General features: G+C 56.3%; 1 protein-coding gene across 1 annotated transcript; it reads left to right on the forward strand.

Annotated features, from left to right (window-relative positions):
- The first annotated feature begins 4,542 nt into the window (after nt 1-4,542).
- Nucleotides 4,543-36,776, forward strand: LOC147600353 (axonemal central pair apparatus protein HYDIN-like). Its single transcript, XM_086751243.1, has 37 exons — nt 4,543-4,615; nt 7,667-7,730; nt 7,912-8,170; nt 10,082-10,225; nt 11,377-11,520; nt 12,356-12,669; nt 14,275-14,422; nt 15,126-15,335; nt 16,219-16,356; nt 18,035-18,212; nt 18,402-18,532; nt 19,583-19,716; nt 20,198-20,334; nt 21,190-21,317; nt 21,426-21,617; nt 22,004-22,153; nt 22,815-23,054; nt 23,333-23,501; nt 24,044-24,229; nt 25,069-25,245; nt 25,883-26,059; nt 27,233-27,426; nt 28,164-28,316; nt 28,616-28,799; nt 29,257-29,398; nt 30,661-30,811; nt 31,574-31,987; nt 32,120-32,347; nt 32,830-33,042; nt 33,315-33,517; nt 33,695-33,877; nt 34,124-34,243; nt 34,616-34,775; nt 34,881-35,057; nt 35,185-35,379; nt 36,307-36,414; nt 36,753-36,776. Exons 1-37 carry the CDS (start codon nt 4,543-4,545, stop codon nt 36,774-36,776), a joined length of 6,342 nt encoding a protein of 2,113 aa, XP_086607369.1.
- The last annotated feature ends 17,053 nt before the right edge of the window (nt 36,777-53,829 follow it).

Consider the following 53,829-nt stretch of genomic DNA (forward strand, 5'->3'; position numbering starts at 1 on the left):
CAGTGCCCGCCCTTCACCTGAGGCGCTGCGTCCTCTGATTGGCTGCATGGGATGTGCCCCTTGCCCCTCCCATCAAGTGATGGGTCAGGCAGCTTATCAATCGTGCGCGTGCTGCTCTCCCGCCAGCCGTGATTGGTGCCGCCGGCACGCCCCGCCCCGGCAGGCGGCCCAGCTCTCCTGGCTGTTCCCACCTTTCCTGTGGGCCTCCCAGCCTGAGCGGGCGTTTGGGTTTTGTACCCCCTGGCTCCCCGCGGCGAGAGCCGCATCCTCGGCCACGCTCCCTCCCTGAGAGCCCTGGGCCCTCCCCTCAAATAGGCAAACAAGTGCATCTGCAGGAGCCCGGGGGCAGCTGCGCCTGCGCTCCAGAGACGCCTGAAGCTGCCCTGAGCCCCAGGAGGCCCTGGCGCCTCGGCCTGCGCTGGGCCCTGCAGCCCCGCGGGGCCTGGCAGCGCTGGGGAGCCCCCGGGACAGAAGGGAGGGGCCGTGGTCGGCCCCCCTGGGGAGAGCGAGGGCTCCGTCCTTCCTTCTGGCCGCAGGAGGGTGCCCGGGGCGGGCACAGGGAACTGACTGCCTGCGAAATAGCGCTTGATTTGGGAGACTGACTGCGAAATAGCGCTTGATTTGGGAGACTGCCTGCGAAATATCGCTTGATTTGGGAGACTGACTGCGAAATAGCGCTTGATTTGGGAGACTGACTGCGAAATAGCGCTTGATTTGGGAGACTGACTGCGAAATATCGCTTGATTTAGGAGACTGACTGCGAAATATCGCTTGATTTGGGAGACTGACTGCCTGCGAAATATCGCTTGATTTGGGAGACTGACTGACTGCGAAATATCGCTTGATTTAGGAGACTGACTGCGAAATAGCGCTTGATTTGGGAGACTGCCTGCCTGCGAAATAGCGCTTGATTTAGGAGACTGACAGCTTACGAAATATCGCTTGATTTAGGAGATTGCCTGCGAAATATCGCTTGATTTAGGAGACTGCTAGACAATGCCTAGCAATCCTGTTTGCCTTGAAACTCACTTCAGCTTGTCAGGGACTGGAATTTGTCAAGAAACTGGTATTTGTCAAGGACTGATATGTCTAGCAAAGGACAGAATGTCAGTTCAGGTTCGGTCAGAAGTGGGAAACTGCTGAAATGCCCCAGTGAAAGGAGAGCGTGGGTGAACGACTGAAGCTCATCTCCAGGAAGATCAGACCCCTGGAGAATAAACGACCACCAGAGACAGCTCTGAAATGCTAACGCAAGTGGTTTTTTAATAGCCCCGCCTCGCTCAGGCACATGTATGTCTGTATTGTGCAATCCTATGGATGTGTGTACCTGCACCAGATAAATTTTGGATAAAATGTGCTGTCGGTGTGCGTGCTTTTGGAGGAGCGATCCCCCACGCACCCGGCGCCGAACAAACATGCCTGCTTTGTAACTCACTCCGACTTGTAGAGTTTGATCCGCGCGTCACGCTGACCCGGGGTGTCCTTGCAGCAAAGCCCCCGTTGCCCCACAGGAGCACAAGAACCCGGAGGGGAGGAAGGGGAGAGGCGCGTTAGGCAACCTGCCCCCTCCTGAGACAGCCCACAGCACGAAAAAGCACTCGCATCCTGCCAAGTTTGTCCCCGTGCACAGAGGTGGACACCTCCTGTGTGCTCTGGGCTGGCACAGCCTCCCCGAGTCGTGATCTGGAAAGTCTCATTTTTAAGGGACAATGTGTCTTTCATTACCCACAGCAATTTATTTCGCTGTCCCGTACCCGCGGTGTCAAAAGGAGGGCAGGAAAGCTGGTGGCGGGGCTGGCAGGCGTGTCCCAGAGGAGCAGCTGAGGGCTCTGGGTGGTGCACGGCGCGGAGCCATTGGGCACCAAAGCCAGCTCGGGTCGGAACCAAGAGGTTCCCCTCGTTTTCAGGGCCCAAAGCGCCATTTGTAGCACCAGCCCATCCTGTCAGTGCCCACCGCCCCACTTTTAGGGCCAAAATCCTCACTATTCGGGTCCCAACCCGTCTGCTCTGACCCCCGGCCTTTTCTGGGGGCCCAAATTCCACCCTGAGGGCCTAAACGCGGGAGGCCCAGCCCGTTGCCTGGCAACGCCCGCCCAGAAGTCAGGGGGGCGCCAGTGGGCCCAGGACAGCCAGTGCCATTTGAGTAGGCGGGGCCAAGTCACGTGATTGACAGTGAGCAAAGAGCCAATCCCAGGAAGCATCGCCCCAGGGCAGGGCGGGCACTGTGCCTGCAGAGAGTGACAGCCCGGGCCGCCAATCAGATGGAGGCCGAGCTGTGCAGCGCAGCGGCCTGGCCGGCAGAAGAAAGAGGATTTCTTGCGCGCTGAGGCCAAATTCACCCGCTGGCCTGTGCTCCTGCAAGAACAGCTGGGCGCAGTGCTCTGCAGCGCACAGTGTGCCCATCCGTCCCCAGCCTTTCCGTCTGCAGCGCCGTCGGTTGGCGTCAGACCAGGCCAGAGGCCGCTGCTGCTGCTTCAGCCCCAGGGAGGTGGGGTCCCTTGAAATGAGAGCGCTGGCGTGTGGGCAGTGCCAGCCACGGCGTCTGTGGGGACACAGAGCTGTGCCTGTGGCTGAAACGGCCGCTTCTGCCAAGCTCGTGGGCCCCGAAGGGCCCCTCTGGGCCTGGATTTGTGCTGTTGAGCCATCTGAATTCTCCAGGTCCTGGCCCAACTGCCCTTGTGTGAAGCCCTGCCTTGTGCCTACAGATCCTTTGGCTGTGTGACCCTGCCCCATGTCATGAGCCAGGAGGAGTTCCCAGGGGAATACTGCTGCCCTGAAGAGAAGAGGTGAAGGTGCTTCTCTCTGCTGCTAATGTAGCTCCCGGCCAGAAAGACTGACCTGCCTCAAGCTGCTGCAACCTCTGTCAGGTCTTGAGGGGTCTTCATCTGGATGAGAACATGCAGGGAAATAACCAGGCCGTGGTATCCAGATGGCAATGTCTGCCTGGTGAAACGGGGCTGAAGGCGCTGTCCTTTGTCTGCTGCTCTGAGGCTGACGGACGGAAAGCAGTGGCTGGGAAGAACTGCAGGTCATATCTTGCCCTGCTGACCCGACCTGGGAGCCCTGTGTTTCCCTGTGTCTGGCTCATCTCTGCAGCAGCGTAGGGAAGAGAAGGAAAAACGGATTGGCCCACAGGTAACATCTGACTCTGAGCTGAAAGGATGGTGGGCGGAGGATGAGCTCAGGCCGTGCTCAGGATCGCAGTGCACACGCTCCCAGGGGAAGCGCGTTAATGACTGCGGTGCTTCTCAGGGCCAGTTCTTGAGGCAAGGCCTTTTTGTCTGAGAGGAAACGTGGGGAAGATGAATAGCCGACGCGCTGTTTTTAAGTATTTGCCACTTGGACATCCCGTGGGATTTGCCCAGGGCTCAGGGTTTGCAGTGTCGTGGACGGAGTCTTACTGAAATAGCGGTGATGCTCCCTGTGAAGCAGAAGTTAATCTGCAGAGACCTGGTTTGGAAGTGCTCTGGTTTGCCATCTTATGCAACTGGAGTTTCCCGCTGTGCTCGTGACGGCCAGCCAAGCAGTTCTGTTTCCTTAGCTGCAGAAGCATCTCTGTCCGTGAGATGAAGATGAGGGATCTGAGCCACAGTCAGCAGGCACTGACCTCCCTTGAGCCCCGTGCCAGAGCCTGCCCAAGAGCCCTGGGCAGGGGCACTCGGGTGAAACGCATCCGTTTGAAGGGAGCCCCGGTGCGCAGAGCGATGGAGCGCGGAGGCCGTGTGGAGCTCCTGGGTGAGGGAGTCAGGGGGAGCCTGGGTTCAGGAGAGAGTGGAGAGCTGTGTGTGTCAGGCTGTGCTTCTCGGGGTGCTTCGTGAGAGCGACAGGGCCGGCTGTGCTGGGCTGTGCGCGTGGGTGTCAGCCTGTGCCCAGAGCCCTGCCACGGGCAGGCTGGGAGGTGCGAGGTGCCAGCAGAGCAGGGCAGCGGGCTGAAGCAGGGTCCAAGTTATCACCAAGCGTGCCGGAGAGAAGAGCAGCTGGCCCCTTCTGAGGGCAGCGCTGGCACCTCTGTGGGCTGTGTGGGACTTGGCTTTTGGCATATTGGGCCAGAGTGGGTGTTTGCAGGTGGTGTGTGGCTCTGCTCACGGTCAGTCCTGCAGGCTAGCTGGCTTGGTCTGAGCCCTGGCACAGGTGATAGAGCTGGGAGGAAGCCTTTGGGTCCTGCCATGAGTTTCTCTGGCCGCTGCTGTGTTTCAGGGTAACACCCCGAGGGATGTGGCTGTGCTGGAGCGGGGAGGCTGTGCTGGCGGCAATGTCAGAGATGCCTGCAGTGGCCATTGTGTGCTTTCCCTGAGCTGCTGTTGCTGCTGTGAGATGAGGCCCTGCTAGCCAGGCGCTCTGGTGTGCGTGCCCCAGCAAAGGAGGGAAGTGCGGCTGGTTTCTGTGGCGCTGGGGCAGCAAGGAGCGGGTCAGAGATCCCTGCTGATGGCGTGCGCTGCTCCTGCGGGAGTGGGTGGGCGCTAGCGTCCCCGTCCCCTCTGCCTCCGTGTCCGCCATGGTGTTCCGAAGCCGCCTCCTCCCCTCTGTGTCCCTGCTGTCGCCATGGCGGTGTTGGGATGCCCTTGTTGCTACGGGAACGAGGGCAACAGTCCGGCTGAGAGCTGGGATCAAGCGGGTGAGTGTGCCTCGGTGTCCCCGCGGCGTGGGAAAGGTGAGGGATGCTGGTGAGCACCCCCGTGCTGACGTGGCTGCGTCTTGTCCCCTCTGAAAGAGGGAGGGCAGCCGTCGGTGCCGCTGAGCCCAGGCTGCTGAGGGTCGGGAGGAGGGGCTGGGGAGCGCGGCTGGGCAGAGACCCAGGGCTGTGGGGGAGCTCGCGGAGGGCTGACACCCCCTGTCCCACGCAGCGGTGTGGGGGCACCCCTTGTGTGAGAGGGGGGAGAGAGGCAGGGCTGCGCCTGGGCCAGGGCCACCTCGGGCCTGACAAAGCTCTCCTGGGAGCAGGTTGTGCTCCCCTCCTGTGGGATCCCTTCCCCTGCGACCAAGCTGCTTTTCTGGGGGAGGATTTGAGGGGTGAGGTGGCCTGTGGAGCAGAGTGGGGGCTCTGCTGCTGCCTGAGAGGCACCTGGGGGCGGCAGCGCTTTCCGTGTCAGGGCCTGGGAGCTGGAGCCCCTTCTTCCCCCGCAGAGCTGGACAGGGAGCAAGCTTTGCTCCCCAAAAGACAAACTGCCAAAACTTCTTCCTTTCTTCCCAAGGGATGCCCTTGTGACTGCATCCAGGCTGTGGGTTAAACGTGGAGGGGACAGAGGCTGCCTGCCTCGCGGCTGCTGCTGTTGCCCTCCTCATCTTGCACGTGGCCTTTTGCATGTTCTGGCTCAGCCTGTCAATGAGGGGTGAGATTATTTGTGCTTGCTCTGTCTATAAAATGCGGTGAAGGCTTATGATGAGAAGTGCAACAGCTGGCCCAGCTGGAAGGGACTGCAAAGCTGACTCACCGCGACTCCCCTTGCGTTTTAAACCCGTGGGTGATTTTCTGGGGAGCGGTTCCTGCGTACACCTAGGGAAAACAGCAAGGCTGGACTGCTCCAGGAGGGTGCAGATTTCTCAGACAATCTGATCCCCACAGGAGTCTTCCTGTGATTTCCAGGAACTTGGAATGGGCTCTTGACAGGAGCCCCTCAGGAGTGGTACGGCTTCGCTCACCTGCTGCTCTGGATTCAGCCATGCACAGTCAGCTCTGACCGCGCGTCTGGCTGCTGGCTGCTGCCCTGGGGATCCACTCATAGTCCTTTGGGTTCTGCTCTTCCCTTCCAAAGTCGCCAGCTGCGTGGGAGCTCTGATGCATTGTGAACCAAAATGAAATGTGGGCCAGATGCCCGGCCAAGAGTGAATAAAAAGGCAGAGCTGGTGCAAGTTGGGAAGGCAGGAGAGCAGAGGGAAATGCTGGGAGAAGAGACAGTCGTAGTGTAAGGCCTTAAGGCAGGAGCCATAGCTGTACATGACAGCATGTGGAGCTGTGGATCTCCAGCAGCCTCTTGGAAGGGAGCTTGGTCCACCTCAGTGTCAGCTGAGAGTCGGCGTTTGTTTAAAGAGCGAGCAGGAAGGTTTAACACCAGGCTCCTGGTCATTCTCTCAGCTGTGCTGGAGCTTTTGCACTGAATTGCAGGGTGACAGTGCCGCAGGGAGAAAGCACAGAGGAACTGGAATAAAAGGTGATAACAAAAGGGAAATCGTGCTGCTGTGGAGTGGGCCGTTGGCCTGGCAGGGCATGGTGGTCTGCGCTGGGTCCCCCTGGGGAATGCAACGCCTGGCTCCATCCAGACAGCCTAGCACCATTCCTCTGTAAGAGTTTCTCGGGTGCAACGTCCTGCGCGGCTCGTTGGCAAGCTTTGATAAATGAGCTTTGCCAGTTAGCAGCCTTGCAGATTCACCTCCGGAGCAGAGCCATCAGGTCTCCTTTTCAAGCGAGCTCCCCTGTGTCAGCATGAATCCCAGGAGAAGTTGTACATTAATGTCAATGAAAACCTGCCAGCTGCCAGCTGGGTATGAAGGTGTTGGCTGGGTAGCCCTTGGCTGATGGCAGAGCAGTGGGTGCCTCTGAGGCTAGTGATGGGCTCCGCACGGGATGCAGAGACAAGAGAAGAGGGCTGGTGGGATCCTACGTGGTCGCTGAGGCCACTTCTCTTGTCTGCCTTCCTGGGGTTGTGTGGATCCCTGGCCTTTGAGACAAAACTGCATCTGGTGCTGATGTTTGGGTGGTTTCAGGAGGCTCAGTGGCTGTGGTCTCTCTGGGGGAGCAGGCAGAGCTCTGCTGACAGGTTTTGCTTTGGTTGTCGTCTTCCAGAAACAGAAGTGAGTGCTTCAGTCCTTCAGGGGCTGTTGAGAAGCGCTACCTAACTCTTGGGAAAGAAGACTTTGGTGCTTTTGATCAACCGGTTTTGCGGAGCTGTTCTTCATGCTCTCAGCAGTATCGCCCAGCCACGTGGCTGCTGCGGTGGGATTTGAGCAGTCCTGGCTTCCTCTGCCCTTGAGCCTTTGTGCAAACCTGGCCACCCTTGTTGGGGAGCCAGCAGCGATAAAGTAGCTTCCCTTGGCGCGCGCTCCAGAAGAGAGACTGGAGGGGGAAATAACCTTCTCCTGAGGATGGGCATCCCTTGGGTGGGCAAAACCGGGTTATTGAGGTGAATCTATTAAAAGACACAGTGAGTGCTTCTTGTACACGAAGGAATCCATTTCCATTGCATATTCATTTTGCTTTCTGTCTAGCTGTAGTTATTTATCTTACAATGTCACTGCAGCGTTAATCTCGGGGAAACGTCTGTTGATCCTGTGTTCTCACAGTGCGTCTTCCTAAAGCTCAAAGCAGCTGCACTGTTGAGGCAAAGGGCGGTAGGTGTGGGGCAGTGGCGGTTGGCTGTTCCCTAAGGGATGGGGGGCCGATGTGGATAACATTGGTGCCAGGGCAGGGACCCCACCACGGGGGCCAGCCCAGCATCCAGGTGGGCAGATGAGGCTGCAAACCCTGCAGCTCCCAAATAGCATCTTCAGAGGAAGCCAGCTGAGGCAGCAGCTCCCAAGGGGGAGGTGAAACGGCAGCCAAGCTGTTCCGCCATCCACTTGCAGCCAGGACAGGCCAGCTCGGCATCCGAAGCAGCGAGACCTGCAGGAAGCACCTTGGAAAAATGCTCTGGGTCTCAAGCGCCAAAGGCTGGTGTTGCTCTGTCCACAGCAACTGAGATGATGTTCTTCACGCAGCTTTCCTTCCGTGAGGCAAACAGACCAGCTAGTGGATGGTGATGAACTTAGGGGCAGCCAAGGTCTGGCTTTTGCTGAAGCTCTGAGCTGGGTCAGCCTTTTTGGAGGTGGCTTTATTGCGCAGTGTGCAGTGCGCTAAGGCCGTGGGGGTGCTGAGGCTGAGGGACTCCTTGGAAATGGCAGCTCCCATGACATTTTCCATCTCTGCTTCTCTTCTAGCTTGGTTCCGTGCTGCTGTTACTCTTTCAAGACAATGAAGAAAGGAGGACACACTCATCATCTCTGTGGGACAATGGAAGGTTTTGCCCCATCTCACCGGTGTGACCGTCTGCCTGCCATCACAGACACCAAGGGCAAAGCTTCCTTGCAGAGCCGCAAGCCTGCCTGCCCTGTGTTTAAGCTCCATCCTCCGAGGATGGAGCTGATGCCAGGCCAGAGCATGGAGATGGTGCTGGAAGGCTTCTCCAGCACTCCCCAGGTGAGGTTGCCCCGAGGGCTGAGCCTTTCCCATCAGATCACCTGCGCTGGGACTTCTTCTGCAGCCCCTTGACATTTCCCTGAGAAAATGAGCAAGTGCTTTCAAGGAACTGTTGTAGTGGCACAAGCAAGCTGCCACCATGGCGGTACCAGTTGCTTTCCTTGCTGGCCACCATCAGTTGCTAAGGCTTTTTCATGTTTCTGTAGCTACCATAAACCCACCTTGCTGCTAGCAAAAGATGGGCAGAAGGAAGCATTACTAGCTCAGGGGCAAACGGCAGGTTACGAGGTGTCACGTGCTGAGGTGGAAGGGAAAGGCAGAGAAAAGATGCTACACTTTGACTAGGAGCACAGGCAGAAAGTAAAGAAAAATGCAAAAAAAAATGCAAAGCTTCTGGGGGAAGCAGCGAATAAAACAAAACACCGGTGAAGGGAGGGAGTGTCTGGGAACGACATTTTTTTCCTCTGTAGACAAAGATGGACAGAGGGCTGCTCTAGCTCTAAGTCCTGGAGGAGAAAAACAAGCACATTGTGCCAGCTCTGGTGATCACAGTGACGGTCCCCACGTGGGAAACTGTTCCCAGGGATCACTGTATTTGACAGCTTGACTTTTGTCAGTGTTTCCATAACTGCCTGCCCCAGTCTCGCAGCCAGCCCCGCTGTCCCAAGGGCAGCCAGGTCTTGCGGCACCCTTGGATGGCAGCTCAGAGAGGGAAATGTCAGCAGGATTGCTGGCTGTTCTCCTCCCAGGCCCCTTCTTTCCAGGGGAAATCCAGCTCCGCAGAGAAGCTGCCGGCTAACCCTGCTGCGCATTCCCTGCCTGCAGCATTCCTGGGCACAGATGTTTAAGCGAATGGGAACTAAATCTGCATTAAGCTCCTGCTGGTATGAGTGGTTTGAAGGTTGTTTGAAAGCGTTGCCTCAGTGGTAGCTTGAAGAAGACTTGATTACTCCCCTCGCTGACTGTGATGAGACTGTCCCAGTGCAGCTCTGAGCCCACAGGTTTAGCTGAAGAGGAGACAAAGGTACCAGAAAGGAAATAAAGTGCTCAGGGCACTGGTGAGGGTGTCTTGCCTGGAAAGCTGAAAGGGCATCTGTGGGCACAGCTGTGGCTTTGTGGCTCCTGCAGTCAAAGCCAAGACTCTGGGAGTGGGCTTTCCACCTTCCTTGGGTCTTGAGAACTTAATACTCCTCAGGCTGGTCAGAAGCCCAACTCCCTGCCTTGCCCGTGCGACACAGATGATTTGGAAGGCTGTAGGCTCAGAGGAGGAGTTGGGTTGTGGTGTTGTACAAGAAGGAAGAGTGAGAAATGAAAGGAGGAATTGGAGAAGTGAAACCATGGGAAATGAGGAAAAAGTCTTGAATGTAAGAGCATCTGGCTTAAGCAGAGGCTTTTCTTGTGAAGGGCAAGACCTCTCTTTCCTGGGGTGCTTTAGGAGGGCAGAGTACACGAGTGATCCCCTCTTGACCTGAAAGCAGGCTGGCTCCTTGGGTTTTTCCATGGATCCTTTCCACTAAGCTTCCAAGGCAGGGTCTGCTGGCGTTGGCCCTTCCAGCACCTCCTTCCCTTCATATGGTTCTATATTTTTAATCAGCTCCAACAGCTCTCCGTACGTATTGTGCTTAGCAAGGGGGCACATCAAAGCAATAATCCTTTGTGGCAGGGATTATTACGGCTGTAGGCAGCAGGTGACTCACAGGTGCCTTTTGTGGACGTTGGGGTGTAGCATTATGGACACTGGCGTGCAGAATAAATAGGAAGCAGCATCAAAAGAAAAGGGGGCTCTTGAGGAGACCAGTGGCTGTCACTTCATGGCAGCAGTACGGTCCGTGGCTGGGTGATGGTAAATGCAGGGTGTGTTCTGGATGCTGTGCTAGCACCCGCCGGGTGACCTGCGACTCTTGCACACAGGTGGTGAAGGAGCGGCTGCTGTGTCACGCCATCGTGGGAAGGGAGGGAAGGAAGAGGCAGATAATGCACATGGACGTCACGTGCGAGTTCATTGCTCCCGTCCTGCAAATGTCCTCCAGGGCAATCACTTTCCGGGTGGAGAAGGTAAGTCTCGGGACTGCATCCTGGCATTTAATAGCGTGGCCGAGGCCTGAAAGCCTGTGGGGTGCGTGTGCTTGTGCTCAAGGAGGAAATGAAAGAGCTTCTCCAAGTCAGAGACGGGACTTTTTTTTAACTTCAGCCAAGTAAAACTGAGATGACAGCTGCTGCGCTGAAGGGGATCATGGCCACATCCAGAGAGACACAAGGTTCTGCAGTCAGTGTGAAGGGAGGTTCTTGAGGATCCTCCAAGGCACGGTGAAGTCTGAACAGCAGTCCTGTAGGGAAGCAGAGGAAAACTGAGATTGCTGTCAGCTCCTCAGGGTGATGAGCAAAACCTGTCATCTCTTGTCTCTCTTTGCCTTCTCTGACGTTGGTATGGATGCTAGCTCTTCGCATTTCCCCAACACTCACCTTCTTCAAAGGACCTGCAGACGTCTTCAGCTGCAGCGCTGAGAACAACCCAAAGCAGGTGCCCTTTAGTCTCTGGATCCCAACTCCTGCGTGAACTTTCCCTCTCCCATGAGGTGTCTGACAAAGATAAGATATTTCAGTGTTTAGTTTCTGTGTTTTCAGATGTCTCCTCTGGTTCCCAGGCATCCTGAGAAGCACAAAATCCTGTGAGCTGGCAGATTTAATTAGAAGCTTTTCAGCTCTCCCTGATGTCTGCCTGTGGTGTGCTTGACGCCACGCGCTCCGATTTATGGAGGGCTATGGCACTGCAGCTGTTTGATATCAGCACGCACAGCACTAGTTTCCCAGACACTGTCTGGTTTCTATAAACCATGCAGGAAACCCAGAGCAATGCCCCCTGTAGCAGGGGCCTCAGGAGACAGGTTGCTACCGGGCAGATGAGGTTTCTCGCTGACTGTGTGTGCGTGTAAATGTTCCAAACTAACCTCAGGCTACTGCAGGCTCTCCACTACAGGGTAAATCCTATTCCCTCCGCTGTCCCCACACGGGATGCTGCAGTTTCTGAACATGGAGAGCATCTCATAGTCTTAGAGGAAAAACTTTTGGAAGGATACAAACTAATGAAAATCGTAAATAGAGATGTATGCATGTCTGGGGTTGAAAAAGTTGCAATGCGTCAGAAAGGGAAGGAGGTCCATGGCCACTTGAACTTGATTTTTTCCCCTTGTCTTCTGTTTCTGTAGCAACCCAGTGATGTCCTTTGCCTTCAGTACAAGTCTCTTTCTTTAAAAAACGACTCCTCCCTGCCAGTCAGCCTTGTCCTGGCCTTAGAGCAACCCTTCTTCATCTGCGATGCGCACCGGCAGCCCCTCCCTGCAGATGTCCAGGTGAGCAGCCGTGGACCTTCCTGCTGGTGGGTGTTGGAGAGGGAGGAGTGTGGTGGTGCGTTTCTGGTGGGAGGCCCTCCAGTAGAGAAGTTGATACTTTAGAGTCAGCAGTAGACTGGCCTGAACTAAATCAGATTTGAAACGAGCTGCTGAAGGAAACAGAATATCATCTGAATTGGGGAAACACACCTGGCTCTAAGACATGGAGAGAAGGCAGCAGGCAACTAGGTCTGGGCAAGCCGGGTAGTAAAGGCGTCTCTTGGAAGCCGTCCCAGCTCTCCAGCCGCCATCCTCAGACCACTTCTGGAGCTGCTTGCTCTCTTGGAGGGCAGCTCTGCCTTCAGCCTGGTGCCTGCCCTGCTGTTAGTGGAAGGTGTGGGACGTGGACCCTGCTAAACACGTGTTGTTGTAGGCACGGCCACCACTTCTGTGCCGTGCTGGTGACTAGCCCCGGCAAGGGTGAGGACGCAGTGCTGTTGTGCTTGTGTTGAGTGTGAGGATAAAGGAGTTTTTCTAGAGTCAGGGGAAAAGGCCCTGGCTTGCCAGAGTGCTGCTTTGGTGATGTACTCAGCATACAGCTTTGGTGGGTTCCGAGTACAGTAGAACAATATTTCTTTCCCCCTTGTATTGCTATCGATGCAGAGCACAGAGATGTGAGCCTGAGGCAGTCTCAGAGAAGACTGCTGTGGTGCTTGCGGTCAGGTGCACACTGTCCAGAAAATGAAGCATGACCTGAAGCCCACGTAGGGGTCACACTTTGAGCATTGACACGTTTTATGCCCTCAGACCTTGGGACTTCATCAGCTGGTGGTGAATGCTTTTCATCTCCTTGCAGCCCATGAAGCTGGAGGTAGGGGAGGAGCTTCATCTCTTCATCGGCTTTAACCCTGCTTATGAAAAGGATTTGAATAGCCGGGTAGCAGAGAAGACTCTGAAGATACAGTTTCTAGAGCACCCGCATGTGGAGCTGGTCCCCGTTAGGGGAGAGGTCTACTTTCCCAGTCTCCGCATCCAGACCACGGCCCTGGACTTTGGCGGCATCTTGAATGACACCGAAGAGGAGCGTTACGTCGAGATGACCAACTGCAGCCCGCTTCCTGTCCGGTACCACTGGATGCTCCTGCCAAACAGCCACGTGAGCCGGAGGAGGTATGTGCACCTCTGCCCTCTCCTTGAAGCTCTTCTTCCTGATGTCCTGCCTGTCCTTGGCAAAGACCAAGGCTGTTTGCCTGGGACCTGACAAACTGCTTTCCACTTTGCCTTGTGGAAATAACACCTGCCAGCTGTGGTCAGGGGAGATGCTCAGCAAACAGGTGATCTTCACCAGTTTGATGCTGGGAAGGAGACAATGTTCTCCAGCCAAGCTGGGGCTGTAGATACTACCAGCACGTTTTGCAGAGCCGTAAGCTAGAATCCTGCTTTATTTCTGGAGCTACAAAGCCATGCTTAGGCACTTGGACAAGCAGATGTATCATGTGGCCTCTTTTCCTTCCCTGCCAACTCTGTTTGTTGTCGTCTCGTACTAAGAAGCTACAACGGCACTGCCACCAGCACGCTGTGCTGCTGTCCCAGCCTCTTGCTGCTGTTTGGCTGTAGCCTCTGTACTGGTTCCCCTGGGAAGGAAAGCTGGCGTGGAAAGCTGCTTTCTCAGAGCTTGGTGGCCTGAGGCAAACAGCACCTTGGTGAAGTGAGTTTCCATCTGTTAACGTGCACGTCACCTTCACGAACCAGCTCTTGAGTGTTTCACAGCAAACGGCAGGTTCTGCTGTGGCTTCGGGTACAGCTGTAGATGTTGGCGGGAGGACTTGTCTGAGCATCCCTGGCGAGCAGGGCTGTCCAGCGCTGGCCTGTGGGTTCCAAGCCCAGGACCAGTCTTCCAGTTGCGCTGGAGCCCATCTCTCAACACATTGCTAGCAGTTCCTCCCGCTGTGGCCTCTCTGCACAGGGCAAACGTCTGGTCTGGACAGTTTTAATTACAGCAGCAAACGATGTTGCTGTAACGCTGTAGGAAACAAAGCCAAGTTTACCATTGGACATGGAAGTGCTGCTATTCCAAATACAAGAGATCACCACGAAACAGTTTTGTTGAGGGAACTGGGATCTGGCCCGGAGGAGACGAGCTGTTGGACCTGGAAATGAGCTGTTGCTCCGAGCAGGGCTTGGGGGAGAAGTCCTGGGAACTGGGGTAGCCCGTTCACAGCTGAGCCTTACCAAGTAACAACAAGTCTTCAGTGTGGCCCTTCTTGATGCACGGTGCCTTCAAGAACAGACCCTAAAAGGCAGAGGGAGGTCTGCAAGAGCAGGTGGAGGGAGGTGGGCAGGGAAGGAGGAGCAGGGCTGTAAGCTCTGCTTGGAGGCCCCTGCCATCTCCTGCTGAATTAGACTAGGGTTTAAGTACAAGCGGGCTCCATCCCTGCTCCGGCCTGATCGCACTTAGAGAACGCTACCAGCACTGGTGCTTGTTTGGACGGACCTACAGCTGTGGGTAATTGTCAAGGGAAATTTCAGGAGAAATATCCAGTAGAGCTGCAGATTCTCTCACTTAGGCCCTCTGGGTGTGGAAGGCACGGTCTGCAGGGGTGGGTGCTTTCAGGAGGGCACTGGGGGGTGTGTTGTAGCTCATCGCTGTCCAGATCTGCCCCTTTGTGTCTCAGTGTCACCTTTTTGCACAGTTCATGTGTCTTTTCTTGCTGCGCTTCTTACCTCCCCACAAGGCGTTCACCTCTGTCCTCTTCCACTTCTCCTTGCAACCAGTTACCAGCTGCCCGCACCAGCGCTATTCCAGCAGCGAGGCGCGTCATCCCCGGGCAGCGTGGCGAGGATCAAGACTCAGAGCCCGGTGAGGATGAAGGAACTGACGCAGCTGGGGGAGGCAGAGCCCCTCGCCTTGAGAGCGGAGGATGTAAGTAGGAATGTGTCTCTCTCCTGCATTTCCAGTGTGGCAAGCAGTTACGCATCTCCCGCTCCCACGGGTGGCTCTCGATGCTGCTCACAGAGCAGCTTTGCACCCCTCCAAGCACATCCCACAGCACTGCTGCAGCGACTGGTCACTGGAGAGACTGTGCGGGACGTGTCATAGGATTGATGGAGGGCATTACCTCTGCTGCACCCATGGAGGGCATTATCCATCTTGTCTCTAATCGAGTGGTCAGCAGGAAATTTCTGCAGTAGATTTTGCTGTAGCGTCTTGAGAGAGAGCAGCATGCAAATCAGAGAGAGAGTGCAAAGCATCAGGAGTCAGAGGAGCTGGGCTGGAGTCTTCCTAGGGGCTCCTAGGGCTCTCACCTCCAAGTCTTTGTGTTTCTCTAAAGGCAGTAAAACCTGTTTCTAAAGGCAGCAGAGAGAATTTGTTGCTGCCAGGAGACCTCCAAAGTACTTCAGTGTAGTGTATTAATGAATGCCTTAATGAGTGAGCAAGGGAGAAAATTTTTCCCGTGGTTACTGTGCTGGAAAGTGGAATGGATGCAGGCTGAGATGAGGATGATTTTGCCTGTGTTTGAGGGAGAGGTCCCTCCAGCCATGTCTGTCCTTTTCTCCAAGCCACGGCTCCCCTTCTGCACCCATTTCAGTGCTGGACATCTTGATCTCTCCTCCCTCGCTTCCAGGTTTTCGACATCCTGCCGCTGCACGGTGTGCTGCAGCCAGGCGAGAGCCAGCGAGTCACCTTCACTTTCTTTGGCCACGCCAACATTGTTGCCCGCGCCATGGCGCTGTGCAGGGTGGAGGGAGGCCCGACCTACAAGATGGCGTTGAGTGGGGAGGCTTCGCTCATCAGCTACCACCTAGACGTCATGGAGATTGACTACGGGCTGCAGGTACCGTGCACTTCTCTTGGCAGAGGTCCTTGTCACGAAACCACCACCAGCGCGTTGCTGCCCACCTAGGTCCAGGGCTCTCTCCCCTTCCCAGCTACTTTTTGAGTGATACGTCCTGCATCCAGGCTGGGTTTTGATGGCCATCTCCACCCCTGCTCCCCCAAAACTGGCAGTTCCTCCTCTTCAAGGTCACTCATGCTGCCTCCTGGGGCAGGCAGGATCCCAGAGGTGATCTCCAGGGGGACATGCCCCAAGACATCCATCCACTGATCCGCTCCTAAAGCCTGAGGTCCAAGGAGATGCTCTCTTTCCATGCTCTTGATTAACCAACACAGTAAACCAGGGAGGAAGTGAACTTGGGCTTCCCGTCACTGTAGCTGGAGAGAATGTCCCACAATGATCCCTGCTTTGCTTCTTTTCAGCTCAAAACCCCCCAGATATTTCCAGCTGTTGGCCCTGTACATGTTGCACGTCCATCTCCCTTTGTCGCTGTCACTGCAAGCTCTGCAAATACTTGCGTGCGGGTGCCTGTTCTTCTGAAATGTCTTGGTGCCTCCTCCTTTCTTTCAGCCAGCTGTTAGATGACACCTTGAAGTGCAGAGGGCTGGCATCCTCTTTGGTTTCTTGATTACTGATCTGTCTATGGTTGGTATTGCCCCTCTGCATGCCGCCATCACTCTCTGTTCCTGTGCAGGGCTAAGAGCTACCCTGTGGCTGTGGGCTCCCCAGCCTGACCTGGGAGAGTCAAGTGCCTGTATCTTCTCTGCAGTCCCTGCTTCTCTCTTGCGTTGTGTTCATTTGCTCTCATCCCAATGCAAGCAGCAGGAGACTCCCAGCAGCAGGCTGGTGTGTGTAACTTCCCGCTCCTCTGCCCTCTCTTCAGCCGTTTCACAAAGTCGCGGAAGCAGAGCTCACCCTGCAGAACAGCGGCAAGGTGGGAATCACCTACGCGGTGCTAAGCCCCAGCACGGCCACTGCAGACAGCCCGCTGCCCGGCGTGCCCCTGGTTGTGCCCAGCACGGTGAGTAGCACAAGCGATGAACCCTGGGCCTGTCTCAGGCTGCCCAGGAGAGGGTGAGAGGGAAAAAAGGGAAAAAAGACAAGACCCACAGAAGCAGCCAGGAGAGACAGGGCTGTAAGCAACTGCTGCTGGGGGGCAGAGAGGGTCAAGCAGGTGCGGGCCTGAGAGAGTTCCTTAACGGCCGCTGCTGGCGGGTGGCCCTGCTGTCACACAGCACCCACCGGCGGGAGGCACGAGTGCTTGGGGAGCTCTCTGGCCCCCAGCTGCTGAGCTCTCTGCTCATGCTGGCGCTGGAGCCGGATGGCGCAGACTCTGCTGAGGGTCGCCTTCCCCCGGTTGTGTGATTGGACAGGACTTATTCCTGGTGCGAGCCTGCACAAACCCTGCCTGCCCCCTGCCAGCACTAAGCAGGGGAGACTGAAATACTTTCTTGTTTGGGCGTGAAGGTCCTTTGCCAGAAATGGTAACAGCCCCTGTACTGGTCCCTCACTGCTCCAGCTTTGCTGCTCTGCAGCAGCTTTGTGGGGCAGTGAGGGGGGCCAGGGAGGAGCGGGGCTGTGGAATAGCAAGGAGAGGAGTTTGCAGCACCCCACCATCCCAGCTTCTCCGTTCTGCGTGGGTGTCTTTGAGCTGAAGCAGTGTTCCTATCTATGTCCCTTTGTGCAATGGGAAGAGGAAGCCAAATGGCTTTCACATTTCCTCATGCCTGTCTCCGAAAAGGGCTGAGACGCTGATGCCCCCTTCCCGCGAGCTCCCGAAAGCACAGCTCTGCTTGGGCCCGGGCAGTGGTTGCTGTAGTTGCTTCATGGGCCCGGGCAGCTTGGCAGGGCTGGCTTTCGCTGCAGCTGTGTTGTGTGCTGCAGTAAGGGCACAGGAGACCAAGTGGCAGGATGTGTCCCGCTCAGCAGCTTCTCCCTGCAGCGTGGAGGGGAGCCGGGAGCTGAGGGTCCAGCCCAGTGTGCAGAGGGCGAGCTGCAAAAGCTGAGACCATGTCCTGTCACCTCGAGCAGTGGTGCTGTCTGCTTGTAGTTGCTCCTGACCTGGCTGGCGTCAGCCCAGTCCGGGACTCCGACAGCCCTTCTGGAAGCCCAGAGAGGAGGTGGCCTTCCTGGCAGCACCTTCTTCCCTGGATCTCCTCCTGCACTGGGCTCCTGCTTCTCCAGAGATGTACGTTTGCAGATCACTGTGAGTCTGGAGAGACTCGAGCACCCTGGGTGCAACCACACAGGCAGGAGACGTTTGGTTGGGATCTGTGAATACGTCGGCGCTCAACACCAGCCTGGGCACCGCTGACGTGCTGGGACAGGAGCTGCCGGCCCGTCTGAGAGTGCGGGCACTTCCCTCATCTTGCGTAGCGGCTGGCAAAAGAGCCTTTCTTCCCTCAGCTTGGCTCTGGCTGGCAGAGGGCACACCTCGTGAGCAGAAGAGCTGTGCTCACGCTGAGCAAAGGGCAGGCAGTGCTGTGGGAATGCAGCCTTAGGAGCCCTCTGAAGGACACAGTGCATCCTGGTGCAGGAGATGTGAGCTTTGGGACAGAAGAAGGCCAGAAGGCCATGTTGTCTGACCCTTTCTGAGCCTGGAGAACATGCCTTCTCTTGGCAGCATGTCTATCGTCTGAGCCATCCCTCCACCAAAGCCTCTTTGGTGCATTCCCTCCCTCTTCTCCCGCGCTCTGCAGGGTTACGTTGGACCTGGCACGCGGAAAGTTCTCAAAGTCTATTACCTGCCGGGAGTGCCTGGAGGCTTCTGCAGGACTTTCCAGATCCGAGTGGCTCACCTGGAGCCAGAAGAAATTTCCCTGAAAGGAGAGGGGAGCTTTCCCAGGATCTGCTTGGACCTGCCCAGGAACGTCAAAGGTAAGCACTGCCCGTCTGCTCCCCAGGAAGGCCCTGGGGTTTTTTTCCCCCATGTTATATGTCCCTAGGGCATCTTGCTTGAGGAATGTGTTTCTGGGAGAGGCCAGCGTTAGGGGAATGGGGCTTCCCAGCTTGAATGGGAATGGCGCTGTGCCCACACTTGTATTTGTGGATGTTCTCTTCCTTCAGGAAATGAAAAATATGAGAAGCTGCTCAAAGAGGCAAAAGAAAAGGTGGAAAAAGACAGCCAGAGGGGCGAAGCAGTTGTTCTGAGGGAGGCTGCGGCAGCGGAGCCACCCATGGACAACTCGCAGAGTCTGGTGAGGAACAACTGCTTCCCTCTTTGGCACAGGGTGCTCCCCCTGTGTCCTTTGGGCCCCTTGCACCCCACAGCAGGCTTCCTGGGGTCCTGCTGGCACTTGGGACCTCCCTGCCCACACCTGCCCATGGTCATGCATCAACTCAGCATTGCCCATGGGCTGCCCACCTCGGGGCATTGTCCCTCCCATAGATGCACCAGCTTCCTGACTGCCCCAGGGAGGGATCCTGAAGACCCTGCTCAAGGCATCGAATTGATGGTTCTTTGTGCTGGCGCTGCAGGTCATGGCTGGGGTGTCTGTGGCTCACAACAATGGGGACAATCTGTTTAACAGGGCCTGCAGCGACAGGACAAGGGGTCATTGTTTTTAACTACAAGAGGCCAGATTCACACCAGGAATAAGGAGAATTTTTTTTATGATGAGAGTGTTGAAGCAGTGGCCCAGGTTGCCCAGAGCGGTGGTGGATGCCCCATCCCTGGAGACGTTCAAGGTCAGGCTGGACAGGGCTCTGAGCAAGCTGATCTGGTTGGAGATGTCCCTGCTCGCTGCAGGGGGTTGGACTGGATGATTTCTGAAGTTCCTTTCCAACCCAAACCGTTCCAGGATTCTAGGATTCTCTGAACCCAAGCCCTGCCAGGTTTACAGAGTTAATCGCAGCAGCCTGACTTGTGCCCTGGTGTTGTGGTGCTCAGCTCCAAGTGGCACCGGCCCAACAAAAGGTTCCCTTTTCAAGAGAGCTTTTGTCCAAGCTGCTTTGGCACCGGCTGGGCGTAGGCACTCGGAGCACTGGAAGGTTCCTGGCTTGTCCGTCTGCCTCTCTGACGAGATCAGCTTTTGTAACAGTGACGGGCAGGCGAAGGCGCTGGAGTTCATTTCCCTAGAGATAAGGTCCTGGCTAAGAGAGCAGGAGGTGTCACAGACACTGAGCAGTGAGCCAGGAGGACCCCATCACCCCTCTCCACAAGAGCAGGCTGGGATCCTGTTTCAGAGACAGGGTTGTGCCTTGGGAAGGACCTTTGCTAACCAGCCACTGTCTTTCCTTGTCATCAGTTGGACACTCGGCTGCAGATGCAGATGGAGCAGATGCTGGTAGAGGAACACGCCCTGGCACAGCAGAAAGCTCTTGCCTCCCATCCCCCGGAGGAGACAGCCTTTGACCAGCCTTCTCGTCAGAGCCTTCTCAAGTCAGTGGGGACTCCCATAGCCTATCTCCAGGCACCCCGAGGGTAACAGCCAGAGGCGCAGCCCTGCTGCTGCTGTTTTGGGGACAGAGCTGGTTGCAGAGCGGTGGGGGCAAATCCTATTTCAGGGTCCTGAAGCAAGTTCAGGCTTGGGCTGTACCCCTGGCTCAGCAGTTCCACGGAGACCAGTGGAGGTCCAGTGAACTTGTCTGCAGTGGCTTTTCATAGCACACGAGCGGTGACCAGTATCCATTTTAAAGTAACTTTATTTTAAGGTCCCTTTGCTAGTTGAGGAAGCCTAGAACCTGCACTCCCTGGGACTTGCCAAAGTCTTACTACCAGATAGTCAGGCCTTGGGATTCACTGACTAGAGCTGAGTTTCTACAGCAGTGGACACAGAAATACCCACATTTTTTGCATCGTCCACCCACTTGGAAACGTAGCCAGGCTGTGGTTTAAGAACTGTCCTTACTCGTCCTTTCAGGGCTCAGCTGCCCGAGTACATCCTGGACCTTGGCTCCGTCATTCCTGGTGACATCCACACGCACAGCGTGAAGATCACCAACACTGGCCACTTCCCTGTGTCCTTCCACGCCGATGGACAGGTCCTGCGTGACACAGGTAACCAGTGCTGGAGAGACTTCTCGTCGGCTTGAAGGAGCCTTGTCTGACAAAGTAGCTTCAGCTGCTGGCCATGGGGAGTTTTTTGAGTGCTTCTTTGTCTAGTTCTTCCTCCTTGCGACCCTCTCTACTTGCTGCTTTGGAGCCTGAGTTCTCCTGGCCAGCAGGACCCAGAGATCTGGCCTGCCTGTGACTGCCCTAACACTTCCCTGGGGGCTAGATGGGCTGATCAGCATGGTCACCTCTCAGCAACCTCTGCTCTTGACTGCCAGGAGTGTCATCTGAGTTTCTTTGTGCACTCTGGGCTTGTGTTACAAGCAGACGGACTCTTTGGGGTTTGGAAGTGCTTTGCTTAGAGTTCATAAAGATAAAGGCTTGTGTTCAGCCTTTATTGAGAACGTGGCCTGTGAGGTCCTGTGTTGTATGGAAACAGGCTTCTGAAGCAGGCCTTTGAGGTAAGGCTGCCCTGCCATCCAACGGTGACTCGCTGTGTCTGAGGGGTGGTCAGGTGTCTCCTCTAAGTTGTTTTCCAGGGAGCACCATGGCATGGAGGGATCTTAGTTGGAAATTCCCCTTTGGAGAGGTCTGTGCATCCTTCCGTGGGATGCCTGAAGAAGAAATTGCTGGAGGTCCTGAAATGATAGATTTCCTTTTTACCGTGTGGACCTTGGATTCTGGCTGTGAAAACCCTTTGTCCGTGTGTGGTGAGAAGGGAGAAAGAGTGGCAGGCTTCTCCGGAGAAGCCAAGGGGTCCTTCAGAGAGCCAGCAGCCAGGACACTCGTATGGCCTTAACACGCTTGTGACACATTGATGTGGGTTGTGCCTCTCAGCTGCTTTATTTTCATCTGTTCAAGGTTTCAGTGTGGAGCCTGCCCGTGTGAAACGTCTGCCCTGCTGGGAGACAGAGACTTTTGAGGTGCGCTTCGACCCACAAAGTGCCAAGCTGCCGCTGGGAGAGGTGGACGTGCTCCTGCCCATCAAGGTACCGCATGCTTCCTCACCTCCCTCACCACCTTTCAGGGCAGGTGGCAGCTTGGGACAGCAGCAGATGTCACCTGGGCTTTCAGCGGGATGCTCTGTCCTTCACTAGGTAACAGGGGGCCCCACATTTCACGTCCGTCTCCGTGCCAACGTTGCTGTGCCGTCCCTCTGCCTCTCCAAGGATACAGTGGAGTTCTCCACTGTCCAGTGCGGACAGTGCCAGGAAGAAACCATCCAGCTCCACAATCCACTCCAGGTCCCCTGCAAATGGTTCACCACCAGGAGTGAGCCTGTTAAGAAGGTAAAGCACAGACTCCGTGGAACGCGTAACGTCGTGGTTGGGCTTTCTTTGCCCCTCTTGCCCTTTCTGCACCTGTGGCTGCCTGAGCCCTTGGGCTACAGCCCACCTGAGGAAGCTTTAGAGGTGCAGAGCAAATCTGTTTTGCCTGCACCTGTTCACTAGCTGATGCTTCACTTCTTTGCCAGCTTCACCCATTGCTCCTCTTCTGACAGTGCATCTGCGCACCCTGCCTGCACATTTTCCCTCCAGTTCTAGGCCAGTGGTGGCTGTGGCTGGTTTGGACGTGGGTGCTCGCAGCACCATGACAGTATCTCAGAGCACTGCAGGAACCGAGAGTCTGTCCTCACAGACCAAGGAGACCTCACACGATTGGTTTCTGTGCTCAGGTGGACAAACGTTTGTCGGTGCGCGTGCATCGGAAGCTGCTCCAGGAGTTGAAGGCCAAGCCCTGTGTCTTCGAGGTGCTGCCCCCAGCTGGAGTCCTCGCTCCAGGACAGCGATGCCACGTGCAAGTCAGGTTTTCACCCGTGGAAGATGTGAGATTGGCGAGGCAAAAACACCTGATAGACCAATTTAGGTCCATCTGATAAACAAATATGCGGTTCCCCTGCACACCAGGACTCATCCTGCTCACTCACCCCCAGGAGGTCTGTCAGGGCAGTGTGGTAACGAGAGCCCAGCGTGGGGAGGAGGAGATGAGGTCTACCTCCGCATGGAGCTTTCTGCAAGCCCCATCCCCACTGTGCCTCGGTTTCCCTTGCAGCACAGCCTTCTGAGAGGGGCTTTGAAATCCCCATGGGGAGCTTGCACAGCGAGCATCAGGGCACTGCAGTGTGGCTACCTGTGGGTGCACGATGGGGAACTCTGCCTCTTTCCCATCATCTTCCCCCTTGCCAGGATGTATTTGCAGGCTGCATTGCCCTGGTGCAGAGCACGTGGCGTGCTCACAGGGGATAACGCTGGAAGGGCCCATCGAGGCTAATCCCGCTGCTGGTACCAGCAGACAAAACAGCCGCCAGACACCCTCCTGGGCACGGCAGGACAGTCACCTGCAGTGCTGTGCTGCCAGCAGTCCCCATGGCCCTGGCCCAGCCTGTCTGCATGTTCCCAGGCAGTCTGACCTTGGGGAAGGCTTGAACGGGAGGCCCTGTCACCTGGGGCTTCATGGAGGAGCTTTCTGTGCTTCTCTCTTTGCAGAAATCCTACAGAAGCAAGGTGAAGATTAACATTTGCCAGAGCAGCCAGCAGCTCGAGCTGCAGATGTCGGGGCATGGGCTGCAGCCACAGCTGGAGTTCAGCCCCTTGGTGCTGGAGCTGGGACCATCGCTGCCGTGCAGCCGCGGGGCAGAGGGGACAGTGGTAGTGAAGAACCCGTGCGATTTCCCCATCGAGTTTTACTCCCTGGAGTTCGACCAGCAGTACCTTGCTGAGGAGCAGGTGAGAGGGAAGGTCTGGTCCCATGCGCACACTCCCGTCGCTTCCTAGCGCTCCAGCCTTCCCAGGCTCGTGCCAGGGGGGTGGAGGCAGTCCCCAGGGCAAAGCCTGGTGGCATTTCAGGGTTGGCCACCTCTGCTGGCAGGTGTGTAGGGGCTTGGATAGTCCGTGCCGTTGGGAGGAAGGAATGAGGGAGAAGATGGGTTGCCTGGGGAGTCTATTCGTGTGATGAAGGTCAAGAATCACATCCCACCTACGTTTTTTTTTCCCTATGCACACAGATCCTGCGGACGCTGAAGGATTACGATCGCCACAACACCTTGTTGCTGCCACCACGTGCCCCGGGTGAGAAGCTGCCCCCAGAGGTGCTGGAGTACTATGAGGACCAGAAGAGGCTGGAAGAGGAGCAGGCACAGTCCAGGACTGGGGAAGCAGCAGGCCAGGACAACGGTGAGGGATTGGCATTGGCTCTCCTGAGTGTGGCCACAGCAGGGAGCTCAGCCCACACACCCTGAGCTCCCCATGACCTCGTTGTCCATGGAAAGCCCATGCTTTTAGCAGCTTCCCATTCCCTAGCTTGGTGGAGGAATTTCCAGGTGGAAATCTGTGGCTTGTAACACGCATCCTCTGCCAGCCCTGAGTGCAGCCAAAGCAAGCTCGTATCTGCCTGCCGTGGACTGGGGCAGTAGTCAGGATGTCCCCTTGTGTCCCTCATCCACAAAGAGTAGGATGGGATGAGTTCTTCAGACAGTCGGACCAGGTCTAATACCACTGGCTATGTCCGATTTGTTTCTTCCCAGCAACAAAAGCACAAGCTCAAAATTCCCCTGAGGGCAGCCAGAGCCTGGACAGACTTCCCTGTGCCTTGGGAGTCTCCCTCCTTGGGCAATTTTGTGTCTTTTGCATGTGGCTGTGCAAAGTGTCAAATGGCAAAGAGCAGATGCCTGAGCATGTTCACTCTCTTCTTCCCTCCCTGTGTCCTTCCTGCTGAGCAAACTTTGAAAGTGTCCGGTCTCTGTCAGCTCAAGGAGGGAAGCACTCTGCTGGGATCATTCACACCATCTCATCCCACAGCTCGGTCGTTCCCTCCTCCATTTTTGATGAAAGCCAGTCCAACAAGGTGGACTCTAAAGCTGAATGTGGAGAAGAGGAGGAGGAAGGCGTTGAGAAAAGATGCGGGACAGATAACAACCCTAAGCTCGTCACCTGGTTTATGTCCGTTGTGGCAAAGGGGTCTCAGTGGAGGACTTGAGTGTCAGCTCCATCACTTCCCTGCAGCCTGGGGCCACCTTCACTCCTGTAGGCCCGGAATGCGCTCTTCTCTGGGAAGTCTGCAGGATCCCGGGAGGAGTCTGGGGCAGGGACAAGGGAGAGGCCAGGGAGGTTTTCCCCAGCTTTGCCACATGAGCATGTTTGCCCCCAGGAGCTGCTGGGATCAGGATGATGCTGTTCCCTTTGCTAGGCAGGGCAGGGCAGGGCGCTCGCTGTCCTACGTGGCATTGCAAGCTGAGTTGTCTTTTGGTGACCTCCTGAGGTCAAAGGTGGGAACTCTTTGTAAATGCTGTTCTGGTGAATTCAGAGCCCGGCCAGATGTCCTGCTAGTAATATTCCTCAAGCATCCGGCTTTTGGATAATGGCTTGATCCTCAGCTTGCGATCTGCCTTGGGACTGAGTAAGATGCCTGGTTCTGCCTGTGTCCCCTTACTCAGCAGGACCTGAGACCAATCTCCCATGACGACAGTTCATGAAAGATTTGACCCAGGCCTTTCAGGCATTGCTGGCTGCTTGCTTTGTTCTCTTTCTGCCACCCCATTCTGCCACCCCATTTCCTGTACCCTGAAGAGGCACCTTCACCAGCATCTAGGGCAGACCCTGATCTGCACAAGTCTAAAGGAAGGGCATGGTGAGATCTTGGGTGTGACGTTGGTTTCAGCAGTCTCCTCTCCCAGGACCTGAGGGGATGGGAGGATGATCAGGATGACAGGTAGGCAGGAGACCGACTTTTCTACCTGCTTCTGCACAGGAGAGCATCAGGAAAGCACCGCCAGCAGCAAGGAGGCAGCGGGAGAACTGGACAACAGCCCTGTCACTAAGGCCATTGCCCGCCACCTTGGCATCGATCTCTCTGCAGAAGGGCGCGCAGCCCGAAACCGGAGAGGGATCGTCGTCATCGTCCATGGGGCACCCCTGACAGGTACGTGAGCGGCAGGCCGTGGCTGCCAGGATGGGGGGCAGCAGGAGAGACATATATCTCCTGGTGGACCACGGTGCTTGGTTGACCAAGTGAAGTGAAGCAAGGTGAGCCACAGCTCTGCTGGTACATGAAGCAGCCTCAGGCCTTCGCCTAGCTGGTGCAGGTGGTGTGGCTCATCTTGTGTCCCTGCTAGGAGCTGGGCTCTCATTCCCGCAAGCAGTGTGGCCATGTTCCTGTTGCTTTGTGGGACCACATTGCCTCGGGTCCATGTTGCCTCGTGGGAGCAGTCCCTAGCCCACACTGACCCTCAAAGTGTGCCCAGAGGTTGCCTGAGACAGCAGCGAGCAGCACAGGCTAGCGAATAATAGTCTGAGTGGTGGTGGGACAGGGCTGGAAGCAGTGTTCTGGCCCAGGGTCGAGGTCACCACAAGGGACAAAGTCCTCAGCTGAAGATGAGGTGGAGATGATCCACATTTCTAACCATGCTCAGGCTGCCTCCCTCATGGTCTCTCCTTAAGGGGCACGTGCTTTCCCCCTGCCCTTGAAAATGTGAAATACTTTTTGGGGCATTTCCAGAGCCTGTCCCTGACAATGCCTCATGTGCAAGTGTCACCAAGCAGTCTTCCTCTCTCTCAAGGCAAGACCACGGCAGCGGTCGCGCTGTCCAAATACTATGGCGCTGCCTGCTTGTCCATCGATGCCGTGGTGGAGGAAGCCATCTCGAAGAGGAGCAGCTCAGCAGGGCTGTGTGCCCAGGAGCTGTGCATCAGGGCTGCCATCGAGCAGAAGAGCCGCAAGGAGACAGAGCGTGCGGGTAAGGAGAAACGCTGGACCCCCAGCAGCGCTTCAGAAACCCACCATGACCATCCACCTCCCTTGCTCCAGAGAAGCAGCTTGACAGCCCTTGGGTCTCTTGGGGAACATGGCTGCAGCGTGTAGAAATGCAAAGCCGTTTCTTCAAACATCTCTGGGTATTAAAAAAATTCTCTATTTTCCGGGATCCGGCAGGGGCACTTTTCCTGCTCCTGAGCTTCTTGGCACGGGTTCCTTTTTCTAGGAGCAGTGAAGCACACTTGTTTGTGTCTTACTGAGAGTTCTCCTGTTTCCTCAAAGCTGAATCCAGCTTGCTCCTCAGGGCCGTCAGGCAGAACTGCTGCCCACTTTAAGAAGGAAAAAGGTCTCTAAAGTGGCTCATGAAGCATTAGACGACTGACTTTGAGTGTGGCTTCACAAAGATGAGAGGAAGGGAAGGATCACCTTCTGGGGCAGTTTCAGATGAGAGAGATGCTGCAGATGAGCTCTTTTCTCCAGAGATGTTCCTATACAGGCTGTCAGGTTAGGCAGCTGGTGCCAGTTGTGCTGTTCTCCGTTGTGAGACCGGAGACTTTAAGGAAACTTTATTGGGCAGCTGGTGCCCCAAGCTCTGCAGGGTGAGGCCAGACCCTGTCTGTGGTGGGGGCAGTTTTGCGTTGCTCAGCTTTGAACTTGGCTGGGTTGGGAGCTGGTGGAAGGAAGAAGGGCCTGGGTCCCCGGTGGGGTTATCCCATGTGGAGGATTTAGCTCCAGCAGAGATGGGTGATGCAGCTGGGGCAGGGCTGCGTGTTACGGTCTCTATCTGAGAATGTAGGATGGGGGCAAGGTACAGAAACAATAGTCCTGGAGGACAAATCCTTGGCTTGACCCATAGGGGGAGTGACTGTGGAAAAGGTGTTACTTGTGTGCACGTTTGTTGGGACGGACACGGGGCTGTGAATTAAAAGCTCTCTAGCTTTCCAATCTAGTTTCAGGTGGTGTGCTTTCTCGTGCTAATAAGAGAAGCAGGGAGGGAGCTGCTTCTGGGAGCAGTGCTGCCAGTGCCAGGCAGGCTGGGGGACAAGTGCTGTGTCCCTACCAGGGCACAAGGCTGTGCTCATGGAGGTGCGAGGTGCCTGCTTGCTCCCCACAGCGCCCGTCGCCAGCCCCACTGAGCCGTTTGTCCCCTCCACAGGTCAAAACGCAGATGCCTCCCGCCGCCGGCAGTTCCGGGCCCATGGCAAGCGCAGCCCAGACAGGAGCCAGTCGCCCTCTGCCAACAAAGTCAGCCTGCAGTCTGTTGGTTCCCAAAGCTCTGCAGCGGCCAAGACAAAGAAAAAGGAGCGCCTGTCCCAGAAACAGCATGTAATGGACCTGACAGGCTCCCGGGTGAAGCGTGATCGGCACAGCTTAGTGCATGGCACCTTTCTGTTGCCTTTGAGAATCATAGAATCTTAGAGGGGTTTGGGCGGGAGGGGACCTTTAAAGGCCACCCAGCCCAACCCCCTGCAGGGAGCAGGGACATCTCCAACCACATCAGGTTGCTCAGAGCCCCGTCCAACCTGGCCTTGAATGATTCCAGGGATGGGGCATCCACCACCTCTCTGGACAACCTGTTCCGATGTTCCAGCGCTCTCATCATGAAAAATGTCTTCCTTCTGTCTAGTTTGAATGTCCCCTCTTTGAGTGTAAAACCGTTACGTGTTTTCCTGTCGCTACAGGCCTTGTTAAAAGTGCAGGGGCTGCTTACCGTGGCGGGGCTCTGTGTCACCCAGAGCCTGGTGTGGGGAACGATAGTGCAGAGAGGCAGCTGGGCAGGTTGGGGATGGCGTGGGGTGGGAACAAAAACCTGTGTTCTGCCAGAAAAACTCGACTGAGTCGTATGGTTTGTTGGCAAAGTGGCTGCAGGTGGTGAGCAAAGCTGTGGGACGCTGTGCCAGGGGCTTGCAAGCTTGGGTCTCTTGTGGCCAAGGGATGTGACCCCCAGGGTTGTCCCCTGGAGCTGCTGGCCTGCCCTTTGGGTCTATTGTCTTGCGAGCGAGAGACCTGAGCTGCAAGCCCAGCAGCTGGAAATGTTCAGGGGGTTCCAAGGTGGTTTATTTCTCTCGTGGTGTTCAATGTTGCAGGGCTCATTGAGTTCTGAGCTCAGCTCAGCCCTTCCCTGCGTTCCTGCGCAGCGATGGCTGAGCATCAGTGACAGCGCAGCGGGAGAGCTGGGCTTGATGAGCTGCGTGCTGCCTGAGGACTTGCTGGTGGCCATCCTCTCGGAAAGGCTGCAGGTACGTGGGGTGGGGGCAAATGATACGTTCCTGCTACAGAGAGACAGGCGGTGAGGTACAGTTTGCAGAGGAGGGGATCTGTATCTGCTGTTGGAGAAGTCCTGGGCTGCGTGCAGGCACGCCTGGGTCAAGCTGCAGATGCTAGAAGCCGGCAGAGCGCAGGGAAAGATCAGAGCTTGTCTGAGCCGATGCTCTTGGAACGACGACGCGCTGCCCTTTGCCGTTTGGTCTGACTGAGTAGCTGAGAGCCCAACGCGTGCCATTGCTGACTTTCTCTTCCTTTGCCACTTGATTCACAGCTGAGCGACTGCTTCCAGGGAGTGGTGTTTGATGGCCTGGAGACCTGCTTTGCATGCAGCACGGCATCTGCGCTCCTCTGCCTGCTCAAAGCTGTGGGAAATCGGCCTCACATCTATTTTGTGAACCTCTTCCGGGATTATGCTTCTTTGAAAGGCAGGGAGACAGCCGCGAAAGAGCAGGAAGGTAAGAATCTTCATCTCCGCGCCTTTCCAATCTTCTCTCAAGCCCTCAACCTTACCCGTGTGTATCTGTGTCACCAGCAGAGCTTGTAAGAAACGGTTTTATGAATCCTTCCGCCTTTTGCCTCAGTGTAGCCAGCACTCAGCTCACAGTTGCTTAAACACAGCAGAGCTGAGGCTGTAAGATTCCCCTTGGTCTCTGCCATTAAAGCTTGGGCACAAGTGCAAGCTGTTGTGGCTCAGTAACTACCCACCCTCCAGCTGTCCACAGCGCTGGTGCACGTGAGCCAGGCAAGGTACAGGCGACAGTTTGGGGGATTCTCTGAACGCTGGAGCAGGGATATGAGCTCCCCAGGATGGCCTGGCAGGATGATAGGCTGGGTCGGGACAGAGCTGTGAATCCTTGCAGCTCCTCCAGAACTTGCAGTGGCTAATGGTTTCACCTCTGGTCTGTGCTGAAGAACGGGAGCGGGAAGAAGCTGCCAGGAGGGAGGAAGCACGTCTCTGGGAGATGGATGAGGACGAGTACGATGCCCTCATGGAGGAAGAGAAAACTCAATTTAATCAGAGGCTCCTACAAGCCCGGCGTGAGAGGAGGAGGAGGTCTGTAAGCCTTCCATGGACAACTCCCCAGGATAGTGTCCCTCAGGGCCTTCCCTGCTCCAGAGACCTTGGTTGAGCTAAGAGGGCTTTCAGAGCAAACGCCAAAAGTGTCTATTCCAAGCCGCACAAGGATGGCCAGTTCCACCTCCCTGGCTCCCGACAGGGGAGGGACTTTGCGCTGGGAGAGAAGAGAACATCTTCTCTCCGATTCAGCAGTGAGCCCTCTGGCGTAGACGCTGGCTGCAGGCAGCTGGGCTCTGTGCTTGCCTTGCCGCTGCACCCACAAGTGTCTCTGAGTTAATGCTGTGGATGGCCATCTTCTTCATCCCCCTTCCTCACCAAACCAGAGGGGCTGTGGTGTGGGCTGGTGTGAGGTGCAGCTGTGCTGCCTTGGTGTAGAGAGCAGTCCTGCTGTAGGTGAAGCCCGTGCAACGCTGATCTCCCAGGGTTTTCCTGACTGAGCGCCGCCAGCCATAGAAGCTGGTGTCTCTTCGGCTCCCCTTCGCCTGCAGCAGCAGGGGAGCCTGGGAGAAGCTGTGACCCAGCAAAGCAGCCCTGTCCAGGAGGATGCACAGGGGAAGTGTCAAACTGGGAGGGGGACCTGCTTCAAGTGAGCATGCGTTTCAGCTTTTCTGTCAGCACAGGCCCCAGTTTGTTGCTCTGGGAGGAGATGGCTAGGGCTGCTTCCAATGTTGATTTCCAGGAGAGACGGCACAAGTTTCCCGTGGTGACGGCTGGGTTCCAGCAGGAAGCCTGGTTGATGAGAGCCTGTTTTGCAGGAGGGGAGTTACCTTTGCTTTCTGACTGATGTGAGTGTCCTCAGTAAGGAGCAGGCTATGCCCAGGGAGAAGGGCTGGATAAGCCTCGTAGGTGTTGGCGCAGGGATAAGGAGGCGTTAGTGATTTGTGAGCTGGTTGAAACTGGGAGAGCAAGAGAGGGCTTCTGGCATCAGTGCGCAGAGATGGTGGATCCGTCCTTGGCAGTGTGCTGGAGGGGTCCAGGTGGACCTGATTGGAGAAGCAGCACAATTTAGACTTTAGGACAGCAAAGCCTAGATTTGGCTGGCCCTGGAGGACCCCTCTCACCTTGCCGCCCTTTGGATGTTCCCAGGCTCCCCAGGTTGAGGGAAGTCCATGGCGATGGCCTAAGAGTTCTGTCTGGCCTCAGGGTCAATGAATGGCGTGCAGGGCCAGCTGGGATTGCAGCGAGCCCACATTTCTGGTGGTGACTCACAGGGCTGTTTTCTGTTTGGCTTCCTGAAGGGCGATGGAGCAGCCTGACGAAAAGCACCGTCAGGAGCTGGAACCCCTGAAGGAGGAACAAGAGCTGGAGAATTCCAAGAGGAGTAGGAGCGAGCTTGGAAAAGACCAAGTTAACGCTTCAGGGAAGAAAATGCAGCCTGGAGTCAGACAGGTGGGTGGCTGTGTTTGTAGAGATGAGTAAAAGCCCTGGGGAGCTTCTTCCCACGGAGCTGTACCATTCCCCGAGAAGCCAGCAGCCACACGCGGCGCTGGGCCCAGGAATGGGCCTGAGTGAGTAACACGTGGGGTTGTGCTGGGAAACAAGAGCCGGTGTTTGCTCATGCTGCTGCTTCGCCAGGGATGTTTTCCCATGGGTTTGCTGGGGAGCTGCATTTGTGGGATCATGCTGCCTTTGAGTCTTGGCTTCACATAACTCCAGACATTCACTGTGAAGCCCTAGATAGTTTTAGTCCAGCATTTCTCCCCACTCTGCACATAACTTACACCTCTGGGCCATGATCCGTCTGGGATGGGGTGTCTTTTGCTACATGCCTGGCAGGAGATCCCGCCAGGCCTTAGGTATTCAACCAGACTTCCTCAAGGGTCAGCCAGGCACAGGGACGCTCAGCACACCAGAATGGAGCCCAGAGGACTGCACAGGAGTACGGAGGTGTTTTAATTTCCCGCTTTGGTTCGGAGAAGCTTTTCTACTTTTCATCTGGTGGGCAGGACTCCCCATCAGTCTGGCACTGGGGAGTTTGGTTTCAGTTGAGCTACCCTGGGTACCAGCTGTGTTCTGGATTGGGATTTGTGGAGCACCCAGCACAGGTCTCAGGCGAGGCTTGGGGTGCTGTTGCAAAGATCATCACTGCCCTGCAGCATCTGAGTTGGTGCTTTGAAATGCTCACTGCTTTTTCCTGCTCCTCCTGCCCAGAACACGAACGCATCCGCCAGCAACACCAGCATTTCCACCAGCAACCAGTTGGATGCCACCAAAGGGGTAGACAAGAGAGGATCTGTAAAGAAGCACTCAGGCGCTGTTGGGAGTGACAAGGAAGAGAAGAGAAAGCAGAGCAAGGTTTCCCTGATGGATGCCTGCCCAGCCGTGCGTGTGCAACACTCAGACGCAGAACAGGGGGCTCTGAGTGACAGCGAGAACTTGGCCCTGAGGTTTAAGATCTATGAGGCATCGCAGAAGTATGTGGCGCATATCTTGTCATTCTGGGACAGGGTTCAGGGTATCCTGCTGTCCCCTCTGAACCAAGCGGAGGTGCGGCACAAAGCAGAAGCCCGGCGCCAGCCTGCCTTGAGCCACGGGAGCCAGCAAAACAGAGGGAAAGAGCATCAGGTGACACTGGAAAAGGAGTGCAGGAAGAAAGAGCGCCTGGAGGAGTCTGTGAAGAAAGAGCGCATGGAGAAGGAGAGCACCAAGAAAGAGCGCCTGGAGAAAGAGGGTGTGAAGAAAGAGCGCCTGGAGAAGGATTGCTCCAAGAAAGAGCGCGTGGAGAAGAAGCGCACGAAGAAGGAGCGGCTAAAAAATCTGGAGGCTCTTGAGGACTCCGCGTTATCTGAGCTGGAAGGGGAAGGTGCAGAAGGGTCATGCAGAGGCCAGCGTGGCAGGGTGCCCTGCTTGACCATCGAAGCACTGGGCTCAGAAGATGTGACCAGGAAGATCCTGGAGAGCAGCAAGCTGCCAGTGGCAGAGCAGGTAAAGCCCTGTGAAGCTCAGGTGCTGAGCCTGCCATGCTCTGCCCTGGTGCATTGCGTCCCACGGACAAGGGCACAGAGCCTTGTCCAGGCCACTGTTCCACAACGGCTCCGGAGCAGCCCCGTGGCTGGAGAGGTTCTCACCATCCCTCAGACGGGTGCAAAGCGGGAGTGCTCTCTCTTCAAGCATCCTGTCCGTTCAGTTTCCCAGTGTGGAAATCATTCCAGATGGTTCCAGGGCAGGGCAGCTCACGGTCAGTGTTGCCTTCAGCTGAGTCACTCAGAGGAGAGATTTCTCTCTAGGTCTCAGCTGTAGGTCCTGGCACTGCTCTGGAGCCTGCCCACCCCACTGGGCGTAAAAAAGCACTGTACTCCCTAGAAATAATAATTTTAAAAACCCCATTGCCAAAAGCTCAGTGCCTTTAAGGAAGTGGGAGGTTGAAGGTGACGGGAGTATAAAGAGAGTTTTCTCTTCTGCTTTAGATCTTGGATGAGCTGGGACTGGGTCCCTCTGGGCCTCCCATTCCCCCTCCTGCTTTGTACTCCGTGATCCGCTACCCAGAGAAGCGAACGGCCCCTGCAGCAGGAGAAGCCCTCCAGCACTTCCAGCTTGTTGTGCCAGAAGGTGCTGTTGCGGAAGGAGAACAGGCAGCGACTGTAAGTGTCGTGGATGCCCCCGCTGTGCCCGCAGTGAAGGTTTCAGGGCAGGGGCCAGGCTGCATGGGGGCACGGGGGGCAGGCGAGATGGAAAAGAATCACTGTGGAAGGGCGGTCAAATCATGACGGGGCCACGTGTCTGCAGGCATCCCTTCTGTCTGTCCAAAAGAGACAGCTGTGCTGTCTCTCTGCTGAGAAATAGGATGGTTCTTTATCATGAGAGAAAAGAGCCACAGCTTTCTTTCCAGGGTGGGATGTCTCCAGGCAGGTCTGACCTCTCTCTCTCTTCTCTCTCTCCCCTTGCTGTTAAGACCTCCAAGAAACAGGTCACTCCAACAAGGGGGCGGTCGAGGAAGGAGAAAGCTGTGGGTAGCCCGAAGACTCTGAGGAAGAAGCGCAGCTCCAGCCGGGGCAGCAGAGATCTCCAGAGGCCGGACACAGGAGCACCCACATGTCCTCCCAGGTTGGACCAAAGTGATGTGGACACGGTTCCATCCCCAGGGAGACCTGTCAGGCGAGCTGTGAGGCAGGAGGTGACCCCTCTGCTTCGCACCCATCTCGCCAGACAAGGTCCCTCATCTCCAGCTCTGCAGGCACCCTCAGCCGGTGCCTCCATGGCATGGCAAGTCCACAACCCTCCGTTCCTCATTTGCTTCTTCCCAGTGTTTGAAATCTCCTTTTTAATTGCCAGGCTGAGCAGCTGTCGGTGGATAGTGCCTGCCCACGGTGAGGTGCAACTGAAGGTCCACTTCAGCTCCACGGAACCGGGCCAGTTTGAGCAGACGCTGCATTTTGAGATCCTGGGGACAAAGCGTCTGTACCAGCTGCCCTGCAGGGGCACCTGCCTGTATCCCGCCATCAGCCAGGACCCGCGGTAAGGCTGGCGCGTGGGAGCCCTCACGCATGGCTCCCCCTGAACTCAGAGCCAGGGCTGCCCCTTGTACCCCTGTGACCTTCTGGCTTGGGCACAGCGTGCTGCCTGAGCAGCCCAGCATCTTCCCGTGCTTGGAGCTGGGAACCAGTCCTGGTACCTCAGCCACCCAGAAGGGTTATGGCTTTCTGACCAGGTTTCCTACCTAGGAGCATCTCACAGCTCCTCATTCCCTGTTTCTCTCCCCAGGCTGGTGTTTCCCCACCAGAGGGAGAGCAAGGAGGATGAGGACATCATCTCCAAGAAGTATGTCATGGACACGGGTGTTTTCCACTTTGGACCGCTGCTGTGTGGGAAGCCAAGAGACGGGTACGTGCTCCCAGCCCTGAGTTAGCAGCTGATGCTCACACAGAAGGCGGAAGAAGCCATGTGCCTGGCATACTGTTATTTTTCCAGGTGCCTTTCCACTTAGATTTTGTAAAACGCTCTTTGAGTGCGTGACTGCATCGTCACACCTCTGGCATGGAGGCACCAAGTATAAGGGCAGACATCAAAGCAACGCAAGGATGAACCCATATTCCGTGCAATGTGCCCCAAAGTGATCCTTTTTCTTAGCCTGCTCGTGGGAACATGGTCTTCCAGTGCAGCCTGCCGCTGCCCGGACACGGTGCTTTCCTCAAGATGTGATCAAGGCTGTGGTCCTGGCATCTCCTCTGCAGCCTTTTCCCCTTTTGTGGACAGGTACAAGGAGCTGCGCTATCCCAGCAACTGCGAGAAGATAACCATCCTGAACGTCAGCCCCTTGGAAGCAGAGGTGCATTTCTCCTTTGAGCGCGATCTCCAGGAGAGCACGTTCCTTTTAGAGCCTCCCAGCATGAGGCTGCAACCGAACGAGAAGCAGGTAGGAGACAGGCAGGTAGGACAGGCAGCGGTGGCAGTGCCCAGGAGCTGTTTCTCTTGCTGACTGAATGCTCTTGTGTGTTTGTTCTTGCGGGGACGGGGCTAGGAGCTGAGCGTTTGGGCGTACCCCACTTCAGCCGGCCTGGTGGAAGACAAGCTCATCTGCTGCGTTCAGGGGAACCCAGAGCCGGTGGTCTTCCGCCTGTGCTGCCAGGGGGTGCAGGTGGAGCTGGGGGTCAGCCCCAAGGAGCTGTCGTTCAACACGCTGCTTCTGCCCAGGTCAGTCACCCCACAGCCCCTCGCCGGGGACGAGAGCTGTCAGCCAGGGCTGCTCCAAGTTCCATTCAACTGCAAGACTAACATGCCCATCAAGCAGCTGGTGCTGAGTGTCTCTTTTTGTCTGCAGGAAGGACAATGAGACCCTGGCCCTGCAAAACCGCACACCGCTGCCCGTGGCCTGGCGGCTCATTGGGCTGGAAGACCTGGGCGAGGACTTCTCGGTGTCAGAAGACAGCGGCATCGTGGGTCCCCACACGGAGTTTGCTGTGCAGCTGCGTTTCAAGGCCACAAAGGCTCTCAGCATTCTGAAGACCATCCAGCTGGAGGTGAGGGGGACTGTGCCCTCCCTGGCAGAGCAGGGCAGAGTGATCAGCCCTGTGCTCTTAGGGATGGAGGCTGCTTGAAGGGTACCCTGCAAAGAGGGCAAAAGGATGAGCTTCCAGAGATTCTTTCCTTCCTGCACTGCTGGGGGGCCGTGCCCTTAGCAGCAAGGGGCTCTTGGGGACGAAGTGACTGCTCGGGTGCCCTGGTAGCTGAGCTCCATGGGGCAAGTATATTGGGGAGTCAGGAAGAGATGGGCCTGACAGGGACAGGGGTGCTACGACCCCAGCTTCTGCTGCCTCCAGCTGGGTTTGCCAGCACACGCGCTGCATCCCCGGGCATCCACGTCACCCCAGAAAACCAGCCGCTGCCTCTGCAGGGCTTACGGCTGGGTTATGAGGCTGCGCCCTGAGCCCGCGCTACAACCACCTTGCTGCTGTGCCAGGTTGAACGCTGTCCTTGGGTTGTCCAGACTTTGGCATGCTCGCTGCACCCGTCCTGGCCTCTGTCTGGGGCTCTTGACAGAGAGCGACAAACTCTCGCCCTGGGAGGCTGTTCCCCATGGTTTCGGGGATGCATTTCAGTGAGGACGCTGGGTGATTGAAGAGGAGAGGGTTGGTTGTCGATGCCCCCTGCTCTGGGACACCTCACGCCTGTGGTGGCTTTAAGATCCCTTTGCTTCCCAGGGTGCTTTAGCAGCCACGCGGCTGCTGGCGGAGAGAAGAGTTGGGCTGACAGGGTTTCTTACTGCGGCAGAACCCCACTGGGTCAGCCCGGGAGATGAACAGGTTAGGAAAGCTTGTGTGCTCACAGCGCTTGTCACGCAGGGGAGGCCATGGGGGAAGCAGCCTGTAGAGACAAGGACTCAGATATTGTCTAGCAAAAGAATGGAGGAGAAGGGGCTAAGCAGTGCTTGTTTCTTGTCACCTCAGGTTTCAGATGCAGAAGACATCTTGGGGGTCGTTCAGACCGAAAACATCAAGATCTCTGCAGAGGCCTGCGAGCCTGCTCTGAGCACCAGCGTTTCTCAAGGTCAGGGGGTGCCCCCGAAACAAAGTAATGCGGGTGCATGGCAGTGCCTTTGCAGATGGGCAACCAAAGCACTTCTCCACTGCTGCCAGAGCTGGGCGCTGAGGTCCCCCAGCGTTTGGGTGCGGGGTTGTCCCTGCTGGGCACGTTTGGGCAGCAGCCCCTATGGCCATTCATCACGAGCACTCCCCAGGGCTGTGGTGTGAGGGGTGGGAGGGTACAGGTGGGTGATGGGCAAGGGAAAGGGACCCCAGCCAGCATGATGGCAGGGGACCAGCGGTTCCTTCCCGAGCTGCTGGCTCTGCTTTGGTGATCAGCCCCTCCACTGTCTCTTCTCTCTCCTCTGCAGAACAACTGGGCCAACTTCCAGTGAGCGAAAACCATCAGCATGGCCCGTGCCAGCCAGAGGAGGTCAGAGAAGAGCATGGAGGTGACCTCCAAGCCCCACCAAGTGTGCAGAGCCAGGGCCGGGCTGCAGCTCTCTATCCGGCTTGGTGGGGAGTCCAGCGTATCCCTCTTCGGCCTCATCCTCCTGCTCAAGGCACAGGGACCCCTCACCATCACAGCCGGCGGCACCACTACCTCCGTCCCCTTCAAAAACCTCTTCCCGCAGCCCCTGGCCTTTCCAGACCCAGTGGAGCACCTGGCCTTCACCATCAGGGGCCCTGAGAGTTGGCGTGCCAGGAAGACCGCCTCCATCACCATCTCCTTGGAGGGCGGCCTGTACGCTGACGAGGCCCCTTTCACCAGCAAGGTGCTGCTCTCCTGCCCGGGGAGGGGCAGGCATCTCCTGGGTCTACCACCTCAGGGGCCTCCCCCCTCCCCAGTGACCTGTGCCCCCTTGGGAGGTCCCTGGACAAAGCTGCCCCTCACCCATAGTCTATTAAAAGAGTTCTCATTGGTGTCTATTCATCTTAATTTAAGCTGGATCCATCAAATTAGTGGTTGTAAAAGTAGAGTATGTTGCAGAGTTGCATTCTAATAGAGAAACAATTTGGGACTTAGCGGCCAGAGATTAATATTGCCCATGTAGAAAATCAGAGCAAAGAAAAACACACCTTGATTTCTGGCAGCTGAGCTGGGTGCGCTGGGATGCAGAATAACACCAAGTCCTTGACTCCCTGGCAGCAAGGGTTGACCGGTAGCGGAAGCCCCAGAGCCCTATTGCTTCCTGTGACCATCCCGAAAAACTGTCTTTTGAGATCTCGTTGATCTATGGTTGCTTTTCAGCATGTTAGTCCTTCATGGTGAAGCGGGGCCAATCCTGGGTGCCTTGCCTTACCGTTCTGGGTGGTATGAAATGGGTTTGTTTGTCAGCACTTGCCCCCTTTTCCCAGTTGAAAACACAGCCTCTCAACATCACTTGTAGCCTTTGCGTGTCGGTCTCTTCAGGGGTTTTTAGCACGTTACTGAGTGAAGACTGAGATCAAATTTCCTTGCCAAAGGCTGGTAATGGTTTTCCCATCTCATTTGTGCAACTATCCCCACAAATGCCCTGCTGATCTCCCGAGTTCCAGTTCTTTGTGCCCTTCAGGCACTGACAGAAGGATCAAACGGAGCCGTTTCTGCCAGCGCTGCGCTCAGCCCGCGGCTGTTCAGTGCTCACTCGTTAGGCAAGAGTTTGGATTGCCATCGAGCCCTCTCTTGTGACTCCTGATGGGAGCAGAGCTGGCTTCAGCTCTTAAGAATGAAATTTGCTAACAGAATGAGCCGGTGGCTGTAGACGCTTATACCCAGCAGGACCTTCAGGAGACATTCAAGCGCAGGAACCCTTTCCACCAGCCAGGAGAGGCCAACAGAACACGCAGCTGACGGGGTGTGCCAGCCGTTCCTTGCTAACAGTCCTTTAGAAAAGGCTTTGGGGCACAGCCACCCCAACAAGCAGTTCACCAGTTGTGTGCCGCCTTTCTTGTGCACACGGGTGTGTTCATGTTTGCGTGTGTGGAAATCCCCAGGACTGAACAGCTTTTGCTGTGCAGCTCATCCAAGTGCGCTTTTGTTTTGAAGGATATCTGTATTTTTCTGAGTAGATGAAGGGATGTTGTTTTGCCTGGCCATTGCATATTTTCATTTGGCCGGCAAATGAGTGCAGGTTTTACATGTTTCTGTTTCTGGGTTTCTGTACCAAACATGGAACAAAGGTGTGAGGCAGAGGAGGGAGAAGTCTGGGGAGGTTTGAGAGTTCATTCTCTGGAGCCACGGCTCCCTCGTCTTGCCGTGAGGGTCCGTCCTTGGTGAGCGACAGCTACAGGGGCACGGGAACAGCCTGTTCAGCGGGAGTGGTGCTGGGTTCCCACCTTCTTGGACGGTCTTTACCGTTGCTGTTTCCTGGTTCAGAGAGAGACTTCAGTTGCAAACGTGGTCCAAGCCGCGCATGGGAGGCCTGCACGCAGCTCCCTTGGCCTTGTCACCGTGTGTGACAGTCCAGGTCCCCTTGTGCGGTGGCTGTAAGCTCCTTGAACAGCAAGGGCTTTGTCTGGAGGATCTGCAGTTTCTCCTGGCCGTGACAGCCTCTCTGGTAGGACAAGCCTGTCACACACTGGACTTTTATCTGCTAGCCTGTTATTAATCCTTACCCAAACGTTTTCATTCTCAGCGCTTGCCGTCACGGATTGGTATTCTTCAGAAGAAGCTGTGTGCCTTTTTCCTCAGGGTTGGCTCTGCTGCACTGACAAGGGTTCCAGCTGATGGGCTGTGGCTCGGCTTTCTGATCTATCTTGAGACTGCTTGCTAACGAATTTTGATTGCAATTATTCATGCCAAGTGTTTTTTTCATTGCCTTTCTGCTTTGGAAGCGAGCTCCAGATTCGGGAGCTGGGGGAAACCCTTCTGTGTCCTAGAGTGTGGTGGTTTAGCCCAAGTCACCACACAGCTTCTCACTCACCCTCCCCCTGCCCAGTGGGATGGGGGAGAGAAGCTGGGAAGAAAGGAAGACTTGTGGGTTGAGATAAAAACAGTTTACTGAAATACTAAAAACTACAAGGATAACAGAATATAAGGATATTAATATCTACAAAATATACAAAATGGACAGTGTAGGATTTCTCACCACCCGATGTCCGAATGACCAACACAGCCCGTCCCGAGCAGCGATCACGAAAGGACACCGAGCAGCAAGCAAAGGGGGAGAGCAAGCCAGCAAGGGAGAGGGAACGATGCCAGCAAGCAAGAGAGATGGAAAGAAGATGGATGCCAAGGGTGCATGCCAGAATGGAATGCCCAAATGGATGCCCCCTTCCATGGGCAACCCCCACTTCTATGCTGAGGATGACGTTCATGGCATGGAATACTCTCTTTGGCCAGCTTGGGCCAGTTATTCTGTCTGTCTTCTGCCCAGCTTCCCACATCTGCACGTTAACGAGACTTTAACGAGACTTGGCAAGCCAGACAGTGTCCGTGGTCTCCTTCACAACAGCTCCTATCATCAGAGTGTTTTTGCCAACAGTCTTCACAGATGAAATCCGAAGCACACCAGCTACTGAGACGAAAATTAACTCCATCCCTGCTGAAACCAGGACACAGACGTAGGAGATGACGCAAGAAATACTGCTCAGATACCTGAATTTCCTTCCAGCTGGAAGGTCTTTGTTGGGGAAGTCTTTACACTGCAGGCAGTGTTCAGTGAAGCTGATTTTAGAGATGCTCTAGACTGTCCGCATTGGCTGTTGGTGCAAGGAGTTTGGAAGTCTCATTCAAAGGTCTTTGACATGAGGGGCTGGGTTGGAAGGGCCTGTGAGAAGGACTGTCAGGTTGCTTTTGGTGGAAATAGCCTTGAATGTGGTTTTACTGAATGACAGGGAAATGGCAATGCTCAGAATTGTATTCAAACTCACAAACAGTTCTATGAAATGTTTGTGTTCCCAATATAACCGTACAAAAACAGCGCCTAAAACATCGGGAATGGCAGGTTAGAAAGGAAAGGGAAAATGTGGATGTCTGCGTTTTGCTGCTACAGACCTTAAAAACGGACTTCTTCAGTCCTTCCAGTCAACTTAGACACTGCCCGCTGGTGATGATAAACCTTATTTGAATTTGGATAGATCCTATGATGCTAGCCTGCTTGCCCGTTTTTGAGTGTCCATAGTTGGTGTTGAAAGCCAAGACAAACCACTGAGCACAAAGCAACTCAGCTCTCTCTCTGCCTGAGCAGGTATTGAGCAAATTCTCTCTTCCCGTGCTGTGCCACGTTCTGTTCTGGTTTTGTTTAGTGAGGGGGGACTACGCTGGCAGCTGCTCTAAGAAGCTTCTAGAAGTTTCCCCCTTGTCCAGTGGACTCGGCCGGGCCTAGGGCGGACCTGCTGCTGGCCAGGGCCTAGCCAATTGGTACCAGAATGTTCCGTGATAACGCCTCTGCGATAACGTATTTAAGAAGGGGAAAAAAAAAAAAAAAAAAAAGAGAAGAGAAGATGTGAAGGAGCTGAGCGGGGGCAGGGAGGCGGAGGCACGAGCCCTGCACCCCTCACCCTCTGGCCTCCCGTCGGGCGGCGTCTGGGCCTGACTCGGCCCGGCCCGGCTGCAAGGAGCGGAGAGGAGATGAGATGGGAATGAGATGTGAAGAGACCCTGAGAGGCGTCTGCCTGCCTGTTGTGAAGGATTTCTGTGAGAGGAACGGCTGCAGGTCAAGGCATGGCCGGGGAGCTGCAGCTAGGCCATGAGACTGTTCCAGCCTGCTAAATAAACGCCTCAGGAGGTCAGGATGGGATTCAGACAGCAAGAAGAGAGTAGGGTCAGTCAGCTCTCCACATCTATATTCTGACGTATTTTATGGAAAACCGGTAAAGGTCAGGGAGATGAGGACAAGAAGGAACGCAGACACTCACCTGCCCAAAAAAGTAAAAACCAAGGACCGACAACTTCCTCTACTTGTTTGCATGAGGGTCCCAGTTTTAAGCAACCCTGTTACTCTGGCCAGGACAAACAATCCTTCAGGATACACATCCTTGTTAGGTTCAGAAATGTTTGCAGCACGAGGTTCTCAGAGGAGCCAGACAATTCATTCTCTGGGTCCAAGAGGGTCCAAGCACTTGCTCTACATTTTTAGGGCTTTCTCTGCACAAGAAGGTCTGTTCTGGGGGCAAGCTGCTTCAGGTCTCTACCAGAAGAGAGACAAGGACAACTCCCAGGTGCCTGAGCCCTTCTCTGGCAGCAGAGACAGGGAACTGCAGCAAGAGCGACTCCAGGGATGCCTGGATCAAGAAAGAATCAGCTGACGATGCCACAGAATTGGAGTTGCTTTGCAGAACAAGCAGAGTGTGGGCGCGCATTCAGATGCACAACTGCAAGAATTCCTCTTGTGATGCCGTACTTTGCGCCCCAGCCTCTCTGCTTGGATGGCACGGGCCAGCTGTCGCATTTTTGTGACAGCTCCCATCGTGTCCGCACAGTACCGGCACCAGTTCCACCACAGCTGTGAACAGCAGTTGCCCCACTGGGGCAGAGAGGGACAGGGTCACAAAACCTCAAAAGTGCCAAAACCAGCCCCATCCCCACTGCCAGGGCAGGAGGGAGCAGCACACAAAGGTGGGCATGGCCAGGCCACGGGTGCTGGCCCCATCCCTTCCCCTTGGACAGAAAATTCACCTCCCCGCAAAAATCACACTTGGGGTGGGAAATGGTGGGGATGGGAGACTGTTGGAGTAGGAAACCGTGGCAGGGCTGAGAAGTCATGGCTGGGTTGGGAATCCATTGTGGGGATGGGAAATGAGCACTGGGGACAGGAAATCATCAGCGGGACAGGAAATCCTTGAGCTGGGGAGTTGCTGTGGTAGGAAAAGTCAAACCCTGGCAAGGCTGGCTGAAGCAGGTGCTGGCGCAGTGTTCGCCATGGGGACGCAGGCTGGTTGTCCCCCAGAAACCTGACTCTGACCAGCTGCCATGGCAGGTACAGCAGCAGGCTCCAGCTCCTCCTGGGGCTCCTGCCCTCCAGGTAACCCCCTGTCGGACCCACCTGCCAACAGCTCACCCCATCGCCCCGCTTTGCTTCCCCCACAGAGAAGCTCCCTCTCCAGCTGTCGATGCCGCCCAAGGTGCCCGGTGTGAGCTTCATGGTTCCGGGCGTGCCGCCGCCGGTCCCCGCCTGTGTGCTGCCCTCTGTTCCAGAGCTGCCGGGGTCCTGTAAGCCTGCCCAGGTCCACCCCGTCACCTACCAGGTGCCACAGGCCAGCGTCTGGCACGGGGTGCCAGGGCCCCTGGGGGCCGCGGGGAAGTTGCAGCAGCTCCCCGAAAGCTGGCAGCTCCCTCCCGTGGTGCAGCTCCCCTCCATGCCTGCTTCCTGTCCCCGTGCCCATGGCTGGGAACAGCAGGTGGTGAGGGGGACACTGGTGTCCCACCAGCCGACGGGGCTGGGGCTGTGGGCTGTGGTCCAGGGGGAGCCCCTCTACCCCACAGGCTCCTGCCCGCTGCATATCGCTGCCTGCCACGGGCCCCCGCCACCCTGCCGCCCTGCAGCTCAGCATTGGGTGCAGGGCCCCCCTGCGCTCCGCACCCTGCCCGGCAGCACCCAGAAGCCATCACAGGCCTCCAGCGAGGACGGGGAGACCACCAAGAACAGCGTCCCTGCCGCCAGCCCACGCCAGCCTGTCCTCGCTCTGCCCACTGGCAGAACCATAGCAAAGCCCCAGGGTGAGCTTTGCGGGGTGACGGAGCCTGCAGGCGGGTGGCCAGGCTGAGGAAAGCTTGCATCGCCCCGCGGCTGGCTCGGCTGTGTTTGCTTTTCCTGCAGCACTGAGCACGCTGGAAGTTCCGGGCAAGCCTGCTCATGTGCCCGAGAAGGGGCCAGCTGCTCTCACCCAGCCCTTTCTGGAGCAGCCAGCGCACGCCACCAGCAACAACACGCTCAGCCGACCCCACGCTGCGCACACTGAGGACACTGGCCCCAGTGTCCCCGACAGCCCCAGCTTGGCCGCTTTCCTCCACGAGCTCCCCGACCTCTCCCAGTACGGGGCGGAGGGCGGCTGCCATCAAGAAGGAGTGGTGCTGGCAGGCCTGGGGGACAGCAAGGACACCATCCCTCATGTCCCCGACTTTACCGCCTTCCTCAAGGAGCTCCCCGACCTCTCCAAGTATGTGGCTGAGTGCAGCTGCCCACAGGAGCAAGTGGCACTGGCAGGGCTGGGGGACAGCCAGGGCACCGTCTCTCACGTCCTGCTTTTCCCCAACAGCCTCGCCAGCACTGCTTTCCTTCCTGAGCACCACAACTTCTCGGGGGACGTGGTGGTTGGCGACTGCCCCCAGGACCAAGCTGTTGAGACGCAGCGAGGGGACGGCCAGGACACCGCCTTGACTGCCAATGTCGCCAGCTTGACTGCTGAGGCCCTCGCTGAGCTCCTCGACCTCTCTGAGTACGTGGCGGAGGGCAGCTGCCTCAAGGAGTGAGTGGGGGCAGCGGGGCTGGGGAATGCTGAGGACGCTGTCCCCGATGTTGCCAGTGTCCCCCGCTTGACCACCTCCCTCAACAAGCTCCCCCACCTCTTGGAGTGCAGGGCAGAAGGTGGCTGCAACAAGGAGCAAGTGGTGGCGGCGATGCTGACTGCGGGATACAGGGCCAGGCGGGTGGGAGGTGCCTGCGAGCACCAGGGGGCGGACCTAGGGATCACAGGGTCAGGGGGCGGTCGGGTGTACGAGTAGCGGGGGGTATATAAGGCTTTGTGACGCAGCAGTAAATTGGCATTCAGAGCTAGACACCATGTGTCCGTCTCTTGTGTACCTGCGTAGGGAGTTGCGCAGACGGACAGGCGCCTAAGCCGTGCTGCCGATCGAGAGGTGACAATTGGTGACCCCGACGTGATAAGGCAGGCCTGCATTGGTGAGGGAGGCGCGCAGTAAGGCGTCTCTGTTTCAGCTGCTCGATATGGCTTTGATGGAGCAAGTGGTGAGTATGCTGAAAGGCGTGGGGCAGCAGGTGGAGAGCCCTGTGCATAAGAAGGACCTGGACCCGCTCTTCCGTTGGATGGTGCGGACAGGTATAGCGGCCGCTCCTTCTCACTGTGTGAGTAAGGGGGCCCTCGAACAAACAGCAGAGGAACTATTCCAGAGAGCCTGTGTTGGGAACAAAGAGGCTCTCTCCGGTCTTCTGCCGGCATTAGGCTCCCTCCGGGCCATGCTGGAGAAAGCAAAAGACTGCAGGGGTGCGTGGCAGGCGGCATGTGCTTTGCTGCGGCCTGAGGCTTGGAACCGCCCAGGAATGTCCCTTCCCAAGCCTCTAACAAAGGACCAGCAGGAGCCGTGCCCAAAGGGGTTAGTGGGTCCGGGCGCCAGGCACCGCTCCCCAGCACCCACTCGGTTGCAGGACGACCGAGCGAGAAGGCGGGCAACGGACAAGGGTGCGGGGAGGGACAGGGTGGGGGAACAAATTGTGAGAAGGTTTGCGTCCCAGCTAAAGTCGTGGAGGGAAAAGAAAATGGCGGCGGGGAAGAAGATGGCGGGAGGGGGGCCGGAGAGCCGTTACTGGAGCCATTTACAGTGCCGCTCCACACGCTCCCCTCTGGCCCTTCAGCGCCGTCTGAGTGTCAGATGTGGGGAAGAGAGGGTGGTGGTGCGTACTGGGGTTTGGGAAAAGGGGGATTGGTCCGGATTCCCGAGGCGCCTCCAGAGGGCACCGGCTCCGGAGCCAAGGGGACGAGTCCCCTCTTCAGTGCCCCCGCCATATGGGGTACCGATAGCAGGGCGAGAGGATAAGGCGCTGCTCCCAGAGCGAGCAAGGGAAGAAATACAGGAGAAAGAGGGAAGAGAGAAAAGGCTTGAGGAAAAGGTAGAGGAGTTACGAGAAGAAATGAAGCGCTTGGTGTGCAAAGAGGGGGCACCGAATAAGGAGAGGAAGCGAGCAGCAGCAGAACGCTGGACGATCACCGCACGGGAGTGCGTGCTTGCTGATTGCACGCTGCAGCCTGAGGAGGGGCCAGCGCGAACGGCATATCCAGGGCTGATCCAACCAGGGGGAAACCGTGCTTGGAATCCGCTTGATTACAAGCTTTTAATGCAGTTGCGGAAAGCTGTGACAGAAGGGCGTATCATGGGACCCTCTGCACAACTGCTGTTGGACACCATCGCCATGGGCGGCCCATTAATATTTGATTGGCGACAATGCGCTCGTGCTTGCCTTACTCCTGCTCAAGTCCCCATCTGGGAGCAGATGCTGCGAGAGGAAGGGGAAAAGCTGCTATTGCAGGCGAGAGATGAGCCAGACCATCCCATTTATGGGGCCCACATAGATATGTTGCTAGGCACGGGACCCTGGCTCGCTCCGCAAGATCAAGTTGAGTTGCCACTTCCTGTGCTGATTGCTGCAGCTGGGCTCGGGCGACAAGCCTTTGAGCGTATGAATGCTGTGCTCTCAGGGACACCGAGTTATCTCCATATAAGACAAGGCTCAAATGAGACTTTCGGCCACTTCGCAGACAGAGTGCAAACTGCAATAGCAGGGTCCTCTTTCCCAGCAGCTGCACAGGAAGTGCTAGTGCGAGACTGCTTGCGTACAAACTGCTTAGCGGCGTACAAGCAAGCTCTTGCAGCGCTCCTGGCTACGGCTAGTGTGAGGGATATCATCCAGCGAGGGTGCGAATTTGGTCGCACGTAGGAAACAGCACCACTAGCTGAGGCCTTGCAAGCTTTTGCAGTGCAGTTGACTGGCTCCAGCGGGGGGGGGGTACTTGTTTTAATTGTGGAAAAGCAGGTCACCGAGTAAAGGAGTGCCCAAAGAAGAAAGGACGAGGAAACATCGTTTGCTGGGTGTGTGGAGGCCCTCATCGAGCACGAGAGTGTCCGCAGAGGTTCCGAGGTGATCAGGGAAATGGGGGGGCCGGACGGAACAAGGGGTCGCCTGCCCGGCAAAACGCCTGGACCCCACAAGCAGCCGCATGGACGGGCCCGTGGGCGGGGCCCGAACCCGAGCAAGAATAGCAACAAAGGCAGCCCAGGTGGGGGGTGGCTCCTCTACACTAGGGCCCCTCACCAATCAAGTTGAGGCCGGGGCATGGGTGGCGGGACATACGGCTCTTGAACAGGGGTATGAAATACCACCACAAAAAACCGATGGACAGAGGGTGGCAGTTACATCCCTGCATACAGAGACTCAAGAGAAAAAACCCTTACCCTTGATTGCACTGACATTTGACATGACTACTCGACCCAAGGTACAGGTTCAGGTTTCTCTGGTAGGTTCACGACACCACAAACCTGCTCAAGCTACGATCACCTTCTTGGTAGACACTGGGGCTGACGTGACTACCATCTCAACTACTGACTGGCCCCGAGATTGGCCTTTGGACACGGGATCAGTAACGGTGGGGGGCGTGGGAGGAAAATCCGTGGCTCATCATAGTGCTCTGCCCCTCACCCTGCGGTGGGAGGATGGCGGGGTGTCACGCACCTCCGGCCCATTGCGTCCTTATGTTCTGAGCATACCGATCACCCTTTTGGGCAAGGACGCCATGGTCGGTGCTGGCACTGTCATACCTCTTGGTCCTCCGCAGGGTTTTCGTGGGGGCCGCTGGGGACATCCCTTGTTGTCGTCTGCAATGGCGATCGGATGACCCTATGTGGATTCCTCAGTGGCCCCTACCCCAGGAAAAATTGACTGCCCTATGGGACCTTGTACAAAGAGAAGTGCAGCAGAGGCATTTAATACCATCAACTAGCTCCTGGAACAGCCCGGTATTCGTCATAAGAAAGAAATCTGGTAAGTGGCGACTTCTCCACGACTTGAGAGGGGTCAATGCCACCATGGAGGCAATGGGGGCGTTGCAACCAGGCTTACCTCTTCCATCAATGTTACCCCAAGATTGGCAATGTCTTGTGATTGGCCTGAAAGACTGTTTTTTCAGCATTCCTCTACATCCGGAAGAGATGAAGCGGTTTGCCATGACCATTCCTGCCGTGAACAACCAGACGCCGGCTCAGCGCTTCGAATGGGTGGTGCTGCCACAAGGCATGAAAAATTCCCCAACTATTTGTCAAATGTTTGTACATGCTGCTTTGCAGCCGGTGAGAGAGCGTTATCCTGATGTGGTTATCATCCATTACATGGATGACCTCCTCTTCGCAAGTGCCTGTCTGCCTCCGGCCCTGTTGACCACAATCAGACAGGTTTTGGCCCGTTTTGGCCTTGCAATAGGAGAAGAAAAGACGCAGACAGTGCCACCGTTTAAATATTTGGGTACTGAGCTCTCTCCCCGCATAGTAAAACCACAAAAGCTCTTAGTACCTACAACGACTGTGACCTCCCTCCATCAGCTACAAACACTGGTGGGCGGTATACAGTGGCTGCGGCAGTTTGCTCCCTTAAGTCCGCAGGAAATGCGTGAATTGACAGATCTCCTAAAAGGTGACACGGATCTGGCAGCTCCACGAAGACTGACAGCAAAACACCAACAGTTGTTAGCTGTTTTCTTTGAACGCCTACAACGCAGTGCCTTACAGTGGCGGGATGCCACACGGAGCATCCCAGCGCATCTCCTACTACAGGCGGCGGGAGCTGTCATTGAGCTGCATCAGGGGGAGGTTCAAGCCGCATTGTTGTTTGGCTATGTCGCTGCACCTAAAGTTGCTTTGCCTCAGTGGGATACGCTACTTGCCTTAGCGCTTCGCTGGGCTAGGGATCGGGTGCTTGCTGTTGCAGGGTCAGAGCCTCAACGAATCACCGTAGAGGTAGACCCGATCTCCTTAGACAGCATGCTGCGATACTCCTTGCCTGTGCAAACCGCTCTTGCGGGATATCAGGGCTGCTTCGCTGCCTCACCACGCACACCTTATGCAGACCTGTTCTCCCTGGCGACGGTGATGCCCATACTGCCTGTCTTAGACCAACCGGTGGCAGGCCGCACGGCGTTCACTGACGCTGCAGGGAAAACAGCACGCTATGCTGTTACCTGGCTCGACCGCGGCAAGTGGAGATCTGTGGTACAAGAAGACCCTTCCTGTTCATTGCAGCAGCTTGAGCTAAAAGCAGTATGCTTAGCTTTGGAGGCTTTTCAGGATGAACCCCTTAACCTTGTTACCGATAGCCAGTATTGTCTTCGCTCTGCTCGTCTCTCTTGTTCCTGCACTGAACCCCGAACACAGACGGCAGTACTGCTATACAATGCCTTGTCGCGCCGGCGACATCCTGTCTTTATTATGCATGTCAACAGCCACACCCAACTCCCAGGTTACATTACAGCAGGGAATGCTCAGGCCGATGCAGTCTGTTATGTGGCCCTTTGTGACTTGCAGGTAGCCAAGCAGTCGCATGCTCAGTTCCACCAGTCGGCCCTTGCTTTACACCGCATGTTTGGCCTCCCCCTGCCTGCTGCCCGGGAAATAGTACAGGCATGCCCAGGATGCCGTACGGCACCGGCATTTGCCCCGGCAGTTAACCCAAGAGGATTACACCCCAATGAGATATGGCAGATGGATGTCACAGATTACCCAGAATTTGGCCGCTTTCACCATCTGCATGTAGCAGTAGACACTTGCAGTGGAGTGATATGGGCGTCCGCCTTGACAGGGCAAACAGCGCATCTTTGTGTAAAGGCTCTTCGCATGGCCATCGCGGTTCTGGGAGCACCACAAGAACTGAAAATGGATAATGGGCCCGGGTACCGCAGTGCCACCTTTGAGAATTGGTGCACTGCATGGGGAATCCGGCACGTGTTTGGCATTCCTGGAAACAGCATGGGTCAGGCCTATGTTGAGCGGGCACATCAGACCCTGAAGACACGGCTACGGGCTCTTAAAGAGGGGGGAAACCTGACGGGACCTGAACTTTGTCCCCATGCGGTACTGCTACGTGCCCTGTACAGTCTCAGTCACCTAGAACGCCGTGCCCAAGACCATCAGTTGACGGAGAGGGCTCCCATGGGCATGGTCTTTGTCCTCAAAGAGGACGGGTCGTGGACCACAGACCCTGTTCCCCTGCTGGTCCTAGGACGAGGATATGCCTGTGTGCAGACCCCTGCGGGGCCACGGTGGTATCCTGCTCGATGGGTTAAGCCGGCACTGGGTGACCGCCACTGTCGTAGTTCAGCCCCGATTGGGACCAGACTACGCAGTTTCTCTCTCACTCCCCCCACCCTCCGAGAGAACAGGGAGAGATGATATAAGAAAAACGGCTCGAGGTTTGAGATAAGGACTGGGAGAAATCATTAAACTTACCGTTACGGGCAAAACAGACTCAACTTGGGGAAAACTATTCATTTATTACTACAAACAGCAGGAGAATGAGACAGAGAACAAGATAACCTCCCTCCACCCCTCCCTCTTCCCAAGCTTAACATTATCTCTACTACCTTCGCCCCCCGCCCCCCCCCCCGTGAGCAGCATAGGGCGGAAGAGGGAATGGGGGTTGCGGTCAGTTCATCACACGTTGTTTTACGCCACTGCTTCATGGTCGGGGGAAGAACTCCTCACATTCCTCCCCTGCTCCAGTGTGGGGTCCCTCCCATGGGCCACAGTCCTTTGTGAAACTGCTCCGGTGTGGGTCATCTCTTCCACGGGTGCAGTCTCTCCAGAACGGCTGTCCCAGCAGGCCCTTCACGGACCACAGCCACCTTCAGGCATCCACCTCCCCCGGTATAGGGTCCTTCATGGGCTCCAAGTGGATCTCTGCTCATCCGTGGACCTCCATGGGCTGCAGAGGGACAACCTGCTCCACCATAGTCGTCACCACAGGCTGCAGGGGAATCTTGGCCAGGAGCCGCATTACTCCTCCCCCTCCTTCTTCACTGACCTTGGTGTCTGCAGCCGTTCCTCACAACAGGCTGGCAGATGTCTCTCAGGATCTTTTTACATCTCATTCACTTCTCATCTCCTCTCCACTTCTTGCACCCAGGCCAGGCCGAGTTGGGCCCAGTCGGCTGCCTGGCGGGAGGCCAGAGGGTGAGGCCTGCAAGGCCCACAAGGCTCGCGCCTCCCCCTCTCTGCCCCCCGCTCAGCTTCTTCACATCTTCTCTTCTCCCTTTTTGTTCTGTTTTCCCCTACTTAAATACGTTATCGCAGAGGCGTTATCAGGGAACATTCTGCTACCAATCGGCTCGGCCTTGGCCAGCAGCGGGTCTGCCCTAGGCCCGGCTGAGTCCACTGAACAAAGGGGAGCGACTTCTAGCAGTTTCCTACAGAAGCTGCCACCTTAGGCCCCCCTCACTAAACAAAACCACGACAGCCACTCATAATGAACAAGGCTGTTTGCTACTAACATATATTCCTGTCGTTTCAGATGATACCACTCCTGCTCTTAAGTGGTGGGGATCTGGAAGCGGGTTATTGGCAGAGGTATGCCGAGCAATGGCACTCGGACATCTGTATTCTGATGCATGGCCTGGCTGACCCAATCATCACCTGTGCAGTAGGTTTCCGCACGTCCCCTAATGGCACCTGCATCGAAGGCGATGCCAGCTACAAGAAATGCACATTGGCTGACATATCCAAAGGAGTCAGCCTCTGGAACTGGAAATACAATTTCACAACGGTGGACGTTCAGGTCAATTTCTCAACGAACTGGAATGCCACGGTCCTCTGGGAAAATTCAAACAGCTTCAACATCACACTTCACAGTGACGTAAACAGTACAGCCAGCAAATGGACCAGGTCAGAAAAACGTGTCATGGGCAGCTGTTATCTGTGCGGCACGTTTGAGCTGCTAAGGAACGCTACTCCCATTTCAGCCGCGGAGCTGCAACCACCTTGGATCACGGAAGGCATGCTCCAGAATCGCTCGGTACCATGGCTCTGGATAGGACCGCCTGGTCTGTCGAAGTGCCCTATAGACTTTTTACTGACAGACGGCGTGCATAGATGGTCTTTTCCGATGAAAAGCTCTAGCAAAGGCAGTGAGGTGGAGACTTCTATGCTTGTGCCTGGGTACCAACCCCCACAGAACATCCGCCTCCCAGAGCCATGGTGGCTATTCTGTGCAAACGGCACTGGCTGGAAGACGATAGCGAAGAACACAACCTACGGCCTCTGTTCTCTTGGGCTGTTACTTTGGCCCGACGAGCGTACGGCGGCCAGAAAAAAAGCGAGAGATTACAACACAGACAACAAGCATCGCGGCAGACTGCCAAGAGCGCGTCAACCTGCCGAAGTCCGGCCTCCGTATTTTCCTCTCCATGTTTCTGCCTCCTCTCCTTTCGGCCTGGACCGCCAATAATGTTGATAGCCTTGCCTGCATTGTGGCAAAGAACGCAAACCGTACGAAAGAAGTTATTGATGTGCTCACGACAGCGTTGCAAATCTGGAAAGATGCACATACACAGGCTATTGATTATGCTCTTACTGCATTGGGCTCTGGTTGCTCTGCATCGCTGCCGCCAGCCCTGGCTTCCTGCTGCTGTGTTCGCGCTAACGGCACAGTCGAAAATCTCTTAGCTCGTGCTACGGCAATGGGCCAGGAACTGGGCGATACCTCACAAAAAATTAGGTACCTAAATGGATTCTCTTGGAGCTGGACCTGGCTCACAGGACTCATTGATACCATACTGACGTGGGTTATCATTGGCCTCCTCACTATTTGCCTTTTGCCTATGCTTCTCCGATTCCTGGAAGGTATGATCCGCAAACACGTTGTAGGCATTCATTCTATGATGCTTCCGGTAGATGTTGACACAAATAAAGAGCGTGAAGAGTCAGAGGCACAAAAACCCGAGATAACTCTCACATACAAGCAGCTCTAATAAAGGCAATTTGCTCAATTAGGGAACTAGCAACAAGAATGTAGAGATTATGAAACGGTAATGGGGGTACACCGCAGGGCATAAAGAGGGGGGAGATGCGGGATACAGGGCCAGGCGGGTGGGAGGTGCCTGCGAGCACCAGGGGGCGGACCTAGGGATCACAGGGTCAGGGGGCGGTCGGGTGTACGAGTAGCGGGGGGTATATAAGGCTTTGTGACGCAGCAGTAAATTGGCATTCAGAGCTAGACACCATGTGTCCGTCTCTTGTGTCCCTGCATAGGGAGGTGTGCAGATGGACGGGCACCTAAGCCGTGTTGCCGATCGGGAGGCGACACTGACAGACAGCAAAACCACCTTCCCCGATGTCTCCGGCAGCCCGGCAGCAGCACCTCCTTCAACCAAGTCCCTGACTTCTTGGAGTCCAGGCTGGAGGGGGGCTGCCCCAAGGACCGCCTGGCGAAAGCCATGCTGGGGGATACCGACCCTTCTGGGGAGTGGCGGCGTCCCCCTCGCAGGACCCTGAGGGGAAGCAGGGCGGGCTGGCGGCAGACCTTCCCAGCTGGCTGCCACTGAGCCCCTGGGAGACTTCCCGGGAGAGCTGGCCAGAGACTTCTGCGGAGAGCTCTCCAGAGAGGTCTCCAGAGATTTCCGCCGAGACTTCAGAGGACAGTGCTGGGGACAGTCCCCAGAAGGCTCCTCTGAAGTACCTTTCAGAGGGTCCCCATCTAAGCCCCCTGCGCATCCCACTGCTGAGTCCCCTGCCCAGCCCCCCGGCTCCTCCCAGCATCACCCGCCATGCCTGGTCCAGCTGCTGGAGGAGGCGCTGCGGAGGAAGCCCCAAATTCGCTTGCCGCTGCTGCCGGCCAGCATCTCCTGCCAGCTGGCACCCACAGCAGGAGAGGCGGGCGGCAAGAAGGCCAAGCGCCCCGCGCCAGCCAGCGGCTCCAAGCCACAAGAGACCTCCCCGTGGGACAACAGCTCACCCAAGCAGAGGAGGCTGTGCCACGTGGGAAAACGCTCGGAAGCCCCGTGGGAGGGGAAGCCAGACAAGGACGGGGTGGTGGCAAGGAGCAGCAGGCAGCAAGCGGGCAGCAACAAGCAAAAAGCAATGGATGGCAACAACGTGCCCAACAAGCCAGCCAGAACCCGGGGGGCTGCCAGGGGGAAAGGTGCCCCACGCCCCTCTGACCGCTGCTGGTACCTGGACAGAGAATGAGAGGAGCACGAATCCCCCACAACACGTCACCTGCACTCACCCACTTCAGCCCCAGCCCTCTCCCAGACCTCTGCTTCTTTCTTAACTCGTTACAGGTTGGATGTTTGTTTCCTAGCACCTCTGTCTGCGGCCATTCCTGCAACAGGAGGGGAGGGGCTTAACGCAGTCCCTGCCGCACGAGTAGATCTGACCCTCCACCTCTGCCCCCAGCCTAGGAGGAAACCCCGTGGGTCCGCATGCAGACGCTTGGTCAAAACCTTAATGCCCAGACTTGGGGTAAGGAAACTAGAAAGAGCTCTTAAAAATCTGTCCACTCCCATGGAACCACAGACCATTGCACAGCAGATGCCACTTGAGCCTTGCAGCAGGAAAATTCTTCTGTAGCCCTGAGAGTAGGACCGACACCTCTGGGACTTGAGGTGCTCACCCTGCAGCAAGGAGGTGTCTGTGCATCCATTCATACCGCCTGCTGCACCCGCGTTAACAGCTCAACAAACCAAACGCTGTGTCCGGGCCATTTCAAACATCTTCAGCCCAGCTTCAGTTTAATCTCTGCTGTGAAAAGG

This window comes from Chlamydotis macqueenii, chromosome 6, assembly GCF_036417535.1.
Source record: "Chlamydotis macqueenii isolate bChlMac1 chromosome 6, bChlMac1.mat, whole genome shotgun sequence".
NCBI lineage: Eukaryota > Metazoa > Chordata > Aves > Otidiformes > Otididae > Chlamydotis > Chlamydotis macqueenii.

Bases quoted from the DNA above. Each gene is read 5' to 3' on its own strand.
- LOC147600353 (XM_086751243.1), top strand. From the start codon at position 4,543: ATGGCGGTGTTGGGATGCCCTTGTTGCTACGGGAACGAGGGCAACAGT. The intron at 18,533-19,582 runs GTGAGGAACAAC...CCTTGTCATCAG, and splicing joins TGGACAACTCGCAGAGTCTG to TTGGACACTCGGCTGCAGAT. The intron at 23,502-24,043 runs GTGAGGGATTGG...CTTCCTGCTGAG, and splicing joins AGCAGCAGGCCAGGACAACG to CAAACTTTGAAAGTGTCCGG.